Here is a 72,089-nt window from a genome sequence, read left to right on the forward strand (position 1 = left end):
TCTCTTTCAAAAATAAACATTAAAAAAAAATTTTAATGTCTAATTCACTCAGAGGGTCCATAGATTCTTCATTCTCTCTCACTCATCTTCTCCCCTCTTCATTGTGGTTATTTTCTCACCTAACCACAACTTTATCTGGTAATTATCAAAATCACAATTCAATAAACAATCCTCATGTGTTCAATGAGACAAATGTAATTAAAAATAGCATTAATAGATCAACTACACTTTACATTTTACAAATTACTTTCACGTATATGACCTCCTTGTTTGCAAATTCCAGGTGTTCTTGCTCATTAAAATTCCTGTATCCAAAAGGGAAATCATGAAGGAAAGTATCTTTAATTGCTTAATTCGTTTCAGCTCTTTAAGTATTAATCTAATCTGCACCATTTTGTTGGTATCACTTAAGAGCCATTTTTAAAAATAAGCTCAAAGTTCCATTTGCCCAGGTGGGAAGATTATATTTCAGGATTAAAAAGGAGAAGGAGGGTGGGGTGAAGAAATGATTGCTATTTCATCAAGAGAACTAATGCAGGAATTTCAAAAATTTTTTGCTTGCTGGCTAACAATTACCTTACTGGGAATTAAGAAAACACGAAAAAGGGGTTTAAACTGTTCCAAAATCCACCAGCTGTTTCTAAAAGCTCTTAATTTAATCCTGGGAGGTACCTTTTCACACTAAGTAATCCTGTCGAGAAACCTCTGTATATTTTTGTCCTGCTTTAGTTCTTCTAAAGCGATGATGAAGAATCTAAAACTGGGGGCACAGCGCAATCTAGTGGTGGGAATGGGTAGGTCAGGATCTTTGAATCAGATGGTTCCCAAAAGGCTTTTGAGACCGGCGGTGTCTGCCTCTCAGCCTGGACGCTGCGGAAAAAGTAACTATTCCCTTCCATTGAGATACATAATATTGTTAGGACATCTAATAAGCAGCAGAGTCTTAATGACAAAAGTCTCTCCTATCTGCTTACCCCTAGTAAGGCTTTCTCTTTCATTATGGATGCAAGTCCTAATGGTATAATAGGTTAGGAGTTGCGCAGGAATAGGCAATTAAGAATGGAGGAAGGAGAAACCAAGCCCTCACAATAAGGTATGGTCAATTTATGGACAAAACATAATGTTGGTCCTGCCTGGTTCTTTGTGAACATGAAATTAAATTGATGATGATGATGATGGGGGACCTGAGTGGCTCAGTCGATAAAATAACCCACTCTGGGTTTTGGCTCAGGTCATGATGTGATGGTTCATGAGTTCGAGCCCGGAATGGGGCTGTGCGCTGACACGGAGTCTGCTTGGGATTCTTTCTCTCTCTGTGCCCCTCCCCCTTGCTCAAGCGCTCTCTCTCTCTCTCTCTCTCTCTTAAAATAAATGAACTTAAAAAAAGAATGTTGGGGCGCCTGGGTGGCTCAGTCTGCTAAGCGTCCGACTTCAGCTCAGGTCACGATCTCACAGTTCGTGGGTTCGAGCCCCGCGTCGGGCTCTGTGCTGACAGCTCAGCGCCTGGAGCCTGTTTCAGATTCTGTGTCTCCCTCTCTCTCTGACCCTCCCCCGTTCATGCTCTCTCTCTGTCTCAAAAATAAATAAATGTAAAAAAATATATATATATATAAAAAAAAAAAAGAATGTTAAAGTGATGATGATGAGGGAGGTGATGGTGATGCTGGTGATGGGGATAGCTAACAGTTATCAAATACTTCTCATATGCCACATCCTAAGTACCTGTGGTAACTTATTCTATCCTCCCGACAACACTGTGAAATCCATTTCTCTGATGGAAAATCCTAAGAGAGTGACTAAGTCATGTTCCCAGGGCCAAACAGATAGTAAGAGGGGATTCATATCCAGGGTATGTTCCTTTAATAATGATGTTAAGAAAAGTACTAATTTTCAGATTTAGATAAAAAGAGTTACCTCCTGAAGTAGCATACCATCTTCAAAGTTAGAATAGAGAAGAGCAGCCCAGCAGCATCCAAGAGCCCACAGTGTGCTTTTGCAGATTTTATTCTGTCCGGGCTATCTGGTTTCATGTTTATTTCCCCCTCCCACATGCATGTGCAAGTGAGCACACGCGCACACAGACAACAAGCATGCTGTACCACAGGGATGTGGTGAGTGGGCTCATAGGCTGATGCCGTTGGAGCTGGAAGAGGCCTTGAAGATGACTTCAGTACAGATTCCTCTCCATTTTACAGACGACAAAACAAGACCAACAAACACAATTGATTTTGTACGTTTGAATTTATTACCAATTGAAGACTGACAACCTGCAAGGACTCATGACATTTTTGGGTAAGTACAAAGATGAGCAAATCCTGATCTCTTCCATCAAGAGGAATGGGGTCTGGGAGGGAGAAGAAGGGTTCACCGAATAACTGTCATGGCATGGAAAGATGTACAAAGGGTTTTGATGAAAATAACAATTAATAGTTAATAATAATTATTATTACCAGTGTTGAATGTTCACTCCATGCCAAGCATAGTACATATATTACAACACTGATATTTGTAAAAACTCTGAGAAGTTGGTATTATTATTGTTTTATCATCCCATATCATATTTATCATACTCACTTTACAGACAAGGAAACAGGCTCAAAGAAGTTAAGTTGCTTCCATCTGTTGGCAAGTACTAAGAGGCAAAGGCAGGATTTTTAACCCGGCTGTGTTGTATGGCAAGACTGATGGTGGGAAACCCTCCCACTCCAAAGGAGGGGTGCAAGCGAGATCTAACCCTTACCCTAACCCTCAACAGTAATGCTAACCCTAACTCTTCCCTTAAGAGATGCCTGCTTCTTCAGCTGTGAAAGTGAAAAGAGCCATTTATGCAAAGTCAAAATTACCAGTGGCATGCGCCACTGGCACTCGCTGAGGAGTGGTGCTACACATGTGTGACCCCCTCCCATGCAGAGGGGAACAGGGAGCATGTATAAACCACCTAGGGCACCAAGGGGGGCCGGGGCTCATGGGTGAACACCCTTCTGCCACCAGGGGGCACTGTGCGCATGCGTGTACACCCTCTGGCGCCCAGGGGGCAGGGCGCATGCGTGAACACCTTCCCTCGCTGGGGGGGTCGGGGCGCATGGGTGAATATTCTCCCGTGCTGAGCGGGTGAGGCATATATGTCAACAACCTCCTGTGCCGAAGCGGGGGGTGGAGCGCATGAACACCCTTCCTTAATGACGAGGGGCTAATGTGTGAAATCCTCCCGCCATGAGGCGTGTGCGATGCATGCAGGTACGCCCTCCCTCCACAGGTGGGTGGTGGTGCATATGCATGAACATCATTCCGCCCTGAGGGCGTGCTGTGCTCATGGGTGAATACGCTCCTGAGGAGCGGGGGCGGGGCGCATGCATCAACACCCTCCTGCAGAGGGGTGCGGGGGTAATGCCTGAAGCCCTCCCATGCCTGGAGGCAGGGAAGTAAGCTTGACCTGTTACTCTAAAGGTAATCCTAACCATAACCCTTACCATAGGAGATGCCTGCTTCTTTAGCTGTGAGAGAGAAAAGAGCCAGTCATGAACCCTCAGATTTAATAATAGCATCACTACTCTCTTGCAGGGGGGGTGGGGCACATGCCTGAACACCCTCCAGCGCGAGGGGGTGGAGTCAGGTGTGACCTCCCTCCCTTGCCAAAGGGGAGTGCACGCATGACCTAACCCTTACCCTAACCCCAAAGAGTAATCCTAACCCTAACCCTTACCTTAAGAGATGCCTGCTTCTTCAGCTGTGAAACAGAAGAGTCACATTGTCAAATTTAATAGTGGCATCACTACTCCCTCACTGAGGTGGGGCAACGCCCATGGGTGACCCCTTCCAGTGCCAAGGGGTGCAAGGTGCATAAGTGACCTCCCTCCCCCGCTGAAGCTGGGGTGCAGGTGTGACCTAATCCTTACCCAAACCCCTAACTCTAACCCTAACCCTAACAGTAACATATGCCTGCTTCTTCAGCTCTGAAAGTGAAAAAAGCTATTCAGGAAACGTCAGATTTAATAGTGGCATCACTACTCCCTCGCAGATGGGGGGGGGGGGTGTAAGCGTGACACCCTTTCATCGCCGATTAGGGGTTCAAGAATGACACCTATGCATTGCTGATGTAGGTGTATCGAGGCTGTCCTAGAAGGGCGAAAAATATGATTTGCATACTGTAGGCAGATGTTAGGGCTGTGGTCATGAGCATTGGTAGTAGGGCTCAGGCATTGGTGTATGATCTTAAGATCTGAATACCAAAAATAGACAACCAATTCTTAAGAACAGATGAATTTCACAATAAAAGCAATAATGCTGGTATGTGCAACAAGAAATGTTTGTCCTTGCATAAGTTTCTTTCAGTGCGGATAACCACGGACAGTTAACAATAAGACAAAAATAACCTGAGTATAAAGTCAACATGAACCCAATTGTTGACCCAACAGAGATAGGCAATGAAAGAAAGACGAAAATAAGTAAAAGGAACTCAACGAACACAAACCCCACTTGTTTACCAATCATACCACCTCTAATATTTCTAGTATTGGAGGCCCTGCCTGTACAGGAACCTCGTGAAACAACCATGGTATCCCGACTCAGCACAGGTAGCATAATCACTTGTTCCGTAAATAGTGACTCCTATGAATGGCCACAGGAGGGTTTTACTGTCTCTTCCAATCGGTGAAATGGACCTTCCTGTGAAAAGGCAGGAATAGGACAAGAAGACCCTATGGAGCTTTAATTCACTGGCACAAAGAGACTACACCAATACAACCAATATGGACAACAAGTCTCCCCATGGGCCAATAATTTAGGTTGGGATGACCTCAGAGAATAAAATCCCCTCTGAGGGATTTAAATTTACACTTACCAGTCAAAAGTACATCACTTATTGGTCGAGAATAGTTGATCAACACTGTAGATACTATACACATACCCTGCCAGAGTTTCCTTTTCAGGGTGGATGGTGGTTATCTCCACATTCAGTGCAAGATTATGAAATGGTGGTGGTGGCAGTGTTTTCTCCTCTCCTGTAAAGAGTTACAAGGCAACCATTTTGTGAGAGCCAAGCAGTAGCTGGGCTGCTCCTGGATCCCTCACTGCTTCAGATTCCCTGTCCGGCGTCCTAGCAGCGGCCTAGCAGAAAAATAAGAGATGTCAGAAGACACTCAGGTAACCAAAGATGTGAATGAGGAGCCTACTGAAGTACCATCAGAAGACAATGGGTCAGTGCTGCTGTCCACAGTTACAGTCCAGTTTCCAGAGGCATGTGGGATGCGCTAGAGGAATGCAGTGTCACAGTGGATGAGAGGTGTCCAGCCAGTAGAAGAAATGCTGCACGTCCCTGATGCTGGCTGGGGAAATGTTGTATATGTCAACTATCCCAAAGATAACAAAGAACAAGAGACGAGACAGATGCCTGCCATCCAGGAAACCTCTGATTTAAAATGTTTTTCGGTATATTTTTTTGAGAGAGGGAGAAAGAACACAAGTGGGGAAGGGGCAGAGAGAGAATGAGACACACAGTATCTAAAGCAGGCTCCAGGTTCAAAGCCGTCAGCACCGAGGCCGACTCAGGGCGTCTCGAGCCAAAATGGGACTCTTAACCCACTAAACTACCAACATGCCACAGAAAACATCTCACTTAAAACCAACATCACTACTACATCCTCGATGAAAGGGCGAAGAATAGACGCGTGCATGACGCCTCCATCGCGGGGAGGTGGGGGGTGGGGACACATGCATGACCCCCTTCCCGAGCCAAGGGGGCAGGCAGGGCACATGCGTGAACACCCTCCAGTGCCAAGGGGGGTGGGGCACATGCGTGACCCCACTGCGCCATCGAAGAGGGTGGAGCGCATTTGTGAACTGCCCCCCACCCCAAGCCGAGGGGGGGCGGGGCACATGCGTGACTCCCCCCTCCGAGTGGGGAGAGGGGTGCTTGCCCCCTCCCGCGCCAAGGCGGCAGCGCAAGCGTGACCCCCCCTCCCTCCCCAAGCTGGGGGCCCAAGCGTGACCCACCACCCTCGCCCAGCGGGGGCGCATGTGAGACATCCTCTCTCCCGGAGGGGGCGTGTGCATGCGTGTTCCCCCTCCCTCGACTACGGGCGGGGCGCATTCGTGACCACCCCTCCCGCGCCAAAGGGGGGCGTGGCGCATGCATGTCCCCTCTCCATCGCTGAGGGTGGGCGGGGGGCATGCGTGAACCCCCTCCCGAATGAGACGACGGCGCAAGCGTGATCCGCCTACCTCTCCCTCCCCTTCGCCTTCGCCCTGGGCCAAGCAGGGTTGCGAGGGTGACCTAACCCTTACCGTAAGCATCCTGCTCATTCTTCACAACCCCTGTATATGGTCATCTCTTCCATGAAGTCTTCCCGGATATTGATCTCTTTCTCTCACTTATACCCAGAGTGCACTGTTGAAACCTTCTCTTTCAGATGACCTGCTCTTCGAAGGACTTAACTGTATGTCTGCCTTTCTGTATCTGAATGTAATGTCCGGGTGGCCACGACTTGCCCCATTCATCTTTCAGGTCTCACATAGTTTCTAGCTCAACACACGTTTGCTGCGGGGAATGAACCATGGAATATATTACTATGAATTTTGATGGTATTTAATTAAAGGAAAGTAATCTCTGGAAAAAAATGAGTCGTGTTTTGAGAAAACAAAGAATAGTTGTCTTAGGGCTCTTTTGGATGAAAGAACCCCAAATCTGTTCAGATTAGCTTAGGTGGAAGTGGGTTTTTAAAGAAAGATCAAAATCCCAAGAAAATCTAGAAATCTAGGTCTCTCAGAGTAAGAAACTGGGTGGTACCAGGGAATCTTCAGCTGTATATGTATGTGTGTGTGTGTGTGTGTGTGTGTATATATATATATATAGAGAGAGAGAGAGAGAGAGAGAGAGAGATGTGTGTGTGTGTGTATATATATATATATATATATATATATATATATATAATTTGAGAGAGAGAGCACGCAGAAGAGAGGGGCAGAGGGAGAGAGGAGAGAAACCCAAGTAGGCTCCATGCTCAACTGAGCGTGGGGCTCCATCCCATGACCCTGGGATCATCGCCTGAGCCGAAATCAAGAGTCAGACACTCAACTGACTGAGCCATCCCGGCACCTCTCAACAAATATTTATTGAGCACCTACTATGTGCCAGGGTGGTGGTAAGCACTGGGCATACAGCAGGAGGAAGATTGTACAATTCCTGCTCTCATGCAACTTTGTCTGGTTCCTAAGCATTAAGGTAATGGGACTGCCCACCCCCCCGGCTGTGTTTTCTTAACTCAAGTTCTTGAGGACAAATCTAATTGGCTTTAGGCAGCATTACAATTGACTGGATCCTCCTGGGTCAGGCATCTGCGTCCATCTCTGGCCAGGCTATGGAGGACTTTTCTCTGCAGAGGGTACGGGGTTGATTAGGCACCCAAATGTGCCTCTTGTAAAAAATCATCTTATTCTACATGATTTGCAAAAATGTTATTTATGATTCATTTTATATCCTTTAAGGCACCATATTCCAAAGATAACTCTAATAAAGAAAAAGCCATTTCGTATTATAATGGTAACATCCTATGCTGTTGTGGGAAGCTAGGACAATTACTGCTTTCATTTGAAAGAAAGTTCTGCCCGAGCAATTAGCAGACGTTTTTTGGAGCCAGGACCTTAGAGACCATTGGATTCTACTGACCTATTTTGCAGATGAAAAAACCGAGGCCCAAGGAAGGGAAATGGTTTAGTCAAGGTCAAGGATCCATCATGGAGGGGCTGAGACTGGAACTCAGGTGGTGGTTGTTGAGCTGTTTGGTGCTCTTTTCTTTTCTTTCTCATCTACCCTTTGTTCAGTGCATTTGCTCGTTTTCTTTGCTTTTAAAAACATTTTAATTGATTACTTTTCTGGAATAGTTGAAGCATTTAGAGGTTTAAAAAACAGTACACAGAAGCATGCAGGGAAGAGCAATGTGCCTCCCCACCCTTCCAGTTCCTGAGGGCCACGACTTCTTCTAGTGCATCTTCCCAGAAACAGTCTGTGCATTCTAAAAGTAAGTGTGCTTGGGGCGACTGGGTGGCTCAGTGGGTTGACTGTCTGTCTGACTTCGGCTCAGGGCATGATCTGGCAGCTGATGAGTTCAAGCCCCGCATGGGGCTCTGTGCTGACAGCTCAGAGCCTGGAGCCTGCTTCAGATTCTGTGCCTCCTTCTCTCTGCCCCTCCCCCACTCATTCTCTGTCTCAAAAATAAATAAACATTAAAAAAAGTTTAAAGTAAGTGTGCTTGTATTTCTCCTTTACATATAATATATGTATATTATTATTATAAATATAAATTTACTTCGAAGTTTAATATTTGTGTTATTTATATAAATACATTCATATAATAAATATACTTATATATTTTTACATATTTTAATAAAGGACAGTATATTTATTATATATTTTTATAAAATACATTTAGATGTATAATAATGTGAATTATGATTTATTATAATTTAAACCATGTTTAGAATATAAACGTATTTATTTATTAAATATGTAAGTAAGGCAATAATGTTAAACTGAGTTCTGGATTTTTTTTTTTATTGAATTATGTTGAGAGAGAGATGGGGGAAGGGCAGAGAGAAAGGGAAAGAGAATCCCAAGCAGTCTTTGAGCTGTCAGCTCAGACCCCTACGCAGGGCTCAATCCCACGAATGACAAGATCGTGACCTGAGCCAATATCAAAAGTCGGATGCTCAACTGACTGAGCCACCTAGGCACCGCTAGAATTTTTTTTCACTGCTCATTTTTTGTAACTGCTGTACAGTATTCCAATATGGAAGTTCTGTGATTTATTTAGCCAATACCTCACTGATGGAGAGATCTCTCTGGGAGACTATCAGGTCTCTCACTGATGGATGTTGTTTTCAGTCCTTTGCTATCACAAACTGCCATAATGAACACTTTTCTACATCTGAGTATGTATGCAATGACACCTTTCTCTCTTCTCCCCTCTCCTCCTCCCCTTTTCTTGCCTCTTCTCCCCACCCCTGCCTTCCCCTGACCTCTCCTTCTCCTCTCCATCTGGCCAACTCATGGCATTGGGGAGGAGAGACACAAAATGTGACACTTGTTGGTGATGTGGTGAAGGCCTGAAGACAGAAACTGGACACACAGTATCCAGGTCAGAATTATAATAGGAATCAACTTGAGTCAATTTGGGCAAAAACAGGAGGAAGGTAGGAGGACTGCATTGGAAGATCCAGTAGTAGCATGCAGAACCCCAAATCTCAGGATCCAGAAAGCCATCAACAAGGTAGTTAAGTTTCTTTTTGTCTTGTTTCTGCTTCTCTCTGGAATCAGATCCATTTTCCCTTTCTGTTTCCCAGCACTGTTGGATCCTGTCTGTGCATGGAGGCCAATGGGATTCCCCACAGGACTCAGTATAGACATTCTCAGCTCAGACTGGTTTGCTTTTTCTCGGTCCCAGATGGGTGATGAGGACCAGATTGGCTGACAAAGTGATCTGCAAAAGATGCAAATCTGAATGGATGTGTCTATCTTTGCTTTACATTGTTAGACAAGGTACCATCATTATAGGAAGCAGTCTTGAACCCCTTAGCAAGGCTTTGAAACACTTTAAGCTGACCCCCTACTTGACGTTTATTTCCAGTCTTTTCTCCTCAAAAGCTCCAAGTTCTGGCCATGCCAAGCATCAAATCATTTTCTGTAGACACCAAGAGTGCATCACTTGGCCAGGACAGTTGCAGGTTGGATTTCAGCCCCAGCTCACCCATCGGTTGGGGACATCTTTGTGAAGCGCACATCAACATAGGTGTACAAGCAGAAGCAGGAAATCAGAGTCAGAAGAGATTAGGAGAAACAGAAATCACTTGATCGTGGTGTGGGTGGTGATGAAGGTTAATGCTGGATTTCCCTTTATATGGGGATGGTGCTTTAACTATTTTATTCAAATTACAAAGGACATGATGGTCATGGCAACTACAGGATTTGAAAGAAGGCATCCAGTAGATAGCACCTGGTCCTCACAGGCACCTTCCCTGTTCCTTTAGACTTCCCTAGTTTGTCTCTATTCCGGATAGGTGGATAAGCAGGTTATGTCCTCTGCAGGTACCATTAACCACCAGAATTGGTGCAGCTGATGTTGGTGATGGAGTGGATGTCTCTTATCAGAGGCAGGCCATCACCAAGTCCTGTTGATTTCACTACATATTGCCAGGACCCTGAATTATTGCCTTTCTACTTTTCTCCTGGGATAAAGCAAATGACTGTCTTCTGCCACCAGCACTGGTTACCCTGATCTGCTCTCCACAGAGCAGGTGGGGTCATCTTGCAAAAATGCAAATCTTGGTCAGGTCACTTCTGCTTCAAAGCCTTCCTGGTACCCTCAGGTTTAAATTCACTACCCTCCCTCCTCCCCTCCACTCCCTCTCCTGTTGGATCTGGACCTTGCTACCCTTCAGTCTTAACTTCCACTTCTGGCCCTGCCTTCCAGTCTTTTTGCCTAGCTACTAATGAGTGATCCTTATCTGGAACTCAGCCTAGGCATTACTGCTTGTATTAGTTTCCTCTCGCTGTTGTCGCAAATGACCACAAATTCGGTGTTTTAAAGCAAGAAAACTGTATTCTCTTATACTTGTGGAGGCCAGAAGTTCAAATTGAGCCTTAACAGGCTAAAATCAAGGTGTCAGTAGGCTGATTCCTTCTGGAGGTTCCAAGAGATAATCTTTTCCTTGCCTTTCTCAGCTTTTCAGTTTCTGGGACTTGTGGACTTTTCCTCCATCTTCAAAGAACATCACTCCAATCTCTGCTTCTGTCATCCCGTCTCCTTTTTCTCTTCCCTGGTCAAATCTCCCTCCATCTACCTGTTAGAAGAACACTTAATGATTACAGTTAGGGCCCCCTTGGATAATCCAGAACAATTTCTCTGTCTCAAGATCCTTAACTTAATCACATCTACAAAGTCCTTCCTGCCAGGTTTGAGATTCCAGGGATTAGGACTTGGATATCTTCAGGGGCCATTATGTAGCCCACTGCCCTGCCATCCTGAATCCAAGGATATAGTAAATACATTAGATCTTCCCCTGGTTCCCTTAGGATGCCATACTTCCCGGTTATATGCATGACAATCATCCATTGAGGAAAGGACTGGTTATACACTCACCAGCTCTCTTTCCTCCTCTGAGCATGTAGGAACACTACAGTTCCCAGACTCCTTCATGCTTAAGTTGGGACCATGTGACCGAGTTCAGCTAATGGAATACGGTGGGAAAGATGTATGCCACTTCCTAGGCATGGCCATAAACTACCTCACTCCATCCTTCTGCTCTTTCCTCTATGGCTCCATATTGCCTCTGCATGGCTTCCACATGGCTGAAAGTAAATGATTTTGTGATGGTGGAGCTACATGATGGGAGGGACCTGGATTCCTAAGTCACCATTTACTGGGTTAAGCCACAGATTTTGCGGTTATGCAGTACAGCACATGACCTACCCTGATGAATAAATTAAGTCTTTTTTGCTTCTTTCCTTTAGCAAACTATGGGCTCTGTTATTTCCTGTTGTATCTGCCACCACCAGCAGAGTGCTTGGCAGAACGTGAGCATTCAACAAAGGCTTGCTAAGTGAATGAAAGGCAACTGGATTCAGGATGAGGACATGAAGGGAGGGGTAGGCAAAATTAGGGAGAAGTGTCACCGTCACCATGAGAGATGATGAGGGCTGAAGTGAAACAGGAGGAACGGGGATGACAGGAAGGAAGGATCTGATGTTTGTTCAGGAGGGAGAATTAACAGAACTTGGTGACCAACAGGATATGGGAGATGAGACAAAGGGAGGCACTAAGGACCACCCAGTTTACTGGTTGGGACACATGGTTGGCTGCTGGTGCACCGAACTTTCTAATGTTACAGGGGTTGTTCTGATTATGTCAGTGAAAACACAGCTTGTATAACTTTATGTGACTGTTGCTTCTTTGCTGACAGTAAAATCCGTGTGTATAAAGTTTCTCTTGAAATACTGTCGGTGGGGCAGTCTTGGTGATAGGGAGATTTTCATTCTACCATGGTTGGGAGTAATGGCATTTGAACTATTTGGTAGGTTGAAGCTATCCTCTAAATGTTTGTGTCCTCTCAAAATTCCCATCTGGAACCTTAATAACCAATATGATGATATTAGAAGGTAGGGCCTGTGGGAGGTGGTTAGGTCATGAGGGTGGATCTTCACAAGTGAAATCACTCTTCTTATAAAAGAGACTCCACAGAGCTCCATCATCCCTTCCACCATGTGAGGACACAGTGAAAAGGTGCCTGCTATGAACCAGGAAGAAGGCTGTCATCAAAATGTGTCCATGCTTGTGTCTTGATCTTGCCAGCTTCCAGAACTGTGAGAAATAGATTTCTACTATTTCCAAACCACCCAGTGTATGACATGTTGTTACAGCAGCCCAAATGGACTAAGACAGTTGATAAAAAAAAAAGAAAAAAAAAAAAAGGTACAGTGATTCACACATTCTGCATGCATGTCCCTTTTCTTTCTTTCTTTCTTTCTTTCTTTCTTTCTTTCTTTCTTTTCTTTCTTTCTTTCTTTCTTTTCTTATTTTCAGAGAGAGAGAGAGAGAGAGAGAGTGTGAGTGGTCAAGGGGCAGAGAGAGGGAGAGACAGAATCCCAAGCAGACTCCATGCTGTCAACACAGAGCCCGACACAGGGCTCGAACTCACAAACTGTGAGATTATGCCCCAAGCTGAGATCAAGAGTCAGATGCTTAACTGACTGAGCTACCCAGGCACCACAGGTATGTCCCTTTGCAATGCAACTTTGCCACTCCTCCATATTCTCCTTGAATATGAATTGCCTTTGTAGTTTGTTTTGTGCCAAAAGAATGTGATATTCTTTTGTACCAAAAGAACAGTGATAATGTGCCTGTTCTGACCTGGGTCTCAATAAGTCTTATGTGCTTTATTTTAGTGACTAGGATCCTTGCCCAGGCATCATGTGAAAAAGCCTGGGCTAGCCTGATGGCTTATGAGAAATCTCATGGGACAGAGAGGAACTGTCCCAAATGAAGGCTTTCCCAGACCAACCAGCACCCTGGTGACCTGGCAGTTAGCAGCAAATGCAAGAGTGAGTCCAACCAAGACCAGAGGAACCATCCAGTTGAGGCCAACCTAAGTTGCCAATCTATGGAACTGTTAGTTAAATAAATAGTTATTATTTTAAGCCATTAAATGTTGGGATGATTTGTTATATGGAAAAAACTAACTGATACAATCCGTATTTATAGGCATTTATTGGAACAGAGAGACATGGGTCTGGGGAGTTGTGTGGTTTGCATCCAGCCATAGCTGATTCCTGGGGATGCACCTCATCATTTTAGCCAATGTAGCTAGCTGGAAAATGCATGACCCTAAAACCTATTTTGGTTTCACAGCACAGTTGGAGGGACTTAAATTATTCAGAGAATTGCCTCAGACTACCACTTTACTTGTGAACAAAACCTACTGTGAGGTTCTTAAATTAGTCATCCCAAACTCTGGGATTTCATCTATAGTAAAATGACCAAAAACTAGGCATGATAAGTTTACCATTTTTTCCCTGGTAAGAAATATTTAAACACACACACATACATAAATATAAGACTAACATAATTTAGAAAGTGAACTGTGACACAAATAAAGTATACAGCTTTAAAAGAGGTGCTTATAGAATATCTATTTCATCAACCATAATTTTTCTCAATTTTCTATGGACTAGAAAGTTAACTATGGAAAACTTCAGTATTGTTCTTAGGACTGACATTTGAGAACTACCTGTTGTATTTTATTTATTTATTTTGGGGGGCAGAAAGATAGGGAGAGAGAGAATCCCGAGCAGTTTCCACACTGTCAGCACAGAGTCCCATGTGGGGCTTGATCTCAGGAACTGTGAGATCATACCCTGAGCCGAGATCAGGAGCTGTATACTTAACTGACTGAGTCACCCAGGCGCCCCGAGAACTATTTTTAAAGAGAATCTACCAAATTTCTTCCTGCTATGGGGGTGCCTGGGTGGCTTTGTTGGTTAAACTTGATCTCAACTCAGGTCTTGATCTCCGGGTTGTGAGTTCAAGACCAGCACTGGACTCCACACTAGGCATAAAGCCTACTTAGAAAAAAAAAAAATTCATCTTGCTATGTTGCTGAGAATGCTTACACACATGTAAGCTGGGACGGCTGGGATGTCAACACTTTGAGAGAAGCCTTTGCCTGTGTAGGCGGAGTGAAACATCCTCCTGTAAGTTCCCATATGCTTGACCTCTCTTTCTGCCAGAGTTGCATCCCCTACATAGAGGACTGGCTGCAGAATTGGTGAGGCCCCGTGTTCAGAAATCATTTAAGAGTTTTACAGCAATGGCAGAGCAGCAGACGAAGCATGGGGCCCTCCTGAGCATGGGTTGCTGTAAGGGTGTACAGACTGCATGCCCAGGAAGCTTGCCCTGCCTCTATATTCTATCTTGTCCTGGAGATCTGAGATCCTGGAGAGCTAGGATGTCGTCTCAGCCTTCTGTCTCCCCAGGGCTCAGGGCAGTGCCTGACACCTGCTAGGCTTCTTCAGGTTTCCTGTCATAAGAGTGACTGTTTACTAAGCACTGCCAAAGTTCCATTTCACTGTGCTAAGTGCTCTATGCAAGATATGGAGTGTTTGTAAGATTAGAAGATATGGGGTGTTTGAAATATTAGTAGATATGGAGTGTTTGAAATATTCCTGGGTAAAGCACCATTCTTTTTGTACAGTTTTGATTGATTGATTGATTGATTGAAAGAGAGAGAGCAAGGAAGCGCATGGGGGAAGGGCAGGGAGCGAGAAAGAATTCCAAGCAGGCTCCACACTGTCAGCATGGAGCCCAACACGGGGCTTGAATTCACTGACCATGAGACCATGATCTCAGCTAAAATCAAGAGTCAGAGAGGCTTAACCGACTGAGCCACACAGGTGCCCCGAGAAAGCACCATTCATATCCACATCTCATAGATGGGGAAAGTGAGGCTTAGAGAGGTTAAGCGACTCATTTGAGGTCATAAATCTCCTATAGAAAGAACTAGGATTTAAACATGGGGCGGTTCTCAATTGATTTTGCAATGTCTGCTCATCAACAGTGTTTGGTTGTGGCAACTGGGAGGTGCTACTGGCATCTAGTGGGTAGAGTCCAGAGATGCCGCTGAACCTTCTATGATGCACAGGACAGCCCCCCACATCAGCTCCCCACATCACAGAATGATCCACTGTAAAATGTCAATAGCATTGGGTCACCTGGGTGGCTCAGCCAGTTAAGCTACTGACTTTGGCTCAGGTCATGTTCTCACGGTCCGTGAGTTTGAGCCACTCATCCGGGTCTGTGCTGACAGTTCAGAGCCTGGAGGCTGCTTCAGATTCCGTGTCTTCCTCTCTCTCTTTCTCTCTCTCTCTCTGTCCCTGCTTTGCTCACGCTTTGTCTCTCTCTCTCTCAAAAATAAACATTAAAAAAATAAAATGTCAATAGCATTGAAGCTAAGAAACCCTGTACTCACACCAAAACCCATGTTTCCCAAACATAAGACACTTCATCTTATTTTATTTATTTATACTTTATTAGTAAATACTATAATGTATTTATTATTCTTCTTAAATGGACTTTAAATTGATGTGCACCTTAAATGTTTCTGCCCATGAAGCCAAGTGTTTGATGTGTCATAAATTTTTTTCTGACACACATTAAAAATAAATATAAAATTATTAAAAAAACATGTTTGGGTACCACCAAAAATCATCTCACCTACTACTTGTGGTCTGGGGGAACCAAAATTTAGACCCATTTCACTTCTCTTATAGTTTCCTTTATCTTTTCAGAACAAAAGAATAAAATATATCAAATCAGCGTGTTGCCCCAGCACGGCAAGGTGCTAGCCACATTTTGGCTTCTGTTGGAGAAAGTCATCAAGGGGACATGACCTTCAGTTGACCCCTGAGCTGGAGGTGGGCAATCGGAGGCTCATCATCCCCTCCCCTGTCCTTGCAATGTATATTCCAAACACTGTACTGGCACTAGGAGTCTGCTTCAGGGATGCAGCGTTGAGAGAGCAAAGTGCTGTTAAGACCATCTGGACGATATACTCCTGACCTCCGTTTTGGGTTGTGTGTAATATAAACTTGTAAGATTCTGGCAGGCAGGTGCAGAGATCCACTTGCCTTGCAGGGCCCAGGGCAGGCCTTGTAAGTTCCCTTGCTTATTACCCCCACCACCCACCCATCTGGAGACATCTGCCTCCTTCTTTGGTCTCTCCTTGCCCTCTGTATACGGGGGTCCAGTTTTGACCCCCCCACCTGCCCCCCAGCCCCCAGGTAGCTCTTAAAGTTCCCAACCAACAGCTTCTGTGTCATCTCTTTTTTCTCAAGGCTAACAGTTGCTAAGAAACATTTTTGAAACCCTAAAAGTCACCAGATGAGGACTATTAACAATCAACGCCTTCGGCCACAACACAGTCTAATTTGTGGAGTTGCGTATAGATGGACGCAAGCTCCAAGTCTTGGTGAACAAACCCCCTTTGTAACATCGCTCTTTCCCCTTAATTGTTGGGGAGTATGGCTGCAGGCTCCTTGCTAATTGTGCTGCAGACTGACATAGTTAAGCCTAGAGCAAACAAGATTCTTCCTTTGATATTAAAAGTGCCTGTGTTGTAAATACTAATGTCATCATCTCTTTCATAGAAAGCACTTTCCTGAAGAGCTGCGTTTTAATTTCAACACATTTACATGAATTCATTTGAGTAGTGGTGGGGGTGGTCTTTGATGATGATTTTACATCTTCTATGAATTTGACAGGTGTTTCAATTAGGAAGTAAATAACCACCCCCCCACACACACACACAGGCCGCACCCCTCCCTGCCAGAAACCCTGAGAGAAATGCTTTCTCAACCACATGTCCTAAATGGGGACATGTTTTCAATAATCACACATCTATTAGGAAGCAGTGACTCTATTTACTGAGTTGACATACCCAGAGGAAAATGGCTTTCTTCCTTCAAAGAGTAATATGACCCTGATTCTCCCCTTCTTGTACATATTTTTCAAAGGCTTGGGAAACAGGTGTGGGCAATGTTCCAGGCCAGAACAACAAGGGAATTTGGTTTGGTTAAAGTTCACAGGGATAGCAGGTTTAAAGTTTGGGATCTGGCAAATAAGCCATGAAGGGTCGGTCTATCAGGTTGGCTTCCTTCCAAAACAGGCTCCCTGCACTCTCCTTGTGACAAACAGGGGGCAGTCTCTTAATTAAAGCCGGGAACAGCAGCCAGAGTGAGTCTCCTCTGAGGACCGGACTCAAATGTTCTGGTGACAAGCAATATTTTACAGAGATTGGAGACTGATTCTAAAATGGACTTTTCTGTCTAGAGTTTGTCTCTTTTCATGAAGGTGTTTTCTGTCTCTCTTTTTTAAAATCAAATTTAGAAGTGTCCGAACACCCCCAACTCTTGAGGGAAGGTGTCTGTGACCTATTCTTCTACCAGGTCCTTGCCCTAGGCTCCCAGCTCTGATGCTTGCTGGGAGGTGCCTCGGTGGGGTGCAGTGGGGGTGGCCAGGCAGGAAAACAGAGGTTAAGAGTCTGGCATTCTGCACCCAGCCTTGGCTTTCCCATTTGTTGACCATGTGACCTTGGGACAAAGCCCTTAACCTCTCTGAGCCTCAGCTTCTTGGACCTTGGCAGGCGTGCTGGAACAGTCCTTTCAGGTTCTGATTTAGTGCCTAGATTTAGTGCTTAGACCAATCCCTCTGTGTGGTCCCGACAGCAGAAACTCCATTGTCAGTTCTCCCTTGGTTTCACACCAAGGTCTTGGATAAGAGCTTAATAAGTTAAACAAAACAGCCTATAAATAGTTTTTGAGTGTTTCTCATGCTTCTCGCTGCTGTAGGTGTTGGGAGATGCTGCAGGAGTCAAGGCCCCTTTCTGCCCTGGAATTTACCATTCAATGTGCGGAGACGGGCACAAACCAAATATATAATGTAATGTCAAACGGACAGGGAGTCTAAGGGCCTATTTTAGGAAGGCACTACCTGCAGTGGTTAGAACACAGACCTAAGAGTCACTTTTCTTGGGTCAAATGCCAACTGTGTAGCATCCCTTGCTGTGCTACTGTGGGCAACTGGTTTAACTGCTTTGGGCCTCAGTCTCTCCCTCTGTTGTATGGGCCTGATAGTATTACCTAGAGATAGAGTTAAATGAGATCAGTCACTCCAGTGGTTTAGCAACTATTCCCAGATTGTCTCTGAGATGCCAGGCACTGCTTTGAAGCATCTGTGAGGAGGTGATTTTAGAAAAGATAAGCTTAGTGGGTATGTTGTAAGCATCAAATAAATGTCAGCTATCATGAGCTTTCACATACCAATGCTTGTGTTTGTAGAGGCTCACACAGTGGTGGTGGGTGTGGGTCGACAGACATCCACACTACCTTATTTTGGAAATCTCATTCCGATGGCTCTGATGCATTTAGACTAAACAATCTCACACCTTGCCCAGGTGGTTTGGGACATAATACAGCCCGCAATTCAATGAATTTCCCAGGGCTGGCATACTTCTGGATATGCTGGGTCAGTGTCGGCCTGGTTCATTTTTTGCTGGAAAAGGGTCATTCTATGCTAGTGTTTCAGAAGACAGGAGGTGACATTCTTTGAAGAGAAGGCACAATTAATTCTCCAAGCTCCCTGTCATTTTGAGAAAACTTGCCATAGAGTCCAATAACCGCCTCCCCAACCATGCTTTTTCAGTTAAAGAGAACCCACTATGTCATTTTCTATGTGACCCAACTTTTTGATGCTTTGAAAATGAAAATGACCCGAGAAGCCCCTAACCGAAGCCCAATGGAGGGGCTGGGGTTGTGGAGATATCATTTCCCTGCAAACCGCCCAGCTGACTGCAAAGTGTATACTTAATTAATGCAATTAAAAACAAAACAAAACGCAGGGGCGTGTGGAGATCTAAATTCGGTGTAGCAGCTTTGGTGCAAATCCTGTTTTGGGGGCTATTGGAGTCAAATTCAAGCAGAGGAAAGAAGTGGTAGACATGAGAGAGGGCTGACGGATGGCTGGAATCGGCTGAGTGGAGAGGGCAGATTTGGAAATGCTGATGGGCGACGACCTGAGGCTGAAAGCTGAGGAAACAAGGCCGGACTGCGCCACATCCGGTGCGGATGTCTGGGGGGCTCCGTGAGTACAGGGGCCAGCCGTCTCCGGAGACCCACGCGCGGGCTCCAGGCGCGGGAGGGTGGCTGAAGCTAGGTGTCCAGGCCTTGCGCTGCACCGATCTGGGCGCGCAGAGGCGGCGCGGCGGTGTGCCCTCCTGTGGAACGCAAGGAACGCTGCCGCGAGGTCGTAAAGGGACAGAAGTGGCAGGTCCTGGGGCCTGGGAGAGTCCCAAGGAAAGACCTTCCGGCACGTGGGACGTGCCCCTGCCTGGGCCTGGTCTACTGCCTCTCCCTACCCCCTGTGCTTCTTGACTTCAGTTCCTCCCACGGCCCTCTCCCGGGGGTGCTTACCCCGGGGCCAGTGGCTTGCCACCCCGCCTTCCCAGCACAGCCTCGGTCCTCCGCCAAGTCCCGGGGAGTAGAACCATCCCGGATGCGCGCGCCTGACTAGAGGGCGCAGTCGGGAGAAGGGAAGGGCGAGGCGAGACGGCCCCGGGCACTATGGAGGGGCGATCCTGATCAGACTGTGTCCCAGTCTGCCTTGGAGTGGAAGCCACTTAGTCGGTCCCTACCTAACCCCGCCGAGTCCCCCCTTCCCTGGAGGTCAGATTCGAGACGCAGCTCCTGCGCACTCACGCCTGAAAAAGCCACGGGCGGAGCCCGCCTCTTCGCCCGGAACAGGTCTGAGCCGCGACTCCCTCCCGGAGAGGGCGCGGGAGGTCCCGCAGCCATCCTCCACCTGCTGGGAAACCCGAGCGGTGCCTTCAGCCCCAGTGGCTGCCTAAGCTCCCTCCTCCCCGCCCGCTAGCGTAGCTCAGCTCCGCACGCCCCCCAATTCGCTCCCGCTAGCCCTCCTGAGTCACCTCTTCCGCGCCCCCGCCCCTCTGGAGCTCGCGCCCTTTCAACCCCCTCCCCCCTTTCCTTCGTCCCCCTCCCCCTTTCCTCCTGCCTTCCCTTCATCCCACAAGCGTTGCTTGGCTCTCTCCAGGGCACTTGGCGAGCTGGAGAGGTGAGAGGGATAGGGATCCTCAGAGCGGGCGCAGAGCGGCTAGTCCGGAGCCTCCCGCCTAGGCGAGGCGCTGACAGATCGACTCACCGCCGCTCTCCGCCCCCCACCCCGCCCCGCCTCTCCCCGCCTCTTCCCGCCTCTCCCCGTAGCCCGCCGGACCCACACCCAGCCCTTGTCCCTACTCATCCTCCCCGCGCCCGGCTGGGCGCGCTCCTCCCCGCCCGGCCCCTCCCCCTCGGCGCGCAACGCGCGGCGGGCGGGAGGCGAACGCTGGCTCAGCCCAGTGCAGTGACCGCCCACCGCTGAGCGGCCCGCGCAGCTCCCTGCCTGTCCGGCCCGCGGCGGCTCGAAGCCCCCGGCAGCAGCCTCGGCAGCTTCGGCCGCACCTCAAGAGGCGGCTGCAGCGGCTCTGACGGCGGCCGAGCGACCGAGCCCAGGCTGGGAGACATGATTTCGTCGCGTCCCACGGCTTCTCCTCGGCTGCTTCCTCCCCGAGCTGTGCACCCGCGTGTGCCCGGCGCAGGAGCGAGCGGGGCACGGGCAGCTGGCGCAGCTGGAGGCGTGGTAGTACTGGCGGAGGGGGGGGGGGGCAGCTGCTCCGGGGCCACCTCGGGAGAGGCCGGCGAGGACCCGGGGGTCTCGGACAAGCCACCTACCAGAGCGTCCACGCCGGACTTCTACCGGGGCTACTTCGATGTCATGGGGCAGTGGGACCAGCGGTTCACTCGGGCGACTTCATCTTCTGCTGCGGGACTTGTGACTTCCGGTTCTGCTGTACATTTAAGAAGCGGCGACTGAGCCAGAGCACCTGCACCAACTACGACACTCCGCTGTGGCTCAACACCCGCAAGGCCCCGCGCGCAAGGACGACTCCCCACACCACCCCACGAAGGACAAGACCACCCTGATCCTTTACATCATCTGCGGGTGGGACGTCATGGTGCTTGTCGGCATCTTCACCAAGCGGGGGCTGTAGAAAGCGCACCGGCTGCAAAGGGAGCACGTGTCCAGGTGGGCTGCAACCCCTCCCCTCTCCCCTCCAGGCGCCGCTCTCCCTCCTCTTCCCTCTCCACCTTTGCCTGCGCAATGGCGCTTCCCCCACCCCCCGTATCTCCGCTGGAGGAGGTCGCCCAGGAAGCCAACTTGGGCTCCCAGCTCGGAGAGGGGGCGCTGGGCTCCGCACAGGTGTGGACTCGAGCGCTTGTGTGTATGTGGGGGTGGTCTCTGCCCTCCTCCTTCACCCTCTCGCCGCCCCCTCCCGCCTAGGATTGAAGCGGATCTGAGACACACAGCCCGGAAGCCCACGGCCCCGGAGTCTTGGGTTTTGGCGAAGGGTCGACCCCTCGTATTCCAGTTGCTAGGTTCTAGGTAAACAGGGCAGGTGGGCCCAAAGGGAAGGGCGGCCTGTGTAAGGGAGGGAAGGAGTGTGTGCCGCCTGCAACTCGTAAGGCTCGCGAAGAAGAGGCGAGGGAGGTAGAGAGAGAGAGAGAGGGGAGGGCGAGAACAAAAGCCTTGCCTGGAGCGGCCGCCTCTCTCTCCCTGAGCTGCCAGGTCCCTGGAATTGGGACCTTGGTTGCCTTCCTGTCTTTCCTGACTCCTCCCTGCTTTCCGCTGGCGCCACTTCTCCCTGCTGGGGGTCAGGGCCTCCACCTCGCCCCTTGCAGGGTTGGCCCGGACTCCATGGGCGGGAGCCCCCCTGATTCCTCAACTTTCCAGTTTGCTTTATTCATTATGCAAGTCCCAGCGGGAGCGAGTTGCAGCAGATGGGAGAAGGCATTTGGGGATTAATGGAGCGATTTGCCTTTTGCTTTTTTTTTTTTTTTTTTACGTTTATTTATTCTTGAGAGACAGAGACAGAGCATGAGCAGGGGAGGGGCATAGAGAGGGGGAGACACAGAATCCGAGGCAGGTTCAAGGCTCTGAGCTGTCAGCACAGAGCCCCCACGCGGGGCTCGAACTCAAAAACCGCGAGATCATGACCTGAGCCCAAGTCGGTTGTTCAACCAACTGAGCCACCCAGGCGCCCCTGCCTTTTGCTTTTTAAAAAAGTGTCTGAATTGATTCGCACGACCCAGTAACTTTGGAGGCAGAGGACGCAGCCACAGGGAAGCAGCCCCCAGACGCGTCGCAGGCCAGGGTTGGCGTGAGGTCTGGGCGGGCGGGGTTGGCGAGCGACTGGCGGTCTTGGAACAGGTGGATGGCTGGGTGCTAGCTAGCTCGATCTGGCCGAGTGTGGGCAGCGGGGTCGCCATGTGTCCCCCTACCCTCCCTACACACAGACACATACCCTCCCCACACCTCCGGCGGGGGCCCATGTGTGCTCGTGTGGATGTACGAGCTCCGTGCGCCTGCCTAAAAAATCTGAACAGAGACCCACCCAAAACAGGCGAAGCAACATTACCACCTCACTAGTCATTATTTTCTACTTATACGCAGAGTATCCGATGATTCCCCCCCACCCCCCACAGAGGGGAGGGATTTGGGGCAAGAGGTGAGGAAATTCCTCTTGGTTTGGGTCAGCAGGGAGGTGTGGGTGGATGTTGGGGTCTTGAAGCACAAAAGTTAGCTTCAGGGGACTCAGGATACTCTGACCAACTGAGAGAATAACACGCTGGCCCCGCCCACTTCCTGCACCCTCAACATGCCCTGTCGCCAGCCCCACAGGCCAGTTTCACTTCCCCGCAGTCCCCACCAGTCCCTGTAGCTTCCCAGGGTCTGTGTTAAGATGAAGGAAGAGTACCAAGGCAGGACTGCGGCAGGGGACGGGTGTCGCCTTGGTAGGGAGAGAGTCCCCCAGGGATAGGTAGGCTCCCTTGCAGATTCGTTTTAATTCCTCTGCTGAAGTATATCCCCTGAGCCTTTCTTGCAAACCAGCGTTTCCAGGAGCTCTCCTGGGTGTTTGGGTGGGGGTGGAGGAGGGTAGGAAAGGTGGGATGGTTCGAGTGGAGTTAAGGGTGGGCGGCTCCCTTTGGCCTGTCGCGGGGGGGGGGGGGGGGGGGGGAGGTGATGTGTGATCTTCAGGCTCTGTGTGATCTGGGCATTCCTGTTGAGACAGCGCTCCACTGCTGACCTCACGGCCCAGGAGGGACTCATGTTCGTGTCCTGCCACCTTGAAGCTCTGTCTGGAGAAAAAGAATCCCCCAGGGGTTGCAGCCACTTCTGCAGGGACCACAAAGGGCTGCTTGGGGGTGGAATCTCGGGGCACCCAGTCCTCTGATAACAGAGCCTGGACACAAGACTCTCCCTGGGCACAGTTTGGGAATTCTAGAATGCGGTGGAAGTACATTCTCTTGAAGAGAAAGGATAGTTGGTTTTTATTGGCAGTTTCCCCGGTGTGGTTTTTTTACCCCAGCTGCTGTTTAGCACCTGGAGTGCTTTAAAAAACAAAAACAAACAAACAAACAAACAAACAAACAAACGTGTTGCTAGGGGCCCCGCCCTAGGCAATTTAGATCAGAATCTCTAGGGTTGCTGAGTCTGTATACTTCTGTAAAGCTCTCTAGGCTTTCCTGTGTGTAGTCAGTTACTATTACGGAAATGGAAGGAACATTTGTCAAGCACAGCACTAGAGGTGTGTGTGTCTGTGTGTGTGTGTGTGTGTACTCGCATGTGTGGGTGTGTAAATGCTCCTTTAGTGTGCATGACTGCCTTAGGAGACAGGTGCTGACAGTTCCCACTTACAGAAGAGAAAATCATGGCTCAGGTTGGGTGGCTTCTCCAATGTCACACAGTTAGTTATAAAACTGCAGTCCCCAGCCCCCTGATTTCAACTGTGTTTCCAGTTTGAGTGAGCAATGGGTGGGGGTGGGGGGCTTCCTAGAACACACATTCTTGTGTTCTGTCCGGAAAGGGAACGATTCCGGGTCAGTAAAGGTCTGGGATGAGCCCCAGAAATCCGCATGTAACAGCCTCCTCGAATTGCTCCTCAAAAGTGGCCTACACATTTAAGGAAGACTGTTCTTGAGTTTGGGACTATTTTACAGTCTTGGAGATGGATGCATTAATCCAGTGCCACTCTCTTATTTGCATTTGGTTGTGTGTTTTCTGCACGTATTTCTGCTTGTGTATTTGTGGTGCTGGGGGCTGCCCCAGGGACTGTCCAAATGCATGTTGCACTGTGTATGCAGTTAATCATTTCAAGTCTCAGCCACAGGTCAGGCTGGGTGGCATATACCCAGCCACCTGAGAGCTCCCGGGTGAAATTAACATCTCGGCCACAGCCTCTTAATTTGTCTTGGGCTGTGCGGGTCACTGAGATGAAGGGTTCATTCTCATTTCATCGGAAAGCACCCCCACGTCACCAACTGCTTCTCGTGACCCATGCACTTGTGGTATCCCAGAAGAGGCCTCTGTGATGTCAGTTTTCAGACCCAGAGTCCTAGGCATGTCGGCTGCTCCTTTCTGGGCTGACTGGGACCTGAAAACAAGAGAAAGTCGCTAATTCCAGGAGCTGTGGGGGTCTTGCCCACCTGTCTGAAGAACTTTAGAGGCCCTCATTCACCAGCCACAGCAGCCTTACATCCAGCAACTAAGTATTGGAACAAGTGACTGCAAACAGTGGCGAGCTGTGGTTACCCATCCACGCAGACATGTTTTGTTTGGTCTGCAAGGTATTGCTATTTATGTATTCTTTTTAAAAATTTTTTTAATGTTTATTTTTGAGAGAGAGAGAGCATGAGCAGGAGAGGGGCAGAGAGAAAGAGAGTAGGAGACACAGAATCCAAAACAGACTCCAGGCTCTGAGCTGTTAGCACAGAGCCCAACACAGGGGTCGAATCCAGGAATTCTGGGATCATGACCTAGGCGGAAGTCGGATGCCCAACCGACTGAACCACCCAGACGCCCCTATTTATGTATTCTTATTTTTAGCTTCTCTCTCTTTCTCTCTCTCTCTTTTCTTACTGTGAAACATTTTACACATACAAAAGAAAAAACTTAAAAGAAGGACAGGAATGTCTTCAGGGTTTGTCACTCCCGGTACGACTGCCATTGGGGCCGGCTCATTCTCAGCTGTGGGGGGCTGTTCTATGCGTTGTAGGGTGTCTGGCAGCCTGCTTCGACTCCCCCCACTAGGCGCCAGTGGCAGCTCCCTTACAACCCAGCTGTGACAGTTAAAAAAAAAAGGTCCTCAGTCATAGCCACATGTCTTCCGGGGGTAGAATCACCCCCAGTTGCGAGTTACAGATCTAGACCACACAATTACTAGTATTTTGTCATATCTGCTTTAACACACTCTATATTTTCATTTTCTCTCTCCCTTTCTCCCTCCATTTCTTTTTCCTCTGTTTCTTGGTGGAAACATTTGAAAAGAAATTGCAGATGTGGCACTTCATCCCTCAATCCTTCAGTGTGGATCGTCTAAGAACAAGGACATTCTCCCACATGACACAATCCCAGGATCACACTCAAGAAGAAGGACAGAAACTCTGTAATACCATCAAATAGCCAATCATGGTAACATTTTCCTGGTCATGCCAGAAATGTCCTCTGGAGCTTGGACTGCCAAACTCACATCCAGTCAAGGCTCACTGCATCTGGGCTGTAAAATGTCTTCAGTGTCTGTTATATATTGTGTTTTAAAACCAACTTAGAACCAAGGAGATTTCACATAGAAATCCCGATTTCTGACTTCTCTTGAGAAATTGGTAGAACCGACAACACCGGACGTGCATTTTCACAGGGAAGCTGTTGGTTGCCACCCAGTGGTGACTTCCCTCCTTAGGAAGCTCTCAGGTTCACCTCTGTCTCCACCCCCAACCCAGTTCACTTAGTGCTGGTCCCTGCAGTGCCTGGAGATGCGGTCAGGCCGACCTCAAGTCAGATGTCCGGAGATTCCATCCAGCCTGGCCACTTAAGAGTTGTGTGGCCTTGCGAAAGTGACTTCACCTCTCTTTTAGGTTCTTGACTGTAAAATGAGACCACGGCGATCCCTATGTCCTAGGTTTGTGTGAGGGTTTCACTGAGACTGGGCTTAGGAGGCCCTTAGCACAGGACCTCTTTATGGTCACTGCTCTGCAAATTTTACCCCTTTGCCATGACCCTTATTATTGGAATTTTCTACCCCTTACCTGCCAGAGGGGTAAATGTTGTAGTCTGAAACTCGGTTCCTAGCCCTCACTCTGTTATATCTTTTTAGCTATGTGATATTGGTCAAGGCTCCTAACTCCTTCAGACATAAGCAGCGGAAGGTGACAGGTTCAGAATAGGAGAGAAGGCCCAGGTATGGCCACATTGAATGCCTTGCAAAGTGTTGGCCTGGGTGATATTAAAGAACTCTTGTCTAGCCTGCTATTTTGCCATGAGCTTGGGTATAAATTCTCATTTAATTTCAGGCCCTGCCCCAGTGAAGCAGGCGTTAGGACGTGTGCCTTTGAAGAGGCACAGATTGCTTTCCATGAGGATGAACAAGGCCCTGGAAAGTGGAGGAGTCAGACTTCCAACCCAGACAGTCTGAGGCCAGAGCACAGGTCCTTGACCACTAGGCTGCATGGCCTTTGAGCGGACATGTGCAGGACTTCCGTGCTCTCAGATCACCTAGAAGTGCTTGCAGTTCTGCAAATGGCAACATGTGCCAGGGGGGCCAGATCAAGAAGACACTGTAAGATCAAGACCAGGAGTGTTTCCTGCATCTGCCCCTGGCAGGACCAGCACCCTTGGAGGAGGCATTGATGAGAAATGACCTTGGGGGCAGGAATGCCTGTTTGAAGCTCCATACACTTGAGGCCAGTAGGGAACACATGCCATTATTTTGCCCACCTTCAAACAGAATCAGAAATCCAAGTGGCACATTACACAGCACAGTGTCCTGGGTGCTTTTCAAACACACTTCAGAAGAGCTGGAGTCCCTTTTAAAGAAGTGGCATCAAGGGATAAATGTCTTCCCTTCTTTTGCCTTTTCTCTCTTCCTCCTGTTTCCCCTTTTTCCTGCATGTCTGTGGTTACCCTGTGGCTTTGACCAGCTCCCCAGCTGGAGAAACCCTTGCAGGCACATCTCCTTGCCCATGGAGTAGTCTCTTTATATTCTTTTTCATGGCAGGTTACTTCTCTTTGGGCAATGGAGTCCTTGCATTTTAGCAGTCACCTTCAGTGGGGTATACTTTATACATTAAAAGGCACACATTTTAAGTTTAAGTGTGGTTTGAGGAGCTTTGCCTGTACCTGTGTAACCAGCGCTCCAGAAAGTTACCTCATTCCCACAACCCTTGCGTTCTTGAAAGACTAAAAGATGCTTCTGGTACAACAGGAAATGCTCCAGAATCCTAGTCAAGTGTTTAAATGTCAGGACACAGTTTAGACCTCGGGACTCCTGGAACCTTGGAAGCAAGATGAGGAGGTTCTGAGCTCTGTTTGGGAATGTTGGGGTCTTTTATTTGCTCGCCGTAATTGGAAAATGAAGGAACACCGTGTTCTCTTTTTGTTCCTCAAATGTATCAAGCTCATTGCTACCTTGGAGCTGTTGTGTTGGCTTGGCTTGAATTCTCCTCCATCAGACCTCACATGCTGGCTCCCTCGCCATTGAGGTCTCCGCTCCAATGTCGCCTTCTCCGAGAAGTCATCCCTGACGGATGACCCAGGCTCAGTTACCACTGCCCCCCCCCCCACCCCCTCCAGCCCATTGCTTGGTGTTCCTTGCTTCATTTCACATGATAGTCTAAAATTAACTTATTAATTCCCTGGTTTGCTACTTGATTATCTGTTTGCATTACTGTCCACAGTGAGGAGTGCAGGGACACTCCACAAATCTCTTCTTTTGTATCCTCAGTGCCTAGAACAGTATCTGGCACAGAGGAATTCTGGTTTCTGACATCCCAGTTTACAAAAGAAAGTACCTCCTCTTTTATTCATTCATTCATTCATTCACCCATTCACCTATTCATTTAATAGGTATTTATGGAGCACCTATGGCATACCTAGCACTGTTTTGAGAGCTAGAAGAGAATAGTGACAGTGCAGACACAATTCCTGCGCTCAAAGAACTAACAGTCAAATGGCCCAAGACAAGTAACACACAAGTACATATAGAAGGAAACTGACACTAAATTGAACCTTATGAAATTGCCAATATTCCATCATCCTTGACCACACAAATGGCAATGTCTGAACCTAATTTTTCTGAACTGGGACAAGGGATATCAAGGAAAAGTATAGTTTCTTTAGTAAGGTACCTGTATTAGTTAGGGTTCCCCAGAGAAAGAGGACTATATTTATATATACATATATACAGTTGAAGGCTGTCAGACGGGAAAATTCCCCTTTACTCAGGAGAGGGTCGGCCTTTTGGTCTGTGCATGCTTTCAACTGATTAGACGAGGCCCACCCGAATGATGGAGGGCAATCTACTCAGTCTGTTGAATGTCAATGTTCATTTCATCCAAACACACATTCTCAGATGCATCCAGGATGACCTGACCAAATATTTGGGTACCCTGTGGCCCAGTGAAGTGGACACTTAAAAGTTACCATTATAGTTCTTTTAGGAACTTAGTATTCAGGGTGTGTCCTTTGGAGCAGCCTCATTTTCATGACCTGGGAGCTTGAGCGGAAGAATGTTATGCCATGCCTCAGACTTACTGAAATAGAATCTGCGTTTTATCAAGGCCCCTAGGTAGCATGAATGCATATCGTTTGAGAAGCACTCAAACTATGTGCTACAAATAGATGGCAAATCCTTGGGAGTTTGTTTGGTTTATAGCACATAGTTGGTGATTTCCACTGTGTTATTTATGAAGCTTTTTGGACATGTATTTTCACATGTTTTTTAGTATGTACCCCAATCCATACACATCTGTTATACTAATAAGTATGTGCATGTACCAGTGAACAGTTATTAGGTACATTATAAAGCATACATAACAACAAATTTTAAACTGAGCTGTAGGTGCAGTAAATATTATTGTAAAATTTGTTGGTAAGCACGATGACATCGTGCAATCATTAGCTAATGTCAAAGCATGATGTATGTTGAGGATGAAACTTAGCATTAATAAACAGTCCATATTTTGAATATTTTTCATGAGAGTTTTGATTATTCTTGGCTGACTTTGCTTTGATCTGAATAGAACATCATTGTTTTTAACCTTGTGACAAGCTAGCTGTTCAAGAGATGGGGAGAGTCAACGCAATTGTTTTCTTGTGCTTCCTCTATCAGTATTTTCTTGAGTCTGTAGTTTTGTTATGGCAGGGGGTGGGGGTAGTGGTTTAAGCCATGTGCCTGCTTAGTGATGGTTAGCCTCACTAACCCTAGACAATGAATCTGCATATCTCCTTTAGGGGGGCACATAGCTGTAATATGGGCAACATACCCCACCGATGGTGCCACTGCCAGTCATCGTTCTTGGTCTGAGCTTCCTGATTGTCACTGTCTGACGCAGGCATTTCAAGTGAGGGTGCCAGCATCCATACATATATTGCGTTGATTCCCCACTTTGACGACTAAAGACCGTACGCAGGAGTTCTCGGATTTCCTGCCCCTATGCCGAATCATTTTATGTGGTCTGTAGAGTGAGTGGACTCTACTTTGAAGACTGCTTTTCCAGGATATGGAGGCCTCTTAAGAACTCTCATCTCCATTGCATGCCCTGGGAAGGGCTGCCTTGGGGAAAAGCATCCTTGGCTTTTCAGGAATTTCAGCACTCTGGAGAAGCCCAGGGATCTGCAGATAGTAGTGCTGACCAAGTTCATGGTAGCTGTCCTGATAACTTACTATGCGAACCTCTTGAAAGCCTGAATAACATGGAATTATGGGGGGGGGGGGGAACTCCTTAGAGAAACTGGTGAAAGCTATGGCCTCTTGCTTGAGAAAAATGCACAAATTTTCCACTCAACTCCCGAGGGGTCCAGGGACCCCCTGAAACTCATGATGAAGAACCTGTTTAGAAGTGAAAAAGGCAAATCAGGTTTGGAGGGCCTGCTTTACCTCAAACATTCCCTTTCCTGCAGCCTCCTTGAGTTTCAGACTATGCTTACAGCACAGAGTGAGGAAGGAGGCTGAACTCCGATTTCAGAGACCCTCAGTTTTGTATGTCAGTCCCTGCATTGATGCGCCAGGTGAACTTGAACAGTTTTTTAGCTCCATAAAATGGGTAGGTTTTCCTCACCTTAAATGCTCCCTTCCTTATTGGCTATCCTCCAGCTTCATTGGCCTTTTGGCTTATACCTCAAATATCTGAACTCTTTCCTGCCCCAGGGCCTTTGTACTTGCTGTTCCCTCTGCCGGGAAGGTTCTTTCCATCATCTTTACATGACTTACTCCTTCTTACCGTTCAGGGCTCAGCTCAAATGTCAACTCCTCAGGAAAGCTTTTCCTGATCACCTTGTGTGTGTGTGTGTCTCTCAGTTTATTTAGAATTTTAGAAAAGTATACAATTCATTGATTTTTGGCATATTCACAAAGTTGAGCAACTATCACTACTATCTGATTCCAGAACATTTTCATGGTTGAAAGTCTGTATACATTCCAGAACCACTCCCCAGTCCTCCCTGTCTCCAGCCCCTGGCCACCACTGGTCTACTTTGTATCTCTGTGGATTAGCCTATTCTGAACACTTGATGGAAATAGAATCACGTACCCTGTGGCTTTTTGGGTCCTTTGCAGGAGCCTCAAGTTTCCAGGTTCCATCCATGTTGTAGCAGGTGTCAATGCTTCCTTCCTTTTCATGGCCAAATCATACTCCACTGCATATTACACATTCTGTGTGTCCATTCATTAGCTGATTTGGGTTGTTTCCACTTTTGGGCTGTTGCAAATAAGGCTGCTATGTGCTGGTGTGGCTTGATCATGTTACACTTTTTCAAATTTATTTAATATGCATATATTTTTTATCCTGTCCCCTAGAATACAAGCTCCAGGAAGACAGTGATCTTGTGCATCTTGCACACTGGCTGTGTTCCCAGAGCTTTGACTAGTGCCTGGCACATAGTAGGCAATGAATGTTTGTTGAGTGAATGAATGAATGATTGGGAGCTGTTGTTATTCTCTTGTGTCTTGGCACACTCCTCTAATTCTTGCGGGACTCTTGCTGTGTTATCTGTATTTCACATCTGACACTTCTCACCAGCTGTGGTTTTTGGGCCATTGTCTCATTGCCCCCTGAGCAACCACTCAGTCCCCAAGCTTGGGGCCTCTGTGAGCCTAGCACAGGCTCAGACTTGAATGTGCACTTGAAAACACAGGTAGCTAACTCTGGAGTTTCTGAATCAGTAGGTCTGGGTGGATGTGAAAATTTGCCTTTTAACGTGCTCCCAGGTGATGCTATTGCCGTTTGTTGGGAGACATTATTTGAGAATTGGTGCTATTGGGGGGGGGGTAAATTGCAGCAGGCAGGGTGGCCTCACTCAAACAGCTCCCCTTCCTTCTCTGTCTCCCTTGGTGTGGATTCAGAAGGTTCTAGTTTGTTAAGAGCATCTGGATGTATCCTAAACCATGGCAGTATCACTTGTGAGTGTGTACCCTGAGAAGCTCTCCCTGGTCCAAGAGGAGACATGGATGAGGATGCCTATTGCTGTGTTGTGTTCAGAGGCAGGGAGGTGGTGACCATGTAGGTGTCCATAATTGGGGAACTGGATAAGCAGGGCTGATATTCTTCTACTTCACCATGAAACCACTGGGTAAAGGAGATTCACAGTTAGAACTTTGGCTAGCTCTCATGTCGTGCAAAGAGGAAGAAACAGAATGAGATTTGTGGTCAAAACACTACTCATGTCAAAGATACACACCTATGCAATTATACCTACAATAGTATATATCATTCAAGGATAGTCCTGTCTCGGTAAAGACATGGTGGAGCGTAGGTGAAGAGAAAGAAATGTGGTGGTGAGGTCTGACCTTAGATGTGATATCTGCTTGACACTTACCTGTGTTCTGCTCTCTGTGCAAACACTGAACTGCTTTACTAAGGTTACATCTAATTGTGAAGGTCACTGTTCTGGGTGAATTGTGTACCCCCACCCCATAACAAAAATTTTTTTAAAGTCCTGGTCTTTTTTAGTGATCCTCAGAAAGTGGTCCTCAGAATGTGACGTTGTTTAGAAATAGGATTTTGCGGATGTAATGATTTGAGATGAGGTTATCCTGGAGGAGGGTGCACCCCTAACCCAGTATGACTCGTGTCCTTAAAAGCAGGTCTTCATGGGAAGACAGAGCCTCCAGGAGACACATCAGGTGAAGATGGAGGAAGAGTGAGGCAGCTGCGAGCTAGCAAATGCCAGAGATTTCCACCAGAAATCCACCAGAAGCCAGGAAGAGGGAAGGGAGGAGTCCCCTAACGTCTTGGTTTTGGACTTCTGGCCTCCGGAACTGTGAGACAGTGCATTTCCATGGTTTGAAGCCACTTAGTTTGGGGTACTTTGTTACAGCAGCTGGGAGAAACTAATACAGTCACTTAACACCTCTCAACTTATTTTCTTGTCAAATAATAGTAAAAAGCATATTGACCCTTGGATGAATGTCAAGGAGATGAAACATGATAATAAAACACAGTTGGTGACTCAGGTTGTAACCTTGCCCTCCATCCCAGCTACTGATTAAGAGGGGCACCAACATGGGGGGGGGGTGTGGATGGATCATACCAAATCCTCCCTAACTACAGGAAACCCAATGCACTCAGTGTACAGAGCTGTGAAAACAGACTCTTGTTCAAAGCCCTGTACAACTGGCTGTGTGACTTTGAGCAGGTTAATTCACCTCTCTGAGCCTTGGTCTGCTCATCTGCAAAGAAGGGGTAATAAACCTCATAAAGTGTTTGTAAGCTACTTAGTTGAATTAAGGCTTGTAACGTGATCGGCATGGTGCCCTGCTTATGGTAAGCACTCCATGAATGTTATTTGTGGTTAATGGTGGGCCATTGCTGTACATGGAGTGTGGTATCGGGCGTTAGCTATGAGGGGGGACTGAGTTTATGGGGTGCAGACACATTACGTATATTTGTCATTAAATCTTCTCCACAGCTCTGCAGGGTGGGTGATACTGCTATCTGTGGGTGATACACATCTGTTGTGAGAAACGTGTGGATTGTTTTGCATGAAGTCCTATGTAATCTGTAATTGCAGTGATCTTTGGTAACTTCCTGCTGTCTTTTTCTCCCTCCCACCTCTAACGAGCATGCAACTCCGTGGAGTAAGGGGCCTTGTCCTCATAAGCACAGTGCTCAGAACACAACAGGTGCCAATCATTGTGTTTGGAATGAACAGATTTAAATTCTTTCTCCTTTCAGGGCCCTTGCAGATGTCATGAGGCCACAGGGCCACTGCAACACTGACCCCATGGAGAGGGACCTCAACATTGTGGTTCATGTCCAGCATTATGAAAACATGGATACCAGAACTCCCATAAATAATCTTCATAAGTATAGCAGTGCAGTCTGTTTCCAGCCCCACTTGGTGACCCAGGCAGTGGTCACGTGTCCAGATTTCATGGGGTGTGTTTGGGTTCATTAAGAGCTTTTCTGTTTGTTGACTAGTTAGAAGTTTTCTTTCATCTCTCTGGGATGTTTGGCATCATCAGATTTCCCTTGGTTGGTGTCTCTGTTAAAGATTGATCCATTTGGTTGGTTTCTTATGGTTGGTTCTTCTGTTAACTAATGGCCCTCTTGGTTGGTTCATCATGGGTACTTAGTTAACTAATGGGTTATTTGGTTGTTTCATTTTACATAGTTAATCTGTTTGGCAATAACCCGTTTTGTTGGTTCATGTTGATCGGGAAATCGGTTAACCAACAGTCCATTTGCTTATTTGTCTGCTTCCTGAGGTGGACCAGTTATGACCTTTAATCTTCATGCTGTTGTCAATGAACAGATAGTAGTTCAGAAGAATTTGATCTCTTTTTCATAAAAATAGAGTTTCATAAAAATAATCCCAAACTACTCTGTGTGAGTATGCATGCATGCACATACACATGCGTTTGTGTGTGGGGTGTTGAGTTGTGGTTATGATGGTTTGGGGTGCTTATTCCTTGCTATTATGTTTTCAGGTTACCCCCACATTAAAGTAATGTGGAGGGCTTCATTTAAAATAACACAAGCCAGACAGTTTAAAGGATGCATTTAGTTGTGGCTGTAGGTTCTTAAAAACATGGCACATTTTATAATCTGGGTGGCCTTTGCTGAAGCCCCATTACAAGAGCTGCATTGGTATCTTATTTGCTGAATCATCGTTTTGGACTGTTTGGCTGCAAATTTTTATGCTGGCTGGGTAGAGGAATAAATCGGCGGTGTTAGACACAGGTGATGTGGATTCTCCGATTCTGCACCGTGATAATTTTTCATAGCCTTGGAAATGTTGCCACATATTTATCAAGTCAATGTTTACATGGTTTGGAAATGGGCTACTAAATAGAACGTCCTAGGTTTCATTGTATTCAGTGATTTGGCATTATTTATTTATGAATCGGGCCATAGAATGGCATGAGGAACGGCCACATCTTAGAGCAAAATACGTCAGAAATTGTAAGTTTTATGACCAAATCTCACAGCCCTGAAAGATACAGTAAATTGCACCAACTCAGAAATGGCGATCACTGAGTCCCGTTCTGCCTCTGATAGAAATGAGCACATTCCCTTTCAGATGTCACTGGGAAGTAAGCAGAACCTAGTTGTATGTGGGTCCCGGACGTCACACATGAGAGAATATGATTGTGAAATAGACAAAGGTGAAATGGTGTGGAGTCTGTGGCTATCCAAGGGGACTGTTAACAAGTTTCTCATGTGAAGTTATAAGCTTTGAGATGGTTTTTGAATCAACACTCAAACGAAATAACAAACTCATTGAACTCATTTTTATCAGGCCAAAGGGCAAGGTACATTAATGAATCTTGTTTAAGTAAGGGACTTCTGTTTAACGTTGTACTGAAAACAAATTACTGCTCAGAGATGAGTGTCTAGGCACTGAGGAATTCAGAAGTCTCTTGTGACAGACTAACTTGATTTATTTATGATTCTTGCTTTTGGTCTATGTCTGAGTCTCAGTAATCAGAGATATTTATACCAATTAAAAAATGCCTTGTAATATTCTACTGGGTAGATGTATGCCAGAGCATTGCTGGTGGACTACAGGAGAGAATGCCAAGTGTACACAAACATTTACTGCATTCTTGCAAGATGTTAATTTCCTATGCTGCTGCTGGGTTAATCCAGTTCTTATTTCCTAGAATTTTGGGGAAGATCTGGAAAGATAAGAAGCATATAGCTCTTCCACTGATTTACATTAATCAGTTTAATTTTATTCAAAAACTTTTAAAATTAATTTATTTATTTTTGAGAGAGAGACAGAGTGAGCAGGGAAGGGGCAGAGAGAGAGATAGAGAATCCCAAGCAGGCTTCACACCATCAGTTCAGAGCCTGATGGGGGGCTTGAACTCACAAACTGTGAGATCATGACCTGAGCCAAAGCCAATAGTCAGACGCTTAACCAATTGAGTTACTGAGGGGCTCCTTAATCAATTTAACTTTTACAATTAATTTAATAGTTGTTAGTAAAGATAGCCTTCCTTGGAGTGATTTTATCTTTTTATTGATTCACAAGAGCTATTTACATATTGTAGACACAGGGAAAATTTACATGTTCAGAAGAGGGAATGATTTTGGGAGTTCATTGAGAGGATAGGCCTAAATGACTGATATTTGTCAATTATTAGGGGTTCAAGAGGCCAGGCAGTCACCAGAGCCCATTTTGACCTATAGAGAACTAGGAGAGAAGGAATTCATTCCAACTGAGAAGTTAGACCAGCTCTTGGTGCCAGAATTAGAGTGCACCTATTGAATTGAACTCTTCTCTGGACACTGTGAGCAACAAAGATTTACCATTACCAAAAATGGAAAGAAAGATGCATCCATTTGTGATATACCAAGAGGGGGCACATCATGCCATTGTTGCGGTATTCTTCACTAAACATTCAAGTTATCAGATCTGACTGGGAATTCGATAACCCAGACTTGAATGTCATTTTCATCTCTATTCAGTGACCCATTCAACATAGCTTTCAGAGGATACTCATCTCCATCTATTTCTCTTTCCTCATCGTTTTTTTTTAGTATTTATTTTTGAGAGAGACAGAGTGTGAGCGAGGGAGGGGCAAAGAGAGAGGGAGATACAGAATCTGAAGCAGGCTGCAGGTTCTGAGCTGTCAGCACACAGCCTGACACGGGGCTCAAACCCACGAACCATGAACCTGAGCTGAAGTCAGACACTTAACCGACTGAGCCACTCAGGCGCCCCTCTTTTCTCATCTTAATACTAATGCTAGACTCCTTTCTGATCTTTCCATTATGCCTTAATCAAGCTAAGAGAATCAAAAGTCTGCAGAAATCTGGATATTTGGAAGGAAGGAAGTAGAGGACTAAGGTAAAGGCAAATTGGGGTGGGGGGGTGGAGAAAGCTTCATTGTAGGGAAATGTGGTCAACTTCCCTTTATAAATTTCCTAGGGTTGATTTTTCCTGTGATATGCAAGACTTGCCTTTTTATCTGAAGATGAATTTTTCTTCAGCTGATAGTGTTCATGTTCTTTCCAGGCATTCAGTGATATTGCCTAAAAATATTTAGTCTGATAATCAAAAGGGCCTCGACCTCTATCAAAGAGGTGGGGGAGGGGCAGAGAGAGAGGGAGACAGAATCTGAAGCAGGCTCCAGTGAGCTGTCCATGCAGAGGCCAACGCGGGGCTCACTCTCACGGACTGCAAGATCATCATCTGAGCTGAAGTCGGACGCCCAACTGACTGAGCCACCCAGGCGCCCCTAACAGCACACTTTTTAAAAAATATATATAATTTTAATTTTATATTTACAGAGAAGTTGCAGAGGTAATACCCAGAGTTGTATATACTCCTCACCCATACTTCCCCCTAATGTTAACATCTTTCATTACTGTGGTATACCTGTCAAAACTAAGACATCAACATTAGTACATTATTTTTAGCTAAACTGTGGATAGTGTTTGGATTTCACTAGTTCCCTTTCTTAAGTCCCTTTTCTGTTCCAGGATCCACTCCAGCATACTACATTGCATTTCGTACAGGCAGCTTGATAGTAGAATTTTGGCTGTGCGGTATCGTTTAGTGATGTGGTAAAGACTGAAAACGACACCAAATAAGTCAGCGGCAATTACAGAGCCTTTATAGCCACGGTATAAAAAGTGTCTCCCAGGGTCTATAAAAGCATCCACATAAAATTATTCACCTGGTCAGTGTTGGAATAGAATCAGTTCATGTTTTGACTATGCTCTCATATAGGCTCATGGGACAGAGTCCCCCTGAGTGTTCTACCCAAACATGCAACCCCTCTTTTGAATTGGGTTGATGTTACAATGTTACTTAGCAGGTGAGATCTCACACCAAACTGAGGAGAAATACTGGCTTGATATTTCCTGACACAGAAACCATCTGAAAGACCAGGCTCCCGTTCCAGCCTCAGCTCTCCCCTGACCACTCCCCTGCTCACCTCCAGAACCATTTCCTAGTGGGTTTACAAAGAACCAGATGAAAAGCAGATTCATGATTTAGCTTCTGAAGATGTTGTGCACCTCATATCTAGGGCCAGATGGATTTCCATTCATTTCCTATATTTACCAAGACACCCAAATGTCCTATACTTGACTTTTGGAGACACTGGCAGGGATATTGCCAAATATCTTTTAAAAATTGGGGGAATTTCCTAATCAGGGGAGGTGTATAAGAGTAAAAAAAATATGTAAGATAGTGAAATATTAACAGTAACTTATATAGGCAGTATTCTAACCCCTCCCTCCACATTTAATGTTCAAAACCTTATTAGGTTGGTACTGTTATTTCCACCATCATAAAGGTGGGGAAACTGGAGCTCAGAGAGGTTAAATGACTTATCCAAAGTTCATACAGCTACTGAATGGTGGAGCTGGGATTTAAACCAGGCCAGTCAGACCCCAAGGTCTATGTTTTAACCACTATACTACGTGACCTCTCCTTTGGGTACAGGTGTTTGCAGAAGGGGGAAGTCTTCCCCCCCTAGGAGTTGAAGTGGTTGAAGGATATGTGAAGTGAACCAAAAGATCCATTGGCATTGTAGGAAAGAGCTATTTCCAAAACACATTCCAGTGTAGGTCTTGTGATGAGTCCTTCTTTAGGAGGAACAGGAACTAACATTTATTGAGCACTTGCTGTGTGCCAGGCATTGTGTTAAAGCTCTGGACGCATTAGCTCATTTTGTACTGAAAACAATCCTCGAACAGCCTTGCTCATCCCTGCCCCAAGGATCTTTGCACTTGCTGTGCTCCCTGCCTACAGAACCCTGCTCCCAGGCCTCTACCTTTTACATCGTATGTGCAAAGCTGCCTCATTGGAGAGGACTTCCTTGTCTCCCTTGGGCCCCCAAGTTATCTACTGTTCCTCTTTCCCCCATGATTTTCTTCATGACTTTTGTTCTTTCTGAAATTGTCTTCCTCCTTATTTATGCCTCTTCCACTACAATGTAAACTTCATGAGAGCACATACTTTGTATTGTCACAGCAGCATCCCATACCGTGGGAACCGGGCTGGCTCATGGCAGCAGCCCCATCCATTTCTGTCCAGTGAATGAAAAAGACTATGGAAGGGGTATCATTATTCCTGTCTCATGGAGGAGAAAACAGATTCATAGAAACTAAGGAACTCACCTAACATGATGACTGAGATTTACTTTAAAAATTGCCAGGAAAATATAAAATTGTGGGGGCAGGTGAAACAGAAGGGGGGAAATATCATTGCATACTACTACTAACAAATATTTTTATTATTATTATTTGGTGGCCAAATACATGGGAGTCCATTCTATCTTTGTGTTTATTTGAAGATATCCACAATAAAATTAATAGCGAAAAAACTTGTCCACGGTGTCATAGTTAATAGCGGAACAAGGATTTGTCCGCAGGTCTGTCTGACTACATAGCCCGAACTTTATTGGATACACATGGGGTATCTTCTGGTGAATATCCAGGCTCAGGAAGGGTAGGAATCAGGGCTACCTTCAGGACTTTAGTAGGTGGAGTGAGTAAAGCATCAGTTTTGTCTTTGATGCACTTAACTGCTGTGTCTTTTAGTTCATATTCTGCACAGAGAGAAAACATGATGAGCTTTTGACCAGCCAGTGGTCTGGCTTCCCCTGGATCAGCTGTCTGACCCTGGTTCAGTCAGTTGAGTCAGGTGGAGAGTATCTCAGCCTCTCTCATGGCTGTGGTGGAGCCGGTTCTCCAAGAAGGCCAGGCTTGAGAAGTGGGGTGGAGATTGCTTTGTTGGGGAGGGGGCAGGGGTTGTGTTTGTTTTATTCACCCCTGTATCTCCAGTGAAATGACGCAGTGTTCAATAGGTGTTTGTTGAATGAACGAACACCTACATGGGTGAATGAATCTCTAGCCAATGGAACCCGTTAGCAGGACCCTTAGGATTTTGAGTTTTGAGGGAACATGGCCAATTCCAACTCTTGTGAGGCTCTCTTTTGAATGAAGCCATAGCTACCAACACTCTTGTTTCTGAAATGTGAGCATTCTTTTCCCCATTCGGGCAGACTAAAATTGTTCCATCTGAAGATCTATGACTGTTATGGTTTTGGCACATGGGTCAGTAAGTGATGACGTTAGTAAGAGTTAGGGGTTGGATCTGTAGTGGATTACCAAACACATTTGTAGGTTCAGTGCAATGGCTTGAATCACTTTTGTATGCTTTTAAATCAAAAGTTCTGTTTTTCTCTTGAACTATTCAGTGTTACGGAAGGGTCTCTCACATGTGGTTGATGCCCACTAAATATGTCCAGTATGTCTCTGAGATAGTGCAGTGAGGCAGTGGGGCATATGGACTTGGGAGGTAGATATAACTGGGTATCTGCTCTGTCACCTATTGGGTATGTAATCTTGGGAAAATTAATTTCATTTTCTGAACCTCAGTTTCCCATTCTATAAAAGGAGCAAAATGCAAGACTGTTTGGGAGGATTAAATATATTAACACATATAGTGAACCTAGCATAGTGGCCAGTAACCTAAATGTTGGCCGTTACTCTTATCATTTGTGGAACGAGTGAACATTCGTGCTAATGTGGTCCATTAATGAGGGGGCAATGATACACAACACACAAATTCATTGTGCAGTTGATATTTCAAGTGAAAATGTTTGCCCTCTGCGTGTGTCAGTTGGTGACACAGTCTGTGTGTGTGTGTGTGTGTGTGTGTGTGTGTGTGTGTTACTACTAACGTGTTTGATGCCAGTGAGAACTGAAGGATCTGTCAATTTCTTCCCAAGGAAGTAGTTCTGATGGAGAAGCTGTCCTACTCTTAACCATTTGTTCCTGTCTTATGTTTTTTTTCTATTCCCGTTGAAACACATGATCTTTTGTTCTATTAGGAATATTGGTTTTAATATTTTATTTACAATGGCAGACCAGGACCATAGGAATCTGTATGGTCTCAAAAACACCTTGTATTTTCACCCAGAAAAATGAGATTGTGTATTCATGAGTGTGTGTGTGTATGTGTGTGTGTGTGCATGCGTGTGCATGTGCGAGCAACACAGAAAGAGCACTTAAAACGGAAAAAAAAGCCCTACCACTTTCTTTCTTTTTTTTTAATATGAAATTTATTGTCAAATTGGTTTCTATACAACACCCAGTGCTCATCCCAACAGGTGCCCTCCTCAATACCCATCATCCACCTTCCACTCCCTCCTACCCCCCATCACCCTCAGTTTATTCTCAGTTTTTAAGAGTCTCTTATGGTTTGCCTCCTTCCCTCTCTAACTTTTATTTCCCCTTCCCCTCCCCCATGGTCTTCTGTTAAGTTGCTCAGGATCCACATAAGAGTGAAAACATACGGTATCTGTCTTTCTCTGTATGACTTATTTCACTTAGCATAACACTCTCCAGTTCCCTCCATGTTGCTACAAAGGGCCATATTTCATTCTTTCTCATTGTCAAGTAGTATTCCATTGTGTATATAAACCACAGTTTCTTTATCCATTCATCAAGTTGATGGACATTTAGGTTGTTTCCATAATTTGGCTATTGAAAGTGCTGCTATAAACATTGTGTTACTAGGATCATAGCAAAAGGACTTAAGAGTCAACTTTAACCAGGCTCCACTGGTCAAAGATGAAACAATTTGAGGATCAAATAAGGACATTAACTTGAATGGATGGATATTCATCACATATAAATAAATCCATGAATTCAAAATGACATCAGAGGGGAAAAGAACCCTAACTGCTCACCATTGAAGGATGCTAGGGAACCAACTCATAATTATGAACACTAAAGAAAGAATCAAATATTAATTTTGTCTTTCCTATACAAACTGTACCACTGAGTAACCAAATAGTAGATAATGGGAAATTTATATTTAGAGAAGTATCCAGTTAATAAGTGAAGACGCAATGATAACATTGGAATGACACCATGATAGAACCACTAATCAATGAGTGGATCCTGACATTGAACGTGAGTGGCTGCTAATATCTCAAAAAAAGAAGAAACCACGCATGATGTGCCTCCTGACCAAAGAATACATCTCCACCTTTGAGATAGTTTTGCCAATGGATGAAACTTGCATCTCAACAAACCTCTAGAAACAGCCGCCAATTTACAGGAAATGCAGAGGACAGAGGATCACATCAGGAGACATCCTGATGATGAATGAAGATGGCAAAATCCAGACTGGGAAGCTCAAGATAAATGAGCTTGTTTCTTCAACAAATAAATGGTAAGAACGAGAAGAAGATGAAGAGAGGAAACTATGAATTGAAAGAAAGTTTAGAAATGTTCAACCAGCCATAATGTATGGATCTTGTCTTCATTTTGAGTCCATAAACAAAGCATATGTTTCAATTAGAAATTTGAGCACTGACTAAATATTTGATATTAAAGTATTAGTAAGTTTTTTAATGTTTTTTTTCAATATATGAAGTTTATTGTCAAATTGGTTTCCATACAACACCCAGTGCTCATCCCAAAAGGTGTCCTGCCCATCACCCACCCTCCCCTCCCTCCCACCCCCCATCAACCCTCAGTTTGTTCTCAGTTTTTAAGAGTCTCTTATGCTTTGGCTCTCTTCCACTCTAACCTCTTTTTTTTTTCCCTTCCCCTCCCCCATGGGTTTCTGTTAAGTTTCTCAGGATCCACATAAGAGTGAAACCATATGGTATCTGTCTTTCTCTGTATGGCTTATTTCACTTAGCATAACACTCTCCAGTTCCATCCGTGTTGCTACAAAGGGCCATATTTCATTCTTTCTCATTGCCACTTAGTACTCCATTGTGTATATAAACCACAATTTCTTTATCCATTCATCAGTTGATGGACATTTAGGCTCTTTCCATAATTTGGCTATTGTTGAGAGTGCTGCTATAAACATTGGGGTACAAGTGCCCCTATGCATCAGTACTCCTGTATCCCTTGGGTAAATTCCTAGCAGTGCTATTGCTGGATAGGGTAGGTCTATTTTTAATTTTTTGAGGAAATTCCACACTTTTTTCCAGAGTGGCTGCACCAGTTTGCATTCCCACCAACAGTGCAAGAGGGTTCCTGTTTCTCCACATCCTCGCTAACATCTATAGTTTCCTGATTTGTTCATTTTGGCCACTCTGACTGGCGTGAGGTGATATCTGAGTGTGGTTTTGATTTGTATTTCCCTGATGAGGAGCAACGTTGAGCATCTTTTCATGTGCCTGTTGGCCATCTGGATGTCTTCTTTAGAGAAGTGTCTATTCATGTTTTCTGCCCATTTCTTCACTGGATTATTTGTTTTTCGGGTGTGGAGTTTGGTGAGCTCTTTATAGATTTGGATACTAGCCCTTGTCCGATATGTCATTTGCAAATATCTTTTCCCATTCCATTGGTTGCCTTTTAGTTTTGTTGGTTGTTTCGTTTGCTGTGCAGAAGCTTTTTATCTTCATAAGGTCCCAGTAGTTCATTTTTGCTTTTAATTCCCTTGCCTTTGGGGATGTGTCAAGTAAGAAATTGCTACGGCTGAGGTCAGAGAGGTCTTTTCCTGCTTTCTCCTCTAAGGTTTTGATGGTTTCCTGTCTCACATTCAGGTCCTTTATCCATTTTGAGTTTATTTTTGTGGATGGTGTGAGAAAGTGGTCTAGTTTGAATCTTCTGCATGTTGCTGTCCAGTTCTGCCAGCACCATTTGTTAAAGAGACTGTCTTTTTTCCATTGGATGTTCTTTCCTGCCTTGTCAAAGATTAGTTGGCCGTACGTTTGTGGGTCTAGTTCTGGGGTTTCTATTCTATTCCATTGGTCTATGTGTCTGTTTTTGTGCCAATACCATGCTGTCTTGATGATTACAGCTTTGTAGTAGAGGCTAAAGTCTGGGATTGTGATGCCTCCTGCTTTGGTCTTCTTCTTCAAAATTACTTTGGCTATTCGGGGCCTTTTGTGGTTCCATATGAATTTTAGGATTGATTGTTCTAGTTTCGAGAAGAATGCTGGTGCAATTTTGATTGGGATTGCATTGAATGTGTAGATAGCTTTGGGTAGTATTGACATTTTGACAATATTTATTCTTCCAATCCATGAGCGTGGAATGTTTTTCCATTTCTTTATATCTTCTTCAATTTCCTTCATAAGCGTTCTATAGTTTTCAGCATACAGATCTTTTATATCTTTGGTTAGATTTATGGGAATTATTAAGTTTTTAGGTGTGATTTGATACTATATTTTAAAAAATCCTTTAGAGACACTTACTGAAATATTTATAGATGATATGATGTCTGAGATTTGTTTTAAAGTGATGCAGGGCAGAGAGTTAGCTGAGGACAGAGATGTAATAGGACTAGTTCTGTGTCAAACATTGTTGAGTAATGAGTTTATGTGGTTTATTATACTGTTCTCTCTCTATTTTTGTAGACTTTGTATGACTGATGTCCATTATAAAACAAAATTAAAAATGACTATCTTGGTAAAAAGAACAGTGGTTGCTCAAGTAGTTCTTGCAATGGCAGATAGAGGTGACTTATAACTATATCATTCATTGCAAAACTTGTTTTTGTGAACCTATACCTATATATAAATAAATAATATTTCCCCCTGCTTTATCCTGTAGGGTTTTGATGGTTTCCTGTCTCACATTCAGGTTCTTTATCCATTTTGAGTTTAATTTTGTGAATGGGGTAAGAAAGTGGTCTAGTTTCATTCTTCTGCATGTGCTGTCCAGTTCTCCCAGCACCGTTTGTTAAAGAGACTGTCTTATTTCCATTGGATATTCTTTCCTGCTTTGTCAAAGATTAGTTGGCCATAATTTTGCGGGTCCAATTCTGGAATCTCTATTCTATTCCATTGGTCTGTGTGTCTGTTTTTGTGCCAATACCATGCTGTCTTGATGATTACAGCTCTGTAGTAGATGCTGAAGTCGGATTGTGATGCCTCCTGCTTTGGTCTTCTTCTTCAACATTACTTTGGCTACTCGGGGTCTTTTGTGGTTCCATACAAATTTTAGGATTGCTTGTTCTAGATTCAAGAAGAATGCTGGTGCAATTTTGATTTGGATTGCATTGAATGTGTAGATTGCTTTGGGTAGTATTGACATTTTAACAATATTTATTCTTTCAATCCATGAGCACAGAATGTTTTTCCATTTCTTTGTATCTTCTTCAGTTTCCTTCATAAGCTTTCTATAGTTTTCAGCATACAGATCTTTTACATCTTTGTTTAGGTTTATTCCTAGGTATTTTATGATTCTTGGTGCACTTGTGAATGGGATCAGTTTCGTTATTTGTCTTTCTGTTGTTTCATTATTAGTGTATAAGAATGCAACTGATTTCTGTACATTAATTTTTTGTCCTGTGACTTTGCTTAATTCATGTATCAGTTCTAGCAGACTTTTGGTGCAGTCTTTCAGGTTTTCCATGTATAATATCATGTCATCTGCAAAAAGTGAAAGCTTAACTTCATCTTTGCCATTTTGATGCCTTTGATTTCCTTTTGTTGTCTGATTGCTGATGTTAGAATTTCCAAGACTATGTTAAACAACAGCGGTGAGAGTGGACATCCCTGTTGTTTTCCTGATCTCAGGGGGAAAGCTCTCAGTTTTTCCCCATTGAGGATATTAGCTGTGGACTTTTCATAAATGGCTTTTACGATGTTTAAGTATGTTCCTTCTATCCTGACTTTCTTGAGGGTTTTTATTAAGAAAGGATGCTGAATTTTGTCAAATGCTTTTTCTGCATCGATTGACAGGATCATATGGTTCTTTTCTTTTCTTTTATTAATGTGATGTATCACATTGATTGATTTGTGAATGTTGAACCAGCCCTGCAGCCCAGGAATGAATCCCACTTGATCATGGTAAATAATTCTTTTTATATGCTGTTGAATTCGATTTGCTAGTATCTTGTTGAGAATTTTTGCATCCAGATTCATCAGTTCCATTCATCAGGCCAAATTGGCATTTGTATCCATATTCATCAGGCCATATTGGCCTGTGGTTCTCTTTTTTTTGGCTGGGTCTCTGTCTGGTTTGGGAATCAAAGTAATGCTGGCTTCATTGAATGGGTCTGGAAGTTTTCCTTCCCTTTCTATTTTTTGGAACAGCTTGAGAAGGATAGGTATTATCTCTGCTTTAAATGTCTGGTAGAATTCCCCAGGGAAGACATGTGGTCCTGGACTCTTATTTGTTGGGAGATTTTTGATAACTGATTCAATTTCTTTGCTGGTTATGGGAGTGTTCAAGTTTTCTATTTCTTCCTGTTTGAGTTTTGGAAGTGTGTGGGTGCTTAGGAATTTGTCCATTTCTTCCAGATTGTCCAGTTTGTTGGCATGTAATTTTTCATAGTATTCCCTGATAATTGCTTGTATTTCTGAGGGACTAGTTGTAATAATTCCATTTTCATTCATGATTTTATCTATTTGGGTCATCTCCCTTTCCTTTTTGAGAAGCCTGGCTAGAGGTTTGTCAATTTTGTTTATTTTTTCAAAAAACCAACTCTTGGTTTCATGGATCTGCTCTACAGTTTTTTTAGATTCTATATTGTTTACTTCTGCTCTGATCTGTATTATTTTTCTACTTCTGGGTTTGGGGTGTCTGTGCTGTTCTGCTTTTATTTCCTTTAGGTGTGCTGTTAGATTTTGTATTTGGGATCTTTCTTGTTTCTTGAGATAGGCCTGGATTGCAATGTATTTTCCTCTCAGGACTGCCTTCACTGCATCCCAAAGCATTTGGATTGTTGTATTTTCATTTTCATTTGTTTCCGTATATATTTAATTTCTTCTCTAATTGCCTTGTTGACCCATTCATTCTTTAGTAGGGTGTTCTTTCACCTCCATGCTTTTGGAGATTTTCCAGACTTTTTCTGTGGTTAATTTCAAGTTTCATAGCATTGTGGTCTGAAAGTGTGCATGGTATGATCTCAATTCTTTTATACTTATGGAGGGCTGTTTTGTGACCCAGTATGTGATCTATCTTGGAGAATGTCCCATGTGCACTCAAGAAGAAAGTATATTCTGTTGATTTGGGATGCAGAGTTCTAAATATATCTGTCAAGTCCATCTGATCCAATGTATCATTCAGGGCCCTTGTTTCTTTATTGATCCTGTGTCTAGATGATCTATCCATTGCTATAAGTGGGGTATTAAAGTCCCCTGCAATTATCACATTCTTATCAGTAAGGTTGCTTATGTTTGTGATTAATTGTTTTATATATTTGGGGGCTCCCGTATTAGGTGAGTAGACATTTATAATTGTTAGCTCTTTCTGATGGATAGACCCTGTAATTATTATATAATGTCCTTCTTCATCTCTTGTTACAGCCTTTAATTTAAGGTCTAGTTTGTCTGATATAAGTATGGGTACTCCAGCTTTCTTTTGACTTCCAGTAGCATGATAGATAGTTGTCCATCCCCTCACTTTCAATCTGAAGGTGCCCTCAGGTCTAAAATGAGTCTCTTGTAGACAGCCAATAGTGAAAGTAACCAGAAAATTTTCATGTACTGATTTTCCTCACCTTTTATTGAGGGGAGATCTATCAGTCTTAGAATATAGGTCTTTCTTGCAGGGTTGATTAGTTTTATACAGATTATCTAATGGAGAAGGGGATTTTCTTTGGTTAGGGTCACACTCCTTTTGGTAGAAAATGAAAATGCCACATCTGACATGGAAGGACTGAAATTTCAGGATTAGCTGTCAGGAGTTGAGTACAGATCCTTTTCAAAGTACTGTTTTCAGTTCAATCAGCTCACTGTTCTTAAGATTTGTGTTGAATTTTTTTCTTCTTTTAAAAATAACAGCTAATATAAAATTGAGCAACATAGTTTAATATCATAATACATCTATTAAAATAATTTATAATAAGGTTTTAGGAAGCTTCCTGAAAACCCCGATAAGAATTCTCAGTAAAGTTAATTACAAGTTGAAAGGGAAACCCCATCACATTATTTGAGAATGCAGTTGATGAAACTAAATGTAATCATATTCTGAATATTTTATTCAATGGAGACTTAAACTCATTAATTTAGGTGTTAGGCCTGGAGTTGTGTGCTCACATGAAGACTGCCATGCTCAAAGCAGAGCCTGCACTGTCTTCTACTAATTTAAATCCAGCCCATTTGTTCCCCAAGATGGGCCCCACATCTGGACATCTGTCCATGGTGCTGAATCACTCCCTGATGCAGTTATATAGTTCAAAGTACCCAGCAAGAAAAGTTTATCTCCTAGAATGCTGGAGCTTGAGAGAATGTCAGGAATCATTCTTGCCTTTGGTTCACCACACTACTGGTTTCAAAGATGATTAAAAATTTTAAAGAAACTTATGAACTGGGGGATCAACATAGTGTGCTAACTTCCAATTTTGCCAAGAAAGGAAATTTTGTAAAAAGTAGCTATAAAATACTATCACCATCATTTCACAAATGATATGGGCATTTTAACAGCAGACGTGTATTTTCTCAAAACAAAATACAATTCCTAAATCAAATGCAGTGTTAGTTTTATGAAAAATTCATTCCACTGTCCTTATTCTCTCTGTGTCTCTGTCTCTGTCTCTGTCTCTTTCTGCCTCCAATAAGTTGAAAATGAGAACATGGATTTGCAGTTTGAGGAATAATTGATTATTCCTTAAATGCTTTGTTCACTGAATGAGTCTTTATTGACTTTATTAGGGCTTGGTGCTAGGGATACAGAGATTGGCTCTGTGTGTGTATGTGTGTGTGTGTAAGTATGTAGGTATATATGCATATATCCCTTCCTAGACATTATACTCAGTCCATTCTTTGCATTTTATGAATAATGAAACTGACGACCAGGGAAATGTGTGGGTTTTCTTAAAGTTACACAACAATGAAACTCATGAGATTAATATTGTCTTAAAAATATTATTGAATATTTAGGACATAATAACTGATCACAAATACATATTTACTCGGCAGTTCTCTGAAATGGACTTAAAGATGTTAAGGGTAGGAATAGACTATGGCTATTGGTACAGTACTAGTTTAGTTTGATGCCTTACCTCTAATCCAAAGGACCTCTTTGAAATATTCAGATATTTTTAACATTTTTAACAAAATATTGACTTGTCAAAAGCCCATTAATTGGAAGTTGTATAAGGGCAGCATGTGGTATTTGTCTTTGTTTATTGAGTAGTAACATGGAACGGAGAAAGCACCTCATTCTTCAGAGGCATTACTTAAAAAATTTTAGCACATGTATTCAAAGTCCAAGAAGGTCATCAAACAATTCTTTGATAATAGCCAACAAAGACATTGCACAAACATGTTTTTAAAAATTGTTCCTTGTGAACATTTTTCTTCTCTAATCAGCTTAGAGGTGGCTAGATTCAGATTCTGGTATGTTTCTTTAAAACATGTATTTATTGTTTTCTTGTTTTGTTGTGTTTTACTTACGACTGTTACATACATACATATAATTACAGAAGTTTTCATCTAATGTGGTACTGAAAATTCTTGCTTCTGTCCTTAATAGCTCCTTTATAACAGGATCTTGGGGCACCCTGGTGGCTCAGTCAATTAGGCGACTGACTTCAGCTCAGGTCATGATCTCGCAGTTTGTGGGTTTGAGCCCCATGTCAGGCTCTATGCTGACAGCTCGGAGCCTGGAGCCTGCTTCAGATTCTGTGTCTCCCTCTCCTCCTCATGCTCTCTCTCTCTCTCTCTCTCAAAAGTAAATAAATGTTAAAAAAATTAAAAATAAAACAAAACAGGATCTTAAGCCATATAATTATCAATTCTATGTAAACTAGAATATTCATTTTATTTCAACATGTAACTACCATGTATGATATACATTCTTAAATTTCATCTACTTTGTTCAGTGTTCTGTCTTCAGTGCCTGTAATAAGGTCTGCCACATAGTATGTGCTCAATGTGTAATGCTAGATGAGTGAATGAATTTATAGAATTTTGGTACTAGAAGGAAATTCAGAGATTAGTTAGCTGGTCACCTCAATTTAATTACAGTACTGAATAATCATCTATAATTTTACCTGCTTAAAGTTGCCTCATTTTGGGACAACAATAGCACCCTGATTTTTCTGTTGGGTGAACCATTTCTCATCTGCATTTTGGGTGGAGCTCATCTCATCCTACTATTCCAAGGATGAGGTGTTGACTCTGTCATAAGCCAACAAATGTATTCTATTCCCACAGTGTACTCTAAATTTTGGAATAATGTAATGTTGGTCATACAACTTTGTTATTTTTCATCATAGTTGTTTTGAGCACAGCGATGGGTGTCAAGACTGGGCAGTTGACCCAGTAAGAACTGGGTTCACAATTTTGTTTCTGTACTGGAGAGAAAAATAACTTACTGATAGGGTTGTAAGGAAGATAGGATGTACTCCTGGAGTTGATGGAAGCCATCTTGTCACTGCAAGGCAGAAAACCTTCCATGAAATAAAGCTATTGTGTAGGAAGGCAGAATGGAGAGAGTGAGTTTAGTTCTGATGATATTGGTTGCGTTCCTGGATCCAGCCACCCCCGAAGTGAGATTTTTAGTGACCTAAGAGAATGAATTTCTTTCAAACTTAATCAGCTTGAGCTTGATTTCTGTCGCTTTCAATGGAAAGAGTGCTGATTTCTGTAAGCAAAAGCTACCTTTTATTAATTAGTCACAGTTTTCAAAGCAGATATCTCATTTAACTCTTACAAGATTCACCTGGGACTACAGCCTACTAGCCAGGAATATCCAAATATATGCATAAATGTGCTAATTCTGTTGTGATTTTATCCTACTAGACTGTGAGCTCTTTGAGGTCTGGGTTTAGGTCCCAGCATTTGGACCTGAACACATGGTAGGCAATTAGTAAATGTTTTGTCAAGAAACTATTGAAGCCCTGCCACTTAACTTGTCGTGACTGGTCGAAGCTAAGGGACAGAACAAGGACTCAAACCCCAGTCTAGTACTTTGATTGCCCACCTTGCCTTTGAGGCCTGGCCACTTTTGGGGTATAGTGATATGTGGGTTTTCACCTTAACTTCATTACATCACGAATTCCATTACCTGCTTAACACTAACCAGTTGAGCTTTCCATTGCTTGTTTCCATGGCAGTAAAAACAAAATATCAAACTCCTCACATGCCCACAAGGTCCTAAGTAACCTGCTTGAGCTCTTGCCCTTCTACTCTTCATCTTGCTCGACCACGGCAAGCTCTCTTTTTTCTACTTTGAACATGTCAGGATTGCTGCCATCTTAGGAGCTTCACTTTTGCTCTTCCGTCTGCCTGTGACACTTTTCCCCAGATCTTTGCAAGTGGATGCTCTTTCCTGCCATTCAGGGCTTGGCTAAACTGTTATCTCTTTGGGGAAGCCTTCCTTATAGAAGGTAGCCCACCCTATATAAAGAATCCTACCACCATCCCTCTCTATTAGGTCACCATTTTCTTTTCTTTTTTAGTGTTTATTTATTTGAGAGAGAGAGCACGTGCACACATGTGTGCAGGCAAACAGGGGAGATGGCAGAAGAGAGAGGGAGAGAGAGAATCCCAAGCAGGCTCCATACTATCAGTGCAGAGCTTGACACGGATCTTGATCCCACGAACTGTGAGATCATGACCTGAGCCAAAATCAACAGTTGGATGCTTAACCAACTGAGCCACCCAGGTGCCCAGCCATTTTATTTTCATCATAGCACATTACCTAAAATTATCTTGTTTACTTGTTTTCTTTGCTTCTTCCCCACCAAAGTGTCAGGTCCGTGATATCAGGGACCTTGTCTGTCTTGCTCCCCACTTGTATCCCCACTTGTATGCCTAGCATAGCACCTGGCACATGGTGGGTGCTCTACAAAAACTACTCAAATGAATGCTGTCAAAATACAAGACTGGGCACATTTTCAAGTACTTGCTATTCTTACTTCTTTGTCAGTTCATTGGGGTTTTATTTCTTGTGATCTAAATCTTTAGTGTTGCTATCAGTTTAGCTTAGCAGATGCCAACTTACATGCCAAGAGAAGTTGCATCACTTAAAAGATCGTGGATAAGATATTCCAGCATTGCCTGGAAATTATGAAATGTCACACAGAGACAGTGCTTTCAGAATCCAGTCCACCGATATAATCACAATTGATTTTTGTCATTAGCATTTCCCCCCAGTTTGTTTCTTTCAGCTTCTTTGGGTCATAGATGGCCATGTAATGTCCTATCCATGCTGACTCTCAATTTCATCAGCCCAAAAGCAAACTAAGGAAGGAGTTGGGTGTGTTTAATTGTTATGCAATTGCTATGGTGTGTTGATATGGATAATAAAAAAAAGACTGGTGGTGCAGAGTAACCTTAATCATCTCCTGCTTAGGATCACAATATTAATTTAAATGTATTGCCAAGCAGAGTGTTACATCTCCAGCAGCTATGTTCCACATTTAATTATTATATTTAAAAGGAAGTCTTGGGGTGCCTGGGTGGCTCAGTCAGTTAAGCATCCGACTTCAGCTCAGGTCATAATCTCACAGTCCGTGAGTTCAAGCCCCACATCGGGCTGTGTGCTGACAGGTCAGAGCCTGGAGCCTGCTTCAGATTCTGTGTCTCCCTCTCTCTCTGCCCCTCCCCTGCTCATGCTCTGTCTCTCTGTCTCAAAAATAAATAAAAACATTAAAAAAAATTTTTAAAGGAAGTCTTAACAACCCAGAGGGAGGAAGTAGTGGGTATGAGGGGGGAGAAAAGGTCACCACAGATCCACAGATTCATTTCATATCCTGTAATTGGGCATTCATCCAATGGCAGGCCCTAAGCCCTGGCTTATCCATGGGTTCGATCAAGTACTTAGCCACTGTTTGACTCTGAGTCCCCAAATGCCCCAAATATGCCACCAGATCTTATAATCCTCCCCTCTGGAGCAAAATCAGGTCAAGCTAAGAAAAGCACTTAAGAACAAAAGATGCAGCCTTAGGATTTTCAATCAGGAACTCTCTGAGCATCTCCTATCACCCAGGATACTTGTTAGTAAATGTCTGGAAAGAAAATAAGATAGAATGTGTTGTATGGAGAGAGGAAGTTGTTTTTTTTTTGTTTTTTTTTTTGTTTTTTGGTTCCCTTTTCTTGGTTTTCATTCTTTGTGACCCATCGTGCTTGCTTCAGGAAGGTTTCTGTTCATGCCAGCCCATCTTATTAAGCCATCACTGTATGTGAAACAGTTATGAGGCTTCCTTGGGGGAAAACTAATAGCACCGAAAGCATTTATTGGATACCTGTTGTGTGCCAGATATTTCAAATATATTATTTAATTCTCTTACCAAAAAGAAAGTGGGTAGGATTATCTATATCTGACAGAGTAACCAGGTACAGATTATCCTTCTGATAGATGGATTCAAATGCAGTGTGGTCTGGGACACCTGGGTGGCTCAGTCTGTTGAGCATCCGACTTTGGCTCGGGTCATGATCTCGCGGCCCGTGAGTTCAAGCCCCACATTGGGCTCTGTGCTGACAGCTCGGAGCCTGGAGCCTGTTTCAGACTCTGTGTCTCCCTCTCTCTCTGTCCCTCCCCCACTCATGCTTGTGCTCTCTCTCTCTCTGTCTCTCTCTTTCTCTCTCTCTCTGTCAAAAATAAATAAACATTAAAAACAAAAACAAATGCAATGTAGTCTGACTGCAAAGCCGGGGCTCTTTCTTCCACCCAGAATAAGCAGCCCTAGGGTTCCTTTTGGGTGCTATCACTCATGACCTCCAGTGTCTGCCTGAAGTGGAGTGTTACAAGGGTCTTTGAGGCTGTATTCAAGCTTGGTGGGCATGAGTGGTGAGATTGAGTAGCCGGGTTTGCTGTTTGTGTGCTATTTATGTTTACCCCTGTTTCTGCAACACATATGATAAAATCCCCTTAAAAGACTTATGATTTTATAAATGAGGGAAGATAAATATAATATAAAATGAGGGAATATAAACCAAATTGATGGATTGGAAAGGCCTCAAGTGTGTGTTGCCTAACATGTGGCATTTGAATGTATAGCACATTTGAGTGTAAGCATATCTCTGTTGAATGAATAAATGAATACATGAATGGCTAGTTTGAGGCATTTGATAACTTTCTGTTCTCTTAGGTTCTCAACATATTTACAGGTAGCAAGTCTTACCACCATAAAACTACATATCAGAACTGCATTACTTATAGTTTCCTATAGGCATGCCAATCCAGGACTGTATTCATAGTATATCCTTGTGTTTGTTTTCATTTTGTTTAATCATGCTTGATGTAACAAAGGGCAATATGAATAATGCATATGGATTCTTGTAAATATTCTGTTGAAAATGGGGCCAAGTCTATTGTGCAATTCTTTCTATAGAGAATGACTTCTGTATTACACATTCATTCAACAGACCTTTGTCTTGCATTATCTTGTTTAAACACTGTGCTAATGGAGCAAAAACAAGCTACATCTCTGACCTCTGGAGCCTACAAAGTGAGTGATGGAAAACTGTTTTTATATTTAATAGATAAAAGTAAGAATTATTATTTGTGATGTGTATAGGGCGAAACAAGGAAGGTGATGGGATAAGGAATAACAAAGCTAGCATCACTGAGGAGGTGACAATTCAAGTGAGGCCTAAGGATGAATGAGAAGGAATCGTCCAAATGAAGGTGGGGGAAAATGGTATTCTCAGCAGAAAAAAACAGAATGTGCAAAGGCCCTGAGGCAGGAAAATACTTCACCATGCCTGCGGAACTAAAGGAAACCCAATACGGCAAGAGTCTGGTGAGGGAAGGGGAGGGGTTATAGTAGTAAATGTGGAGAAAGGCTATTCAGAAATGAGAAGGAACAAAGTGAGATACTAAGTATAAACTGTCTCTACAATTTTTTAATTAAAAATTTGTTTGAATGTTTATTTTTGAGAGAGAGAGAGAGAGATAGACAGTGAGGGGTGGAGAGAGAGAAGGAGGCACAGAATCTAAAGCGGGCTCCAGGCTCTGAGCTGTCAGCACAGAGCCCGACATGGGGCTTGAACTCATGAACTGTGAGATCATGACCTGAGCTGAAGTCAGATGCTTAACTGACTGAGGCACCCAGGTGCCCCATAAACTGTCTCTACAGTTTTTGAGAGCCTGCTGTAACTAGGCATTGTGTTAAATGCTTTACATCTATTATAGTGTGTCTCAATTGTTCATCTGTCCTTTTTTTATTTAAAAAATTTTTCTTTAATGTTTATTCATTTTTGAAAGAGAGAGAGAAAGAGCACAAATGGGGTAGGGGCAGAGAGAGAGAGGAAAACACAGAATCTCACTGAAGCAGGCTCTAGGCTCTGAGCCATCAGCACAGAGCCCAACGTGGGACTCGAACCCATGAACTGTGAGATCATGACCTGAGGTGGAATTGAAGGCATAACTGACCGAGCCACCCAAACACCCCTGATCTGTCCTTCTACTAATGCTTCCTAGTGGGTGCTCCACTGAACACTAGTCCTCTGAGATGTTCTACAAAACGAAAGTTTCTTGGCTAAATAAATTTGGGGATACCTTCATACTCTCTTGCCTCTTGGAGATTTTCAGAAACATAATGTGTCTGTACTAATACACTGAGATTGTTCGATGTTACTGGGTTTGCTAATAATCTTAGAAATTGTTTTCTCTCCTTTTAGTTAGTTTATAGCTAATAACTGAGAAGATCAATACATTTAAAAAGAAAACAGAACTTGCTGATGAAGTATCCATTTGGGAGCAGAAGGGATCATTACCCTTTCAAAGATTTTTTCTGATTTCATTTTGGTTATTTGTACCTCTGGTAGCGTATCCTACTGACCTATTTCATGTGTTCTATAAACAGTTCTAGTTCAAGACAAGCTTCACAAATGTCAAGCACTGTCTGTTTATTTGTGGAAGGAATCACACATTAAAAGATAGTTTTGTCTATCACTATGCTATTTGTGAATTCTAATCCTTTATCATATGTTTTATAGATCAATGAATCAAAGAAATGTCTTTAAGAAACTAAGAGAAATTAAGTTTCTTTCTGATGAAGCTCTTAAATTAAAGGTAAGAATCCCTTCTTTGCCTGGATTGCTTTCTCAAAACAGGAGTGAAAATAGTGAGTTATTATTACTGATTCATTGCATTTTGTTGAAGGAGGACATCAAAACAGTTGAATATTTTAATGAAATTTTAAGTGACAGTCTTCAAAGTGCACGTGCTACCTTGCGATCTGAGACAGAGAAGAATGTCAAGAATAAGGACTTGGTAAGAGTTGGCTGCTGAGTTTTACTGTAATTTGGCTTTGGAGGCTTTTTGTTAATTGGGTGAGGTGAGCACAGTATGTTCACTTGCTGTTTACCACAGTAGAGATTGGGCCTCTGGGAGCCAAATCTCCATCTGCAATGTGAGCTGGAATTTCACTAGGACCACCAGGAGGAGTTTTGCTATTTCAAGGACTAAGAAGTACCTGTGTTTTCACAACTAGGTAATTATCACATCATTTCAGCTCTGCCCTCCAAGATATGAAGAAAATTCTGGAAGATATTTGAGAGATGAAGGGTGATTACTAGCCAAATTGTGTAGTCCCTTCCTGTCTTAATGCTGAACACATAATTTTCAATGTGAATAGGGAAGGAGATATCTATTATCTATCTATCTATCTATCTATCTATCTATCTATCTATTGATATATATTCCACTAAGAAAGCCATTTGTGAGCTCTTTGATTTAAACTATTTTCTACCAAGTTGGCTTTCTCCTTGTTATATATATGCCTCAGGATCTTTCTTTGTTGCAGTGTACAATCATGTTGTGTTAGGTGCATTCACATTGTTGTATGATCATTATTTCTTGAATGTCTTTTCTCATATCTGTCTTAAAGTCACAAGATGGAAATGGTGAATTCGAGGATTGAGAGCTGAGAACCTTGAGGTCCAATAACTGTGAACTGGAAGGTATGCTGTCTGTTGGGGAGAAATCCCCATATGAGTACATGACTTTGCATTGGGAAGGGAAAGAATGCCTTCTTGCCTTCATGGTTCTTGCCCTTTTCCTGTCACACCAAAGCCAACTCTCAGGTCATGTGCACACTTATAAAGAAAATCCATTTTTTACAGAAAATAAAAAGGCCTTAGAAGACAAGTGTAATGCATTGAGGTCTGTGAAAGCAATCAAGGAAGCAAAAGTCAAACAGCTGAAGGAGAAAGCACATATCCTTGAAGAATTCTATAAACAAAGAAGAGTGGCTGCAGAAGAGTAAGATGTTCAAATATTAATTGTCACAAATCCTGTTGTATGAATGAATGTCGTAGCCGGTATAGAGAATTTTTGCCAAATGCATTCGGTAGAATTGTGCTTGACCTTCCTACCTTGCTTTCTGTAACCTGCATTTTCCTTTCTGTCCTTAGTGCTTGTCACACATTATTGTGTCATGTATTTAGGGTGAAAGAGGGAAGGTACCAGCATTAAGAACACTGATCCCTGATACCCTCTGGATCCATTTACATTGTCCCATGGGTTTCAATCCTATCACATTGTCTTCTCAGCCGGGAATTAGGTCATTTTTGTTCAGCACCAGACATGGGTCAAAAATATATAGGGGGGAACGGCTAGGTGGTTCAATTGGTTGAGCATCTGACACTTAATTTTGGCTCAGGTCATGATCTCATGGTTTGTGAGTTCGAGCCCCACATTGGGTTCTGCGCTGAAAATGCTGCAGCTGCTGGGGATTCTCTCTCTCCCTCTCTCTATCCCTCCTTCCCTGTCTCTCTCTCTCAAAATAAATAAGTAAACATTTTTTTTTAATTGGGTAAAGAGAAGTTGAGTTATATTGCTGCAGAAACAATGGGAATTTCTTTCTGGAAAATGGGTTGGGGCACCAGCAGTACTGGACCCCTTCATGCAGTCTGCCAGTGAGGTTGTTCACTGCAGGCCCAATCCCTACGAAGGCCTGGGTATTTCCTGTCCCCCTGCATTTCTTATGTGTAACAATCTTTGGTTCCAACCAAAACCTGCAGCTTCGCTAGGGCTCATCTTTGCTGACTGACCCTCAACTACACTTACTTCTACGTCTATGTGCATAAAGTTATTTAGCTGCTTTGCAGTTCAGTTTTCTGTCCCCGAATGTATTGATGAGTCCTGGGGAGACTGGCTCCAACTGCCAGGCTGGCTTTGTCCTGGGCTTCCTTCTTCTCCATCTTGGTCTCGTGTGTCTTCATGGGGTCGTTAGAAATTTGGTGCATTCACTCACTTGTTTCCTCCTTTGTGCAGTATTTCCTTTTGTTCTCAGAAGATCGGGGCCTTTAGAGTCCCTCATTCACGTTGAAAAGTAAACTCTTCCTTCCCTTCCCTGGGGACTCAGCTTCATGATAGTCCTTCCCACACCTGGGGTGGGGGCTGCTGTGTCTCATTGGCATCTTGTTTTTGTTAATTTGTAAGCTCTTTGTGGGGGTACAGAGCCCTGACCACCTTTCTATCTTCAGCCTCTTACAACAGAGCCACTATATTACAGCCACTCCAGAAAGCATTTGCTGAAGGACTGCCTGAGAAGCCAGAGGGAAATGCACGTGCCTTTCTCTGACTAGAGATTTTTTGTCAGTTTCTAAAAGTCAGGGCTCCCTGTGGAGGTGTAAGACTAATGATGATCTGTTGCTCCATCCTAATGGGTATAGTTGATCAGACATGGTTTTTCACATTGAACTGAAATGAGTCTTCACCATCCCAAACAAAAGACCAGCTCTGGGAAGGCACAAAGTGCAATGTTATTTGATGACTTCGTGACAAAGGAGTAGAAGCAGAAAACTAGAAAGACACCTCCAATTGCAGAGACGTGGCAGCAGACAGAGGTTGATTTTAGTATATGTGCTGCCGAAGCGAGCACCAGAGGTTGATTTTAACTTAAATGAGGTGTTCAGTTCATTTCTCTGATTGTGGTGTCAGTCTGCATTTATGGGAGAGGTGAGGGAAGGGATATTTGAATCTAGGCCTTCAAAAGTGCTGGGAGGTAAAAAAGGAAGAATTTCTGGACCTTGGCTCCTGGATTAGGTATATATCTTTCTCATCTTAGGAAACTGAAAATGGCACAATGTGAACTGGTGGCAATTGAGAATCAACTGGAAGCTACAGAGGAAAATTTGAAAATAGCTAACGAGGAAATATACAAGTACAAGTGAGTTCAGATACTAATTAGCAGTGGCTCATGAAACCCCTGTCCATTTCTTGTTTTTCACATTTGTACAAATTTAGACTCAATTAACAAGTAATATAAATACATATTCAGAGGACATATCCATAGAGAATGAACAGATAGAAAAATATAAGATTTAGAAAGAACAAAAAACAGTCAAGTTACTAAACATTTCCAGAACTCCAGTATTGGCCTGACCATGTGGAAACTTCATCCATGCCAACATTCCTCAGGGGTGGTGTCAACTCTCATAATCTATAGGAAACCAGTGTGTGGTAGGATGAATTATACCCATCAACATGGTAGTGCCATTTGATGGCCCTGGTTTCTGGGAAATATGGTGAAAATATATGTTAAGGGACAAAGAGCTTTATGATGAAAGACACTTGTCACATGATGAATTAGGGAAAGATTAAAAATGGGAAGGAATTCTATGAACTCTGAACCCTACAGGCATGGAATAATGAGTAAGGAAAGGATGTAACAATAGCTTTGATCCTACTGTACATTTATAATCATGTAAGAATAAATTGTATCAGGGGACAGATACGAGGTTGATGGCAACGTGGGCAGATTATTTAAAATCATACCCAATATTGGGCCTTATCTGACAAAAGCAATTGTAACTCACAGGCAGCAAATTGAGCAAACACGAGAACAGCTGTAGCAGGCAGAGCTCACCTTCAGACACCAGGTAATCTGAGTTCTGCCTGACTTACTAAACCCTTAGCACCTCATACAGGTGAGTGTAGTGGCCCTTGGAATCCCTAAACACGGGCTTTTCATTGTTGGCTTTTTCAGATTGCAGTTCATGAGAAGAATGCTCAGCACAACTGAGTAAGTGTTTTCTTGTTTCCTCCTCTTTCTTTGGTGCACAGTCTGGGAAGACTGAAGGTGGATGTGTTTTTTTCTCCCCCAGATCAAGACTCAGATCTGGGACAGGGAGATGGCAGAGCAGAGCAGGGAGGTCGCCCACTTGAAACAGGTGTGGGAGCTTGACATGTGGTTTTATGGGTGTTTCAAGGGATGACAGCTGTGCTGTTGTGTATCTGTGGTGTTGTAACTCTTTAGAAGTCCATTCTTTTTCTGTATCCAAGACTGGATGTTATGGAAGGAAAGAGGCTGCCTGACGGACACATGAGGCAGAAACCAATGCCTGGAAGACCAGAGACGGCAGAACCGTCCAGGGAGAGGTAAGGAGCACATTGTGACATGCACTGGCCTAATTTCTGCTGCAAAGCCTGTTCCTGTCGGTGATCATTGTGTGGCCTGGACAGAACCACAAGCACTACCTAAGGATAGCAGGTGGCCTGAAGGGGTGACAGGAGGGTGTTCTCCTCTGGTGCCCTAGCAGCACTGCTAAATTTCTGTAGTTTTCCTTTTCTCATTAGTATAAGATTAGTCTAAGTACATTTCTAGTCAGACATAGTTATATAATAACTGCTCACATGTGGAAGGCAGCTTACGTATAAGCTGAAGGATTGAACAATCCACCTAGAGCCAGAAGAAACACACACATTCTCTTCCGTTGAGGGTTCTTTGATGTTATCCGCCAATCGATACTCTCATTTGTATTCTTTTTTTTAGTTAAATTTTTAATGTTTATTTACTTTGGAGAGAGAGAGTGTGAGTGGGGGAGGGGCAGAGAGAGAAGGAGACACAGAATCTGAAGCAAGCTCCAGGTTCTGAGCTGTCAGCACAGAGCCCGACGCGGGGTTCGAACCCATGGACTGTGAGATCATGACCTGAGCCAAAATCAGATGCTTAACTGACTGAGCCACCCAGGCATCCTCATTTTTGTTCTTAATCGGTAATGAAATGGTGATTTCCCATGATGTACACTGAGAAACCTCTGTCTTAGTGATGACTTCTAGATTGCTAATTGAGCCTGTCATCACTGACCTGTCCACAGTTATTTGATTAATTACAAAACAACATGAACTAAGGCAACATGAGGTCTTTATCAAGGTGAGGGGAGGTTCTCCCCCTTATCCTTGGGGGTCACCTGAGGCATGTGGGATACCCTCTGCCTCTGGTCAGGGACCATGAGTGTAGGGAAAAATTTAAGATATTTGAGGAATGAGAGGAGAGATTGTTTTCATTCCGCACAGTCCTCTAAAAGCAGAATAAACCTCTGTCCCTTCTAGGGTCTTTAGTAGATCCACAAACTCTGAAACCTCTATGAGTTACAGCAGCTCTGACTATACCAAGAATGCAGACAAGGACAAGGTAAATGCTGGGGCCATTCTCAGGTATAAGTCTTTCAGGAAACCCTCATCTTTCGGTACATCACACTCTCCTGGCCTTGTCTCATTTTGCATGTTGTGTGGTATGTCTGTTTAATTCTTTGTTTTCCAAATGCACACTCGTAACCCAGGAGCCCACAGGCTTCTCTGTTTTCATTCAGCTTATCGTCTTTCTGTAGTAAGTTTAGAATCTCGAAGAACTTACAGGTTGAAGACCTTAGGGCTTTTCCTGCGTGTTTCTGTAAATAACACAAGGAGGATGACCCCACACTCCACACACCAGTCTCCTGGCCTGACTGACTCCTTCCATACCTCAACTTTGTGGGATCAATGTTATTGTCATTATTTTCCTCTTTTTGGTCAGGCAATTAATGTGTTCAGACAGTCCCCTTTTCATCAGAACCATGCACTTCCTGGGTGTTTCATATGCATGTTACATGCAACTTATGGTCGTGGCTGAGCGATGTTTGCTTTCAGCCCAGTCAGCTGCAATGGTCCACTTTGCCTGTTCCGAGCAGGGTTTGGTCCCTGTTCCGGTAATATTCCAGTCTGCTGCTGCCTTGGGCTTGTAGTTGGGTCTGACCAGATGTATCCATTTGTTGGGGCTGTGGTGACCCCTAACTGCAGGGTGCTCTTCCTGCCCCTGAGAGACTCTCATTAGTCAGTAGAGCCTTCAGTCAGCCCAGATATCTGCCACCAGTCTGTCTGTTGGGGTTGTAGTAACCCCCAAAGTGCAGCACTTTCTCCTTGTGCAGCCCCTTTGAAGTTTTTATTGGTGGCCGAGGCCGGCATTCACATCAGATGTCTGCCTCCAGCCCACTGCGGGGGCTGCAGCCCACTGGTGTACATGGTTATCTTCCCCTCTCCCTGCGCCAGAACAGGCTGTCAGAGATGTTTGCAGAAAGAGTCATGTCAAGAATAGCTTTGCAGGGACTCTGGCTGGGTTGGGTGGGACTGGATGGCACAGTCCCCGGGAGAATGCAGGACAGGGCTCCAGGTGTAGCAAGGGAGGTGAAGAGCGTTCACACTGGTTCCAGCAAGTGTCTGCGTATCTAGGCTTGGGCAAGGTCAAGAAATGGCACCCACCTGGTCTTTCATTCTTGGAGAAGTCGGCTGGAGACCCCTGCCCCTGCTGGGCATGTTCTGAGATTAGTAAATAAATCTTCTATTGTGTTGCTGCCTTTCAAAGGGCTGCCTCTGTGTTTGCTGGCCTGGATGTTTGCTATGCTGGCTCATTAAGGGAGGGGATTCCTATGGCTCTCCAGCTCTCCAGAGCTAAGCCCTCTGATTTTTAAAGTTCATGGACTTAAGGCCCACTGGTTGTATAAACTCGTGAATTTAAGCCCCATGATTTTCAAAGCCGAATATTATGGGGATTCATCTTCTCAGTGGAGGTTCCCCGTATCTGAGATGAATGGTGAGGGGTTTCTTCCTCTCCCATTTCTGCCTTTGTGGTCTCCCTCCCATTTGTGTTTGGTCTCCTTGGGAATTCAGTACCAGCCTGCTCTTCTGCTTCCCTACCCTTTCCAGTGTAGCTCCTCTGAGCGATTAAGTGTGGACAGTCACTTCTGCCAGGTTTGGGGTTGTTTTCTAGGTTAGTTCTCCTGATATGACTGTTTTCTAGGTGCATCCATGAGATGAGGTAAGCTTAGGACCCTCCTACACTGCCATCTTCCCAGCATCCTTCATGACAGTATTCTTTTTCCAAATAGATTGCCCAGTTTTATTTGCTTATTTATTTTTAAGTTTATATTTTTATTTAAAAACTTTTTAATCAAAATATTTTTTTCAGGAATAGAATAGTGATTCATCACACCTTTAACACCCAGTGCTCATCCCAACCAGTGTCTTCCTTAATGCCCCTCACCCCTTTAACCTTTCCCCCCATCTAACACCCTACCAGAAACCCTCAGTTTGTTCTCTGTATTTAAGATTCTCTTTTGGTTGATCTCCGTTTCTGTTTTTATATTATTTTTGCTTCCCTTCCCTTATGTTCTACTGTTTTGTATCTTAAATTCCACTTATGAGTGAAGTCATAATGATATTTGTCTTTCTCTGACTGACTTATTTTGCTGAGCATAATAACTCTAATTCTATCCACATTGCAAATGGTAAGATTTCGTTCCTTTTGATCACCAAGTGGTATTCCATTGAATATATATCCCACTTCTTCTTTATCCATTTATCAGCATGACAGTATTCTTATTATGACGTCCTCTTGTAATGGAAGCATTTTGTCATGATTGGTTGCATCTGCTTTAAAATCAATATCTAGGGGAAGTATTTTTCTTCTTATATTCTCAATAGTGTTCAGGTATAACATAATTTCCTAGTAGCATTACAATTCCTTTGAATTTAATTACAAAATATGACCAAATCTCACCCATCACTAGCTATATGATTAGATAGATCTTCATTATAGCAATCTCTAATTACTTTAAATTTGGAAACATCCTAGTATTTGGGCTTCAAATATGTTCTTGTGATCTTCTAAACTATAATTTATTTATTGCACAAAATGTAACATCTCAATCACTCCCAAAGCATTCTTCATTTTAAAAATGATCTTTTCCCTTGCAACCATCATCTAGTAAACTGTGATTTTAAGTGATTTTCTTAAACACTTATGTTTGAAAAACATATTGATGAAGCATCATATCTTCATGTTAATTCTTTTTCCATTCTGTAATATAAATGAATTAAAAATGGCTGCTGTATATTGGCAGGCTGGTCCCATTTGCTCAATATCCTGTTGCTGCCAAGCTCAAATGTTTATACATCCAGTTTTTTGTTGTTGTTGTTGTTGTTGTTGTTGTTGTTGTTGTTTTTAAGTAGCCCTAGGGGCGCCTGGGTGGCTCAGTTGGTTAATCCTCCAACTTCAGCTCAGGTCATGATCTTGCGGTTCATGGGTTTGAGCCCTGTGTCAGGCTCTGTGCTGACAGCTCAGAGCCTGGAGCCTGCTTTGGATTCTGTGTCTCCCTTTCTCTTGGCTCCTCCCCTTCTCTCTCCCTCTGTCTGTCTCTCTCTCTCTCTCAAAAATAAATAAACATTAAAAAAAATTTTTTTAAGTAGCCATCAATTGTGGTTTTTTTTGTTTTGTTTTTTGTTTTGTTTTTTTTTGCCATTTCACTGTCTGCCTGATCTTCATGCCTGTGAAATTACGACAAACATCCGCTAATCAGAGATTAAGATCACCTCCGGCTGTCAAAGACCCTAAGCTACTGGTGACTTCTGAACTCGAGTCCCTCAGCCAGGCTGCTGAGAGACAACACGTAGGCATGTAAGTACCCTCTCCACATTACCTCTTCCTAAGACGCTACCTTGCCCTCTTCTACTTCAGGGTGGTAGCCACGGGAAGGTCAGATGCTGTGAAGGACCTCCCCTCATGCAGACCTGTCAGAGTGGCCCAAATAATGCTACCTGCATGCTGCTGCTACCTCATGGTCACATCTTTCTCCTTCAGCCTGAAAACTCTTGAACTCAACTGTACATTCTTCCCAACATTGAATGTTTTTCTGAATTGGAATTATTTGATTCTGTTGTATTGCCGCTAAAAAGAATGCATGGAAACAAATTAAAAACAAGGATTCTTTAGAATAAGTGAGCTAGTCACAATGAAACACCTGGCCGTTTGTACATTTTTGGAAAATGTTAAGCCATGATGTGAAAAACATTGTCCAGAATCTAAATAGGTCCATGCTGTAGGATCACCAACTTTATAGTGAGCCCATCAGTGACACACTCTTTGAAAATCAGAAAAACACATAATTCCATACTATAGAATACAATGTGGCATATATGTTATCATCTTAGTGTAAAATATGTAAAATGGCTACTTTTGTCAATTATATTTATTGTGTATTAAATTTTTTATAACATACATGCTATTATTTAAATAAAACAGCAGTAAGAACATGAAAATGAGTGTCAACTGTTAGTAAATAACAGAACTCATTATGCAGTTACATGTGTTAAAACAATGATTATTCATGTACTTTTAATATTATTACAGTTTTAGATTTATTTTAAAAAGAGTCCATATGGTACCAAATAAATGAGTATTTTCAAAGCTGAAAGCATTTGCATTATGTAGACACCCAGTCCTTCAAGAGGTGACATGTAACTTCCCACTTCTTGAGATGTGCACTTATTTCTCTAGAGAGAACATACATCATGGACAGGGGAGAAACCTGAAAAGCACTACCTCAGCCATGTGATGAAACATAAAATTAACAGTGGCAATTCATCTTGAGAGTAAACATTCTTGATATGAATCAATAAGGATGGCATTTTGCCTCTCTGATCTTGTGCCACCAAGCACATAACTCCAGTATAGTCATTTGAAAAAACATTAGAGGGGCGCCTGGTTGGCTCAGTCGGTTAAGCATTGGACTTTGGCTCAGGTCATGGTCTCACAGTTCATGGGTCTGAGCCCCACATCGGGCTCTGTGCTGACAGCTCAGAGCCTGAAGCCTGCTTTGGATTCCGTGTCTCTCTCTCTCTGCCTCTTCCTCACTCACACTCTGTCTCTCTCTGTGTCTCAAAAATGAATAAACGTTAAAAAAAAAATTAGACGTATACCAACTGAGGATCATCCCACAAAATACATTCTACAAAAGTACCCCTCAAAACTTTGCAGATCATGAAAAATATGGAAAGTCTGAGAATTGTTATAGGCAGGTAGAGCCTAAGGAGACAGGATGACTGGATGTAATGTGCCAGCTGGGATGAGTCTGGAACAGGAAAAGTTAAAACCTCAGCAAATCTGAGTAAAATAGACATTGGTCGATTATATCAATTTTTGATTACTGTACCAACTCATGTGACATTAATAATCAACAAACTGAGTCTTAGGTATGTGAAAACTCTCAGTACTATCCCCACAATTTTTATTCAGTAAATCAAACCTATTGTAAAATTAAAAGTTTATTAGTAGTCTTGGTTTATGTTTTTAACATATAATATGGCATAATTAGTCCTGCCCTGAGTGACTAGTATCTACTCTTATAGTTCTTACTATTGTTTTATTTAAATAATAACATTTATGTTATAGAAAACTATGATACACAGTATTATGTAATTCACAGAAACAGAAACATCTAGTTTCTATAGTTTATGTTAAGATAATAAAACATATACAACATATGATATATAATGATTTCTGATCTAGAATGGGTGTGTCACTGATGCACTTTCTATAAAGTTTGTGCCTACCGTGACATTGGCTAATTAGTATTCATAAAGAGAAAAATTACAATAAAAGAATAGTACCAACATGGGCGATATAGATTACTGTGGGGGATGATATGAAGTTGATGTTAAGACACTGTATTCCTAGGGTGTTGGCTGTTATTTCACCTCTTTCTTTTCTAATTTTATTTATTTTTGTCCTCTCTTCTTTTGTTAATGAGTCTGGATAACAGTTTATCAATTTGGTTTATCTTTTCAAACAACCAGCTCTGGTTTTCATGATGTGTTCTATTTCTTGTGTGTGTGTTTTATTTCCTTTATTTCTGCTTTAGTTTTTATTATTTCCTCCCTTCTGTATTTGGGCTTTGTTCTTCTAGGCTTAAGGTTAGTTGTTTTTTTGTTGTTGTTGTTTGTTTGTTTTTGGTTTTGTTTTTTTTTTGAGATTTTTTCTTACTTCTTCAGGTAGGCCTGATTGCTATAACCTACCCTCTTATATCAGCTTTTGCTACATCCAAGACTTAAAGTTTTCATTCAAATTCCAGTTAGTTAACATCCAGTGTAATATTAGCCCCAGGTATACAATATAGTGATTCAACACTTGCATATGACACCTGGTGGTGCTCATCACCAGAAATGCAATCCTTAATCCCCATCACTTATTTTACCCATCTCCCACCCACCTCCCTTCTGGTAACCATTTGTTTCTCTATAGTTTCTAGTCTGTTTCTTGGTTTCTCTCTCTTTCCTCCCCACCCCATCTCCTCCCTGTGTTCATTTGTTTTGTTTCTTAAATTCCACATGTGAGTGAAATTATATGGTATTTGTCATTCTCTAACTTATTTCACTTAGTATAATACTCTGTAGGTCTATCCGTGTTGGTGCAAATGGCAAGATTTCATTCTTTTTATGGCTGATACTATTCCATCGCATATATCTATATATACCACACCTTCTTTATCCATTCAGCAATAATGAACACTTGAGCTGCTTCCATAATATGACTGTCATAAATAATGTTGCTAAAAACATAAGGGTACGTGTATCCCTTTGAGTTAGTGTTCTTGTATTATTTAGGTAAATACCGAGTAATGTGATTGCTGGATCATAAGGTAGTTCTATTTTTAACCTTTTGAGGAACTTCCATACTCTTGTCCACAGTGGTTGCACCACGTTTGCATTCCCACCAATCAGTGCACAGGGGTTCCCCTTTCCTCATATCCTTGCCAACACCTGTTGTTTCTGTGTTGTTGATTTTACCCATTCTGACAGGTGGGAGATGATATCTCTTTGTAGCTTTGATTTGTATTTCCCTGATGATAAGTGAAGATGAGCATCTTTTTATGTATCTGTTGGCCATCTGGATGCCTTCTTTGGAGAAGATGTTGCCCAATGTCTGTTGCCCTTTAGTTTTATTGATTGTTTTCTTCGCTGTGCAGAAGGTTTTTATTTTGGTGTAGTCTCAGTAATTTATTTTTCCTTTAATTTCCTTTGTCTAAGGAGGCGTATCTAGAAAGAAGTTGGTATGTCCAATGTCAAAGAAGTTACTACCTATATTCTTTGCTAGGATTTTTATGGTTTCAGGTCTCACATTTAGGGTTTTAATTCATTTTGAATTTATTTATGTGTATGATGTAAGAAAGTGTCCAGTTTCATTCTTTCGCATGTTGTTGTTCAGTTTTCCCAACACCATTTGTTGAAGAGACTTTCTCCCATTGGATCATCTTTCCTGCTTTGTTGAAGATTAACTGATCCTATAATTGTGGGATTATTCCTGTGTTTTCTATTCTGTTCCATTGATGTCTGTGTCTGTTTTTGCTTCAGTATCATACTGTTTTGGAGCCACAGGAAGGATCCATTTCTGATTGATATAACAATCTCCTAGTCAGTTAGAGGTACTTGACTGAGAAATCATTGTATCATTCAGATATGGATGGATCCTTCCTCTGTCTCTGTGTTTCCATGCCTGAACTTATGGCTGTGCCCAAGAATAAGGTAATCTTCAACAGTAGATGGGACATATGAAAAAGACACAGGAACTATCTGAAAGGATTGCCACTGATCAGATCAAGACAACCTGAACATTAAAATGAATCATGGCAGGAATGGTTTCCCAATACTGAATGATAAACAATCCATGAGTCTACAGTGATACCTAAAAAACATTTTTAAAATGGGGATTGGAGAAAAGAGAAATACCTTTACAAAAGATTACACACAAATAAAGGTAGAAATAGAAAATGGAGATAAGAAATCACCTTTTAAAAACCATCATTCTAACAGTTTGGCCACCAATTATCAGTAGATGCTAAAGTTGTTGGGTGAAATAATGTTGGGGCATAGGAAATGGACTGTGGGAACCACAGTGAACTTAATAACTAACATACAAAGAAACCAGGCTGTGTCATGTGGCTCATGATGCAGGGTCAGTGTGAAGGGCACAATATCAGACAGTAAAAGATTTTGAAAAGAGAAGAAAAAACAGAAAAGTATAGAAAAATAGAATGCACATATTGGTGGTGAATGTAAAGTCCAAGAGAAGAAGGTCACATTGAATTCACTGGATAAAAAGATCCTGTTAAAAATCAACAACTAGCTAAACCAACCAACCAACCAACAACCATAAGCTGGTGACATGATACTAATCTAAAATGCAAGGTCATAGACATTTTGAAAATAAGACACTGGAAAAAACTAAAGTATGCAAACACCAATCAAAGAAAAGCTGCTCTGGGTATAGTAATATCAGATAAAATATACAGAAGGCAAAAAGCATTGCTAGATATAAAGAAAGTTGGTACAAAGTAATAAAATGTATAGTTCACCAAGAAAGGAAAAGTTGTGCATCCCCAATTATATGACTGCCAACCATATAAAGGGAAGTATGCCAAAAACTGCAAGAATAATCAATTCCTCAAGTAGAGTGGGAGATTTTTTCACAGCCCTCTCTCAGCAACTGATAATGGGCAGACCCCAAATCAGTAAGGATGCAGAAGATTTGAACAGGAAGCCATCTTAATATAGATTATATACATAGACATATATAGAAATATATGTAGATAGTATATATAAACATATGTTAAATAAATAGTTAAAATAGATACAATAAAATATGCTTTAATATATTTTCCTAGTAGGTATTAGGGAATACAAAATATAAACTTTAATATTATATATAATTAAATGTAAATAATACAAATATTACAAATACTATAAATAAATTTTAAAATCTAATGCATAATATATTAACATACAGAATTGTTATTTATAAAAATTAATACTTTATAATAACACTTATATTAATACTTATTAATATATTATAATTATGTATTATGTATTTTGTGTATGTGATTTATCATAAATATATATTATTTTAATATGGTATATTATAATCAATATAATAATTATAAGAAATATAATTAATTATAAATATTAATATATAGATGTATAAATACACAAGATAAATGTAAATATAGGGAGAGAAATATATACAGAAATACTCTATCAATTTCTATGTGTATATATATAAAATATATGTATAATCTATAGATTTCTGCACATTCGCAATTATGTTCCAAGAACATCCTCTGTGGGTTTCATTCTTTTGAAATATATTTAGACTTGCTTTATGGCCAAACTATGGGAAAGAGGAGAGACGGAAACAAACCACAAGAGACTCTTAACAATAGAGAATAAACTGAGGGTTGATGGAGGAAGGTGGGTGGGAGATGCACTGGATGAGTGATGAGTATTAAGGGGGGGCATTTGTGATGAGCACTGGGTGTTGTGTGTAAGTGGTGAATCACTGAATTCTATTCCTGAAAACAATATTGCACCCTTATGTTAACTGAAATTTAAATGAAAAAAAAAAAACAAAAAACTTTTGTAAACATATGACGTGTGCTTAAAAATAATGTATCCCCAGCTGCCTGGGTGGCTAGGTCTGTTGAGCATCGACTTTGGCTCAGGTGACTCACGCCCTGTGAGTTCGAAGCCGGCATTGGGATCTGTGCTGACAGCTCAGAGCCTGGAGCCTGCTTCAGATTCTGTGTCTCCTTCTCTCTCTGCCCCTCCCCCACTTGTGTGCGCGCGCTCTCGCTATCAAAAATAAATGTATAAAAAATTTTTTTAAAAAGTATTGCTTTAAACTTCAGCACTTTTTAAAATTAAGACTTGTTACAGTTTTTTGGGTATTGAGCTGTGGAAGTTCTTTATATATTTTGGATATGATTGCTTTATCAGAGTTGTCATTGGCAAATGTCTTCTCCCATTCAGTAGATTGTCTTTTAGTGTGAATGGGTAAAGAAGTGATTGATATATATATCGATATATATCTATCTATATCTATATCTATCTATATCGATATATATATCTATATATCTATCTATATCTATATCTATATCTATATCTATATCTATATCTATCACACAGCAATATTATTCAGCCATGAAAAAGAATGAAATCTTGCCATTTTCAACAACATGGATGGAACTAGAGAGTATAAGGCTAAGTGAAATAAGCCAGTCAGAGAAAGATAAATACAGTATGGTTTTATTCACGTGTGGAATTTAAGAAACAAAGGGTGGAACAAAAGGAGAGAGAAACAAACCAAGAAACAGACTTTTTTACTATAGAGAATAAGCTGATGGTTACCAAAGGGGAGTTGCTTGGGGGATGGGTAAATTAGGTGATGGGGATTAAAAGGTGCACTTATCATGATAAGCACTGAGTAATGTATAGCATTGTTTATTCACTCTATTGGACAACTGAAATTAACAAAACATTGCATGTTAACTATGCTGGAATTAAAACTAAAAACTTAAAGTATATATAATTTGCATACTATAAATAAAATCAGAAAATTTATTATAAATGTAAAGTTTGGATCACTGATATAAAGGCAAATAAAAAGAAACCATTAAAAAGCATCAAAAAAAAAACCCAAAAAACAAAAACAAAAACAAAACCCTAAGCTAAAATGGAACCAAAACAGGGAAGGGAACAATGATATTCAATTGTATTTAGATGAAATTGCCTGCCTGAAAAGTCCCTTGAATGGGCTTTAGCTCATTGCAGTTTGAAAAAGGACAGTAGCAAGTATAAGACAAGCTCAAAAATGAATGGAGGGGTCAGGTCCCAGTGTACTCTGTCCCCTTGTGGGAATTGCTAAGGGAAACACTTTGGTGTTTTGATTCCATACAGATTAAAACTAATTAAGATGTCATTTTCACCTCTTAGGTACACAGAAAATGCACAAGTTTGATCACACTGTCAGCAAGACTTAGGGGAAACAGGCATTCTTAGACATTGCTGGTGGGAGTGTGAATATAAATTGGTGAAACAACAATTTATTAACTAGAGGGTATAATTCTAAGTGAAATAAGTCAGAGAAAGACAAATACCATATGACTTCACTGACATGTGCAATTGGAGAAACACAGCAAATGTACAAGCCAAAAAGAGACAAACAAAAAAACCAGACTCTGAAATACAGAGAACAAAATGGTGGTTGCCAGAGGGGAGGTGGGTGAGGGACATGTGAAACAGATACAGGGGATTGAGAGTGTACTTATCTTGAGGACCACTGAGAAATATATAGAATTTTTGAATCATTATACTGTACATCTGAAAACAACATAACACTGTATGTTGATTATACTTCAATACAAAAATGAATAAACTGTACATGGGGTGCCTGGGTGGCTCAGTCGGTTGAGCCACCAGCTTCGGCTCAGGTCATGATCCCACCATTCTGAGTTCAAGTTCTGTGTCAGGCTCTATGCTGATAGCTCAGAGCCTGGAGCCTGCTTCAGATTCTGTGTCTCCCTCGCTCTCTGTCCTTCCCCTGCTCACACTGTCTCTGTCTCTCAAAAAAGGAATAAATGTTAAAAAAATTCTTAAAAATGAATAAACTGTACAAACAAGTAAACAATTTAGGTATGGAAGGCAGTCTAATAAAATTAAAGATGCATAT

At 42.9% G+C, this 72,089-nt stretch overlaps 1 long non-coding RNA gene and 1 pseudogene across 1 annotated transcript; both read left to right on the forward strand.

Annotated features, from left to right (window-relative positions):
• The first annotated feature begins 20,619 nt into the window (after positions 1–20,619).
• Positions 20,620–33,602, forward strand: LOC102952520 (annotated as a pseudogene).
• A 21,882-nt stretch (positions 33,603–55,484) lies between these two features.
• Positions 55,485–59,563, forward strand: LOC107181246. Its single transcript, XR_006221647.1, has 7 exons — positions 55,485–55,561; positions 55,652–55,762; positions 55,862–55,982; positions 56,379–56,451; positions 56,614–56,752; positions 59,316–59,376; positions 59,484–59,563. It is a non-coding gene; the product is annotated as an uncharacterized LOC107181246 (long non-coding RNA).
• The last annotated feature ends 12,526 nt before the right edge of the window (positions 59,564–72,089 follow it).

This window comes from Panthera tigris, chromosome C1, assembly GCF_018350195.1.
Source record: "Panthera tigris isolate Pti1 chromosome C1, P.tigris_Pti1_mat1.1, whole genome shotgun sequence".
NCBI lineage: Eukaryota > Metazoa > Chordata > Mammalia > Carnivora > Felidae > Panthera > Panthera tigris.